Consider the following 72,089-nt stretch of genomic DNA (forward strand, 5'->3'; position numbering starts at 1 on the left):
GTTCTTTCTCTGCTACTGGAATCCACATCTCCCACTCTGCTAGGCTTGTGATTGCATCTTGGACTTGTGCCTTCGCACCATCCCACTGTAGCTCGAAGCCATCTCTATTTACAGCAATAACAGGTATTTGAGCAACTCCATCACAGGCGGTCTCAGCTTCTTTGATTGCAGACTTCAACTCGTCCTCCCCGTATCTAGGCCATAGGTTGGACTGGATCATCCCCCTGACCTCATCCAATCGTACTTCGCATTCTTGGAATGTCTTCTCAAGTTTAGTCTGCTGCTGCTTGCTCAGGTCAGCTTCTTCACCCTCATCGGTTTCAGCTTCAATGTCTGCCAGAAGTCCAGCCCTGTATTCATCATTTGTCTCACTGACCTTCCTTGCCTCCGACGTGAGCTTCTTGAACTCCTCTCGCAGTTCGCTCTTAGTCATGTGTTTTGCACCTCTGCTAAGGAAGTTTGCTTGCTTGGTAAAAGCACTCTTAGCCAAAGTTCTTTCTTGCTTCAGCTCCTTCACTGTTTTCCCAAGAGTTTCCTCCGCCATTTTGAGATGTAAGCCAATCCTCCTCTCTGCGACGACAGCTTTCCTGACTTCAGGCCGTTAATCCTTTTGTCTTCACTGCCACGCTGGTTATCAACTGTGGGGTTGTCTAGGTGTTATAATTATTTCAGCTCTGCCCAAACTTGAAAACGGCTTGCTCAACCCGTGAAGGATGCAAAGGGACAACTCAATTCCTTTCCAGTGTTTTATTATGGTTTGGATGCCATTTGTGGAATATGTTGAAACAGTTGATTTGTTGAATAGAGTAGTTGAATGACAGAGGAATAAGGAATAGGGAATAGGAATAGGAATAGCAATAGGTTGATAACCTTAAACAGAGAATAAACATGCATTATTTTACACTAAACAATGCATGACACAGCAACAAAGCATGGCTTTGAATAAAGTAAACGTTTAAACAATTTAATCTAGCACTTCTAGCAATTACTTCTGCAGTCAGAAAATATCCACAACAAAAGAAGTCACCACTCCTACCAGAGTTAAACATTGTGCTAAGCACTGGATGCAACATAATAAATAATTCCAAACATTACATACCAGTTGCGTCTTTAGGGTTGAACAATGAGCTGTGTGTATGTTGAGGACCAAACATTTTATACCCATGCTTATCTGCCAGGTGCGCATGTAAAAGTAGTCCCTCCAGAAATCCTGGCTAAATTTTTTAGTTCCACCTGTGTTTTTGGGTTATCTGCCCTCTTGAGGCCTGGAGTTCTTTAAAGGAAGAGCTGCCATTGTGCTCATGTTTTGAGTGTTCTGTTTTTTGACGCAACATTGATTGGCTCAAACGTATTAAGAAGGAAAGAAATTCCACAAATTAACTTTTAAGAAGGCACAACTGTTAATTGAAATGCATTCCAGGTGACTACCTCATGAAACTGGTTGAGAGAATGCCAAGAGTGTGCAAAGTTGTCATCAAGGCAAAGGGTGGCTACTTTGAAGAATCTCAAATAGAAAATATATTTTGATTTGTTTAACACTTTTTTGGTTACTACATGATTCCATATGTGTTATTTCATATGTTTGATGTCTTCACTATTATTCTACAATGTAGAAAATAGTAAACATAAAGAAAAAGCCTTGAATGAGTAGGTGTGTCCAAACTTTTGACTGGTACTATGTATACACACAGAAGGGTCAACTCAGTCTGTGTAGCCATTTTGTTAGCTATTTAGTTAGCTCTTTATCAGTCTTATGGCTTGGGGATAGAAGCTGTTGTTAATACATTGCATTCAATGGTAAAAGATGAGTGTCACAAGGTTGACACTTAAGTCAATACATCACAGTCAATGGGGAAAGATAAGTGTCAACCAATTGACACTTATGTCAATACATTGCATTCTATGGAAACATATAGGTGTCACGGGGTTGATGATTATGTCAATACATTTGCAGTCAATAGTAAAAGACAAGTGTCAACCTATTGATGCTTATCTCAATACATTGCGTGCAAAAATACAAATAAGATACAAGGGTCAACTCTGTCTGTGTAGCCATTTTGTTAGCTATTGTTAGCTGTAGCGCCACGCGATCAAGGGAGGTGCTATTGCCATTCCAAGCAATGATACAGCCAGTCAAGAAGCTCTCAATGGTACAGCTGTATAACTTTTAGAGGATTTGAGGGCCTATTCACGCACACACACCCGCGCACACGTACTGTGAGCCCCGTTTCTCTTAGTGCATTGTTTTAGATCGTCTGTTGTAACCACTTTGTCTGCCGCTGTTTGATATAGAGGCCTGCTGTGAGTTACTGTGTTCCATTCAACTTCAGCACTGAAACTAACTGCACTCTGATCTGGCCTAGCATAAGCACAGTATGTGGGGGGCTGAGGAATCAGTTGAAAAGTGCTATACACACAAACACACACACACACACACACACACACACACACACACACACACACACACACACACACACACACACACACACACACACACACACACACACACACACACACACACACACACACACAAATGTACACAACCACTAACTCATGCACACACACACACACACACACACACACACACACACACACACACATGCACGCACACACACGCACGCACACACATGCACGCACACACACACACCATCTCACAGCTGCTTTACCTCTCACTCTGACCACCACTCTCCTTCCTAACATACCTCCCTCATTTATCTTATCATAAAGAAAGAGTCCTGAACTCCCACAGGTTAAAATAGACTCTCTTATTCATGTTTTCTCAGTTATGTGTGTACTTGGTTGCAATAGGCACTTAACATAAGTCAATGGACTCCCCTTTTTGAAATTCAAAGCAATTGTCTTTATTTCATGGTGGATAAATGCAAGAATCCATTTTGAGCCATCCAACATGTCTCCAGCCCCATCCCTCAGCTTAAAACCAAACCAAATGACCTTTGACTGATAAACAAATTCAGGATTGTGGCTTTAAATATAGAACTAAGTTTCCAAAACGTGTAGTAGGCAGATGCCATTTCTCATTTCTTCCCTATGACACGTCTGATACGTTCGCTCAATTTTGGTGTTATGTATATTTTATATCCATTACAGTGTGTTCCCACAATGTGCTATCCCAAGTGAGAACTTTCATGCTTCTCTGTTTTCCCTGCCTCTGAAGCTCAGCAGTGTAGTGCTGTGCCCATTATGGCTAATTATTTATTGTAGCCATAGGCGATGTGCAAGAGAGTGTGCCTCCTCAAATCAAGCATCGCCATTGTTATTCTCGAGATGGAGCTTCGGAGGGGGAAAAGTCCCAGTTGAAAATTCCACCAATCATTCTAAGATAGAAGTAGATGGATTTGCGCCTGGTCACGTTGTCGTAATCAAGCCCCTTGTCTAGTGTGGAGTGGAAACAGGGCTTGTTTTGTTGTTATTGTCGGTATATCATCACAGTACAGTGCCGTCAGAAAGTATTCATACCCCTTGACTATTTCCACATTGGTTGTGTTACAGCCTGTCATGACGTGCCCTTGGGGGAGGATCATAGCCCCCCCCCACTCAATTCAATTCAAGGGGCTTTATTGGCATGGGGAAACATATGCTAACATTGCCAAAGCTAGAGAAGTCAATAATATACAAAGTGAAATAAACTTTAAAATTAACAGTAAACATTACACTCATAGAAGTTCCAAGGTAATAAAGACATTACAAATGTCATATTATGTGTATATATACAGTGTTGTAACATTGTGCAAATGGGGCGGTAGGTAGCCTAGTGGTGGGCCAGTAACCAAAAGGTTGCTAGATTGAATCCCTGAGCTGACAAGGTAAAAATCTGTCGTCCTGCCCCTGAACAAGGCAGTGAACCCACTGTTCCTAGACTGCCATCGTAAATAAGAATTTGTTCTTAACTGACTTGCCTAGTTAAATAAAGGCTACATTTAAAAAATGGTTGAAGTACAAAAGGTAAAATAACTAAACAGAAATGTGGGTTATATTTACAATGGTGTTTGTTCTTCACTGGTTTCCCTTTTCTTGTGGCAACAGGTCACAAATCTTGCTGCTGTGATGACACACTGTGGTATTTCACCCAGTAGATATGGGAGTTTATCAAAATTGGATTTGTTTTCAAATTCTTTGTGGGTCTGAGGGAAATATGTGTCTCTAATATGGTCATACATTTGGTAGGAGGTTAGGAAGTGCAGCTCAGTTTCCACCTCATTTTGTGTGCACATAGCCTGTCTTCTCTTGAGAGCCAGGTCTGCCTATGGCGGCCTTTGTCAATAGCAAGGCTATGCTCACTGAGTCTGTACATAGTCAAAGCTTTCCTTACGTTTGGGTCAGTCACCGTGGTCAGGTATTCTGCAACTGTGTACTCTCTGTTTAGGGCCAAATGGCATTGTAGTTTGCTCTGTTTTTTTTGTTAATTCTTTCCAATGTGTAATAATAATCTTTTTGTTTTCTCATGATTTGGTTGGGTCTAATTGTATTGCTGTCCTGGGGCTCTGTGGGGTCTGTTTGTGTTTGTGAACAGAGCCACAGGACTAGCTTGCTTAAGGGACTCTTCTCCAGGTTCATCGCTCTGTAGGGGATGGCATTGTTATGGAAGGTTTGGGAATCGCTTCCTTTTAGGTGGTTGTAGAATTTAAAGGCTCTTTTCTGGATTTTGATAATTAGCGGGTATCGGCCTAATTCTTCTCTGCATGCATTCTTTGGTGTTTTACGTTATGTACACGGAGGATATTTTTGCAGAATTCTGCATGCGGATCTCAATTTGGTGTTTGTCCCATTTTGTGAATTCTTGGTTGGTGAGCAGACCCCAGACCTCACAACCATAAAGGGCAATGGATTCTATAACTGATCCAAGTATTTTTTTAGCCAGATCCTAATTGGTATGTCAATTTTTATGTTCCTTTTGATGGCATAGAATGCCCTTCTTGCCTTGTCTCTCAGATTGTTCACAGCTTTGTGGAAGTTACCTGTGGCGCTGATGATAAGGCCAAGGTATGTATAGTTTTTTATGTGCTCTAGGGCAACGGTGTCTAGATGGAATTTGTATTTGTGGTCCTGGCAACTGGACCTTTTTTGGAACACAATTATTTTGGTCTTACTGAGATTTACTGTCAGGGCCCAGGTCTGGCAGAATCTGTGCAGAAGATCTAGGCCCTCCTTGGTTGGTGACAGAAGCACCAGATCATCAGCAACAGTAGACATTTGACTTCAGATTCTACTAGGGTGAGGCCGGGTGCTGCAGACTGTTCTAGTGCCCTCACCAATTCTTTGATATATATGTTGAAGAGGGTGGATCTTAAGCTGCATCCCTTCTCACCCCACTGCCCTGTCGGAAGAAATGTGTTTTTTGCCAATTTTAAACCACGCACTTGTTGTTTGTGTACATGGATTTTATAATGTCGTATGTTTTTGCCACAACACCACTTTCCATCAATTTGTATAGCAGACCCTCATGCCAAATTGAGTCTCAGGCTTTTTTTAAATCAACAAAGCATGATAAGACTTTGCCTTTGTTTTGGTTTGTTTGTTTGTCAATTAGGGTGTGCTGGGTGAATACGTGGTCTGATGTACGATAATTTGGTAAAAAACTAATTTGACATTTGCTCAGTACATTGTTTTCACTGAGGAAATGTACGAGTCTGCTGTTAATGAAAATGCAGAGGATTTTCCCAAGGTTGCTGTTGATGCATATCCCACGGTAGTTATTGGGGTCAAATTTGTTTCCACTTTTGTGGATTTGGGTGATCAGTCCGTGGTTCCAAATATTGGGGAAGATGCCAGAGCTAAGGTGGATGTTAGAGTGTTAGTATAACCAATTGGAATTTGTTTGTCTGTATATTTTATAATTTCATTGAGGATACCATCAACACCACAGGCCTTTTTGGGTTGGAGGGTTTTTATTTTGTCCTGTAGTTCATTCAAGGTAATTGGAGAATCCAGTGGGTTCTGGTAGTCTTTAATAGTTGATTGTAAGATTTGTATTTGATCATGTATATGTTTTTGCTGTTTGTTCTTTGTTATAGAGCCAAAAAGATTGGAGAAGTGGTTTACCCATACATCTCCATTTTGTAAAGATAATTCTTTGTGTTGTTTAGTGTTTTCCAATTTTCCCAGAAGTGGTTAGAGTCTATGGATTCTTTAGTTACATTGAGATGATTTCTGATGTGCTGTTCCTTCTTTTTCCGTAGTGTATTTCTGTATTGTTTTAGTGATGTGTAGACTCAGGTTTTCTGGGTCTCTATGTTTTTGGTTGGACAGGTTTCTCAATTTCTTTCTTAGGTTTTTGCATTCTTCATCAAACCATTTGTCATTGTTGTTCATTTTCTTCAGTTTTCTGTTTGACATTTTTTGATTTGATAGGGAAGCTGATAGGTCAAATATAATGTTAAGATTTTATTACACCTTCACTATTACAGTGGAACGTTTTGTCCAGGAAGTTGTCTAAAAGGGATTGAATTTGCTGTTGCCTAATTGTTTTTTGGTAGGTTTCCACACTACATTCATTACAACTATAGCATTTCTTAATATTACTCAGTTCCTTTGGCTTTGATGCCTAATGATTGCGTATTGCTCTGTTCAAGTAGACTGTGATTTTGCTGTGATCTGATAGGGGTGTCAGTGGGCTGACTGTGAACGCTCTGAGAGACTCTGGGTTGAGGTCAGTGATAAAGTAGTCTACAGTACTACTGCCAAGAGATGAGCTATAGGTGTACCTACCATAGGAGTCCCCTCAAAGCATACCATTGACTATAAACATACCCAGCGTGCAACAGAGCTGCAGGAGTTGTGGCCCATTTTTGTTGGTTATGTTGTCATAGTTGGGCCTAGGGGGGCATATGGGGGAGGGAATGCTGTCACCTCCAGGCAGGTGTTTGTCCCCCTGTGTGCTGAGGGTGTCAGGTTCTAGTCCGGTTTAGGTCGCCACAGACTAGTACATGTCTCTGGGCCTGGAAATGATTGATTTCCCCCTCCAGGATAGAGAAGTTGTCTCCTGTAGCACACAGGAGGACATTTTTCTCTGTTAAAACCTCTTGGCGCACGGATCCCTTTAGCGGGATCATTTTCATCAACAACCGCTGAATTGCAGAGCGCCAAATTCAAAACAAATTACATAAAATATTTAATTTCATGAAATCACAAGTGCAATATAGCAAAACACAGCTTAGCTTGTTGTTAATCCACCTGTCGTGTCAGATTTTGAAAATATGCTTTACAGCGAAAGCAATCCAAGCGTTTGTGTGAGTTTATCGATCACTAGACAAAACATTACAAACACCTAGCAGCAATGTCGATTGGTCACGAAAGTCAGAAAAGCAATCAAATTAATTGCTTACCTTTGATGATCTTCGGATGTTTGCACTCACGAGACTCCCAGTTACACAATAAATGTTCCTTTTGTTCGATAAAGATTATTTTTATATCAAAAAACCTCCATTTGTTTGGCGCGTTATGTTCAAAAATCCACAGGCTCAGGCAGGTCATGAAGGGCAGACGAAAATTCCAAATAGTATCCGTAAAGTTCGTAGAAACATGTGTTTCTGTCAAAAACATGTCAAATGTTTTTATAATCAATCCTCAGGTTGTTTTTAACATAAATAATCGATAATATTTCAACCGGATGGTAAACTATTCAATACAATAGAAAAAGAAAATGTTGAGCTACCACTTTCGCGCGCAAGAACTAATCAAAGGACATCTGACTATCCACTGACGCGATTTATTTCAGAATAAAAGCTTGAAACTATGTCTAAAGCCTGTTCACAACTTGTGGAACCCATTGGAAAAGGAATCTGGTTGATATTCCTTTAAATGGAGGATAGGCAGGCAATGGAACAGGGATTTTTCAAAATAAGAGGCGCTTCCGGGTTGGATTTCCTCAGGTTTTCGCCTGCAAAATCAGTTCTGTTACACTCACAGACAATATTTTGACAGTTTTGGAAACTTTAGAGTGTTTTCTATTCTAATCTGTCAATTATATGCATATTCTAGCATCTGGGCCTGAGAAATAGGCCGTTTATATTGGGAACGTTATTTTTCCAAACATAAAAATTCTGCCTCCTAGCGTCAAGAAGTTAAGATAATTTCCTTTTGAATTTCTAGCCAAATGTAAAATGTTCCTGTTTTGATTAATTGAATGGAGTGAGTTAGGTTTGCTCTATACCAAATTAGCATACCCCCTGAGTCCCTTCCCTGTTTCACACCTGGTAGTTTGGTGGATGGGACTACCAGGTCACTGTAACCTAGAGGGCAACCAGTGGGTCCTTCTCCTCTATACCATGTTTCTTGTAGGATGACAATGTCTGTATTTCCGATTTCTTTGCTGAAGTCCAGGTTCCTGCTCTTTAGGCCAAAGGCAAATGACCTCAGGCCTTGGATATTCCAGGATGAGATGGTGAAGGCTTTGTGTTCCATAAAGTGTCCAATGTTGTTGGTCGTGTGGTTTGGCCTCAGGCCAGTAAGTGTGTGCAGAGCCTTCTCTCTCTCTCTCTCTCTCTCTCTCTCTCTCTCTCTCTCTCTCTCTCTCTCTCTCTCTCTCTCTCTCTCTCTCTCTCTCTCTCTCTCTCTCTCTCTCTCTCTCTCTCTCTCTCTCTCTCTCTCTCTCTCTCTCTCTCTCTCTCTCTCTCTCTCTCTCTCTCTCTCTCTCTCTCTCTCTATACACAGTTTTATGACTTTATGTCAGGTCTTAAATACCTGGTAGAAACTGCCATGCAGTATTGAGAGAGTCTACAAGAACAAAGAGCTTCTCTTAGTTCAAAACTCCTAATCCACGAAATGGGAGAACTAAACAAGATTTCTACTTTTTTAGAATATGGGAATGGTCCATGGACACTTAAGGGACAGTCATGTTGAGTGTGTTTCATTTGGTGATCTCATGAAGGACAGGAAACACACATAACTGTATCTCTTAAAGTGTACGTTTCCCAGCTGTCATGTTTACATCTAAATATTGTGAAACGTATGTGATTAAACATTAAACTATTTGTGAAAAGATGTAATGTGATGTTAACCTTCTAAATGAGAGTATGGGTTTTCATATCAACCAAATCAATGGCCACGCACACGTGAGCATAGACATTACGTTGGCGTCATGGAACCGCCCTTTTCTACTCCAGAGTATAAAACCACCCGTGACGAAATGTACATTTAACGCCAAAGAGACCCACGGTAAGCCGGACGTCTCGAATAATTAAGAAGTCAGAGGACGCTGGGACAGAGTCCCCACGTTGGAATGGCTACAATTCTATAGGCCACAGAAACCATACAGCTGTTGTTTTGGCTACATGGCTGGAAATGGTTAAACTCTGAGACTATCGTTCACTACAGAAGAAGGAGCAAATTCTAGACGACACAAATGACTAGTTTGCAGCTAGAAACTACGTAAACCTAGAATTAGAATACCGACAGCCGCCGAAGCATCTATTCTGAGAACATTTCCAAATGGTACTCTGAAGTATCCATTCTAACCACCTACAACCACGAAAGACATGACTTCTGGGAAAGTTAACCAGAGACACTGATGAACCATACAGGATGATTGAGTGTTTTCAATGGAGAGACAACAACGACATACAGGCGTAAATATGCACATTTCAGTTTCTTTCAGAATGAGCGGCCGTTCATGTGCAAAGGATTAGCATTTCTATGATTAGAATTATCCACTGTGTGTAGTGAATCCATTTTGTCTTTCCCGCTCTTTCTCGGTCCCCACCCCTTTCCTTTGTCTACCAAGCCGTCATATCGGCTTAGCCCACTAGGGACTTTTCTATTGTTGATAGTAACCAATATCTACTGTTTGTTTGTTATGTATTTCTGTGCTTATTTAGTAAATAAATAATTAAGCCAATTTGTATATTGCTGATTCATTATGTAAACCAGGGTTTGTGCAGATAACCAATAATTTTATGATGTTTGGAATGAGACTAATGAGGTAAAAATTAATAATTCATTAATAGAAGACTAATTGACCAGATATTCAAATATTCAGTTATATTTGGAAATGTTTTACTTTGTAATCGCAACACTTTCCGTGGTGCCCCGACTTCCTAGTTAATTCATGTTTACATGGTTAGTTTAATCACGTAATAATTAAACCTAGAGAATTGATTTGATAAAATAAGTCTTCACATTTAATGATAGTCACAGCCTGAATTCAAAATGGATAAAAAAATATGTTTTCGCTCACCCATCTACACATAATACCCTATAATGACAAAGTGAAAACATGTTTTTGAAAAAAATTCACATTTATTGAAAATGAAATACAGTAATATCTAAATAACCTAAGTATTCACAACCCTGAGTCAATGCTTTGTAGGAGCAGCTTTGGCAGGGATTATATCTGTGAGTCTTTCTGGGTAAGTCTCTAAGAGCTTTCCACACCTGGTTTCCTGAACATTTGCCCATTATTCTTTTCAAAATGTTCAAGCTCTGTCATATTGGTTGCTACAGTGCACAACCATTTTCAGGTCGTGCCATAGATGTTCAAGAAGATCTAAGAGAAAACTTGCAACTCGGCCACTCAGAAACATTCACTGTCTTCTTGGTAAACAACTCCAGAGAAGATTTGGCCTTGTGTTTTTGGTTATTGTCCTGCTGAAAGGTGAATACATCTCCCAGTGTCTGGTGGAACCATGTTTTCTTCTAGGATTTTGCCTGTGCCTACCTCCATTCACTTTCTTTTTTACCCTGAAAAACTCCCTAGTCCTTAACGATTACAAGCATACACATAACATGATGCAGCCACCACTATGTTTGAAAGAGAGTGGTATTCAGTAATGTGTTGTATTGGATTTACCACAAATATAACACTTTGAATTCAGGACAACATTTAATTTCTTTGCCACATTTTTTACAGTATTACTTTAGTACCTTGGATGCATGTTTTGGCATCCTTCTGTACAGGCTTCCTTCTTTTTACTCTGTCAATTAGGTTAGTGTTGTGGAGTAACTACAATGTTGTTGATCCATTGTCAGTTTTCAATCACAGCCATTAAACTCTAACTGTTTTAAAATCACTGTTGGCCTCATAGTGAGCGAATCCCTGAGTTGCCGGATCCTTCGTCTCCGGCAACTAATTTAGGAAGGACGCCTTTATCTTTGTTGTGACTGGATGTATTTAATAACGTCAACATGCTCAAAGGGATATTCAATGTCTGCTTTTATTTCAATGTATGCTTTTATCAATAGGGGGCCTTTGCAAGGCATAGGAAAACCTCCCTTGTCTTTGTGGTTGAATCTGTGTTTGAAATGTACTGCTCGATTGAGGGCCCTTACAGATAATTGTATGTGTTGGGTACATATATGCACCTTATTATGTGACTTGTTAAGCACATTTTTACTCCTGAACTCATTTAGGTTTGCCACAACAAAGGGGTTAAATACCTATTGACTCAACATTTCAGCGTTACATTTTTTATTAATTTGTTTCAATTTCGAAAGCATAATTCCACTTTGACATTATGGGGTATTGTGTGTACACTTAGTAAAAGGGTTTCTAAAGGGTTCTTTGGCTGTCCCCATAGGAGAACCATTTTTGGTTCCAGGTGAAATTATTTTGGGTTCCATGTAGAACCCTCTGTGGAAAGGGTTCTACCTGGAACCAAAAAGGGTTCTTCAAAGGGTTCTCCTATGGGGACAGCCGAAGAACCCTTTTAGGTTCTAGATAGCACATTTGTTTTTAGAGTGTAGACCAGTAACAAACTATCTCTATTTAATCCATTTTAAATTCAGACTGTATAACACAACAAATTATGGAAAAAGTCAAGGGTTGTGAATGCTTTCTGAAGGCACTGTACGTTGGCTTTGCGTGTATTGATAGTGCATTTTTGTTGTACGTGTCTCTGTCTGTGTGTGCACAAGCCTACGGTGAGGTTACATAAGATGTGGGTATTACGCTGCGTTTCTGCACTATTTCAGCGCTTGCGTCAGCCGTGAGAATGGGATTGAATCAATAAGAGCGCATGCCTCGGAGATAGCTACTGAGACAGAATATGGTGAAACATAGATTATGCCTTTTGCTGGTGTTTACTTTTGTTCGCTAGCTAGCTGTTCTTCTGCCCCACAGCCCAACGCCCAAATGACAGACAGCAGGGGATGTCAGGTTTGACCTTGTTGACCTTTAGCGTTGGCATGTGGAGTCTCGTTTGACCCCTGGACACGACCCTCCGCGACCTCTGCCCTGGGTCTATTTTGCGAGTGATTTATGTCCCACTGTGCGAAGAGCGAGGGTGGCAGGGAGAAGGGGTCGATCGAGGAGGATGAAAGCTTGTAGTACACTTAGGAAAAAAAGTTATTAAAGGGTTCTTCGGCTGTCCCCATAGCAGAACCCTTTTGGGTCCAGGTAGAACTATATTAGAACAAGCAAAAGGGTTCTACCTGGAATCAAAAAGTGTTCTTCAAAGGGTTCTCCATGGAGACAGCCGAAGAACCATTTTAGGTTCTAGATAGCATCTTTTTTTCTAAGAGTTTACACACTTCGGAAATAGAGCAACCATCCTGAATTAAACACACCTCACAAAGTGAAAATACACATATTATGTCTATATACAGTGTTGTAATGATGTGCAAATAGTTAAAGTATGAAAAGGGAAAGTAAATAAACATAAATATAGTGGTGTTTGTGCTTCACTGGTTGCCCTTTTCTTGTGGCAACAGGTCACAAATATTGCTGCTGTGATTGCACACTGTGGTATTTCACCCAACAGATATGGGAGTTTATCAAAATTGGATTTCTTTTCAAATTCTTTGTGGGTCTGTGTAATCTGAGCGTAATATGTGTCTCTAATATGGTCATACTTTTGACAGGAGGTTAGGAAGTGCAGCTCAGTTTCCACCTCATTTTGTGGGCAGTGTGCACATAGCCTGTCTTCTCTTGAGAGCCAGGTCTGCCTTCGGCAGCCTTTCTCAGTAGCAAGGCTATGCTCACTGATTCTGTACATAGTCAAAGATTTCCTTAATTGTGGGTCAGTCACAGTGGTCAGGTATTCTGCCAATGTGTACTCTCTGTTTAGGGCCAAATTGCATTCTAGTTTGCTGTTTTTTTGTAAATTCTTTCCAATGTGCCAAGTAATTATCTTTTGGTTGGGTCTAATTGTGTTGCTGTCCTGGGGCTCTGTGGGGTCTGTTTCTGTTTGTGAACAGAGCCCCAGGACCAGCTCTCACTCACTCACTCCCCCCCCCCCTCTCTCCTTTCTCTCTACCCCCTGGCCTTCAATACCTTTCTTTCTATCCCCCCCTATCCCTCCCCTCGTCTCTCAATCTCCAATTGAGAGTGAAAGGGAAATAAGAGAGGGGATCAGGCAGGGAGATGAGAAATCAATTAGGCACCACAAGGGCAAAGATGACATCATTACACATTCAGTCCCTCTGTGCAAAATGAGCCAATAGCTCGTGGTGTGATCAATAGCAATCAAGAGGTTGCTGTATGTGTGTGTTTGGGTACGTGTGTGGGTGTGGGTGTGATAGGTGTCATGGAGGAGAGATTGTGAGGATATAGTGGGGGGTTTTCTCCCCTATTTCCCATTTTATTATTATTGTCTTTCAAATACATAATTTTTACAAGGTCCTTGATCAAGAAGTGACCCCCCCAACTTCCAGATTTGTGTCCTAGTTTAAGATGTACGTGACTGGGTTGGATAGAGAGGCAGAGTGGGATCCTCTATATGCTCCTCCAGCAGCCTATATATGGTAGTCAATTAGCATATAGAAGAGTTGGCTCCAATGATCCTATACTTTTGGCAAGGACACAGAGGCCAATGAGAATTCAACTAGCCAGTGCTAACTAGCTGCAAATGACACTGGGTCACATTCTTGTAAGTAGAGCTTTAAAAAACGATCCTAGTCTTATTAGCTGCAGTGGCTCGTGCTCGGGTCAGCATCGCAACGATAATATGAGGAAGCAAGTTTGTAATAGCATGGATTTTCAACATGAACAGTTTTTTCTCGAGAGGGCTTCAAAACACGAGCCCATGAAAACAGATGTAATTATGTGAAGAAATTGTAATTGAAGAAACCGTGCACAAGTCGAATGTCGTTGCTGTAGCGACATGAAAGTGATGCTCAGTTCTATCACTGCACCGAACAGTACTCATTTTTTAAAGCTCTTTATCAATGTTAAATGTGGTGGTGCATCTGCCTACATGGAGTTTCTCAATGAAGACAAGTGTGTTCAAGAAATTGTCAAGTGTGTACTGGAAAATGTGTGTACTAGAAATCCACACACACAAAGCACCCGCATTGCATCTCTGTTTTCCGTCAATGCTTCGTTCTCATTGTGTGTGTGTGTGTGTGTGTGTGTGTGTGTGTGTGTGTGTGTGTGTGTGTGTGTGTGTGTGTGTGTGTGTGTGTGTGTGTGTGTGTGTGTGTGTGTGTGTGTGTGTGTGTGTTATCCTCACACAGTGTTTTGGTGGGCCCCTAAGAATTACACATGTGCACAGTGTCAGTGGTGACAGCTTGGTGGACATACACAGTGCATGCAGACCTGACACACACTCACATTAAGAAAGGGTCACTCACACACGTGCACACACATCCTGACATGGAGAAATGAGTTAACACACAGTCCAGCAGAAATAAAAACATGCACATCTTTTTAGATATTCTAACATACTCTTCCCTCTCTCTACAGTGCCCCCTCAGATCGTTGTTCGACCCCGGGACCAGATCACAGCCCAGGGTCGCACCGTAACCTTCCTCTGTGGCACCAAGGGCAACCCTCCACCCGCTGTGTTCTGGCAGAAAGAAGGCAGCCAGGTAAGACACACACCATGGAATATTGTATCAGGTCAGGTCACAGTTGTTCTGTATACACCAATATGACCACTCCACTGTGGAAACTGGTGTTCAGTCAGCATGGTTTTGGCACAAAATGGCTGCCATGGATACAGATAAGTAAAAAGTTGATGGTGGATAAAGTTACCACATAATATAAACCTCCTTATGAAAACTGGTACAATATAAACACAATTCATTGGTATCATTAAAACATGGTTTAAAAATTGCCATGCGACCACGAACCTGGTTCGATTCCAGGTTGTATCACAACCGTCCGTAATTGGGAGTCCCATAGGGCGGCGCACAACGTCGTTAGGGTTTGGCTGGGGTAGGCCGTCATTCTAAATAAGAATGTGTTCTTAACTGACTTGCCTAGTTAAATAAAGGTCATCCTAAGGAGAACCTTATCTAGTCTATATGTCATGTTCTTGGCTCTGCTAGCGTTGAATGTTGCTATCAGGCTCTGCTTTCTCTCGGTTGAGCGCAGTCCCTGGGCAAGTCACACTGAGAAACACACACATTGAATGAATTGTTGGATAGTATTTTAACTCAGCAGCTATACTCTTCCTGGGGTCCACAAAAGATGGCATATATGGCATCATGTCTGATTAAAAACGTATGCACACACGCACACACACACACACACACACACACACACACACACACACACACACACACACACACACACACACACACACACACACACACACACACACACACACACACACACACACACAGGTGAACTCTAGTGTCTGTGGTGTAATGTGCAATCCCCTTGATATATTACACTTTAGAGCAGATCTCACCAGGAGTATATAGGCTCCTTAGGCATCGGAGAGAGTATGTGTGTGTGTGTGTCACTGTTAGAATCCAGAGGGTTCTGCGAAGCATCAACATGCTGAAAGGCCTGGTGGGAGTGTGTGCATGGGAGCCTGTAGCACCGCTCTTAGGGACAGATGAGGGGGAGAGATGGAGAGAGAGAGATGAAGAGGGCGAAGGTGGAAAGAGGGAGTGAGGGGTTGGTTGGTATAGCTAGAGAGTGGGAGATGTAGAAACAGAGAGTTGCCAATGAGAAAGAGGGTAGGGAATGGGAAAAGTAGATGAAAGCAGAAGGAAAGAGCGAAGGATTGTATGTGGGAGTACTGTATAGGAGGTGCAGAGAGAGAGAGGGAAAGAGGGAGGGAGAGAGAGAGCGCCCCCCTTTGTAGCCCTGCCAGGGCTGTGTTAGATAACACCAACCTTCCTGGCTCTAAATAGCACAAGTGTCATGTTTTGTCTTTCATCATGTCTTGTCCCTGTGCTTCCCTCTGCTGGTCTTATTAGGTTCTTTCCCTCTTTCTCTCTCTCTATCGTTCCGTTCCTGCTCCCAGCTGTTTCTCATTCTCCTAACGACCTCATTTACTCTTTCACACCTGTCCCCTATTTTGCCCTCTGATTAGAGTCCCTATTTCTCCCTCTGTTTTCCGCTTCTGTCCTTGTCGGATTCTTGTTTGATGTTTGCTGTTCCTGTGTCCTTGTTCCGCCCTGTCGTGTTCTTTGCCTTCTTCAGATGCTGCGTGTGAGCAGGTGTCTATGTCAGCTACGGCCAGTGCCTTCCTGAAGCGACCTGCAGTCTGTGGTCGCGTCTCCAGTCGTTCCTCTCTATTGACGAGAGGATTTCAGTTCCTGTTTTGGATTGACCATTGATAATATCCAGGAGAATCATTATTTGTTTATTACTGGAATAAAGACTCTGTTACTATTACGTCGCTTTTGGGTCCTCATTCACCAGCATAACAGAAGAATCCGACCAAGATGGACCCAGCGACTATGGATTCTCTCAACACTGCCGTCGAGTTCCAGGGAGCAATGCTCGGCAGACACGAGCAGGAATTGTTTGCTGCTCGTCATGCCGTTGAGACCCTGGCCGCTCAGGTTTCCGATCTCTCTGGACAGTTTCAGAGTCTTCATCTCGTGCCACCAGCTACTTCCTGGTCTTCCGAGTCTCCGGAACCTAGGGTTAATAACCCACCATGTTACTCTGGGCAGCCCACTGAGTGTCGCTCCTTTCTCACCCAGTGTGATATTGTGTTCTCTCTCCAGCCCAACACGTACTCAAGAGAGAGAGCTCGGATCGCTTACGTCATATCACTCCTTACTGGTCGGGCTCGGGAGTGGGGCACAGCTATCTGGGAGGCAAGGGCTGAGTGTTCTAACGATTATCAGAACTTTAAAGAGGAGATGATACGGGTTTTTGATCGTTCAGTTTTTGGGAAGGAGGCTTCCAGGGCCCTGGCTTCCCTATGTCAAGGTGATCGATCCATAACGGATTACTCTATAGAGTTTCGCACTCTTGCTGCCTCCAGTGACTGGAACGAGCCGGCGTTGCTCGCTCGTTTTCTGGAGGGACTTCACGCTGAGGTTAAGGATGAGATTCTCTCCCGGGAGGTTCCTTCCAGCGTGGACTCTTTGATTGCACTCGCCATCCGCATAGAACGACGGGTAGATCTTCGTCACCGAGCTCGTGGAAGAGAGCTCGCGTTAACGGTGTTTCCCCTCTCCGCATCTCAACCATCTCCTCCCACCGGCTCAGAGACTGAGCCCATGCAGCTGGGAGGTATTCGCATCTCGACTAAGGAGAGGGAACGGAGAATCACCAACCGCCTTTGCCTCTATTGCGGTTCTGCGGGACATTTTGTCATGTCATGTCCAGTAAAAGCCAGAGCTCATCAGTAAGCGGAGGGCTACTGGTGAGCGCTACTACTCCTGTCTCTCCATCAAGATCCTGTACTACCTTGTCGGTCCATCTACGCTGGACCGGTTCAGCTGCTTCCTGCAGTGCCTTGATAGACTCTGGGGCTGAGGGTTGTTTTATGGACGAAGCATGGGCTCGGAAACATGACATTCCTCTCAGACAGTTAGGGAAGCCCACGCCCATGTTCGCCTTAGATGGTAGTCTTCTCCCCAGTATCAGATGTGAGACACTACCTTTAACCCTCACAGTATCTGGTAACCACAGTGAGACCATTTCCTTTTTGATTTTTCGTTCACCTTTTACACCTGTTGTTTTGGGTCATCCCTGGCTAGTATGTCATAATCCTTCTATTGATTGGTCTAGTAATTCTATCCTATCCTGGAACGTTTCTTGTCATGTGAAGTGTTTAATGTCTGCTATCCCTCCTGTGTCTTCTGTCCCCTCTACTCAGGAGGAACCTGGTGATTTGACAGGAGTGCCGGAGGAATATCATGATCTGCGCACGGTCTTCAGTCGGTCCAGAGCCAGCTCCCTTCCTCCTCACCGGTCGTATGATTGTTGTATTGATCTCCTTCCGGGGACCACTCCCCCTCGGGGTAGACTATACTCTCTGTCGGCTCCCGAACGTAAGGCTCTCGAGGATTATCTGTCTGTTTCTCTCAACGCCGGTACCGTGGTGCCTTCTTCCTCTCCCGCCGGAGCGGGATTTTTCTTTGTTAAGAAGAAGGACGGTACTCTGCGCCCCTGCGTGGATTATCGAGGGCTGAATGACATAACGGTTAAGAATCGTTATCCGCTTCCCCTTATGTCGTCGGCCTTCGAGATTTTGCAGGGAGCCAGGTTCTTTACTAAGTTGGACCTTCGTAACGCTTACCATCTCGTACGCATCAGAGAGGGGGACGAGTGGAAAACGGCGTTTAATACTCCGTTAGGGCATTTTGAATACCGGGTTCTGCCGTTCGGTCTCGCTAATGCTCCAGCTGTCTTTCAGGCATTAGTTAATGATGTACTGAGAGACATGCTGAACATTTTTGTTTTCGTTTACCTTGACGATATCCTGATTTTTTCACCGTCACTCGAGATTCATGTTCAGCACGTTCGACGTGTACTCCAGCGCCTTTTAGAGAATTGTCTCTACGTGAAGGCTGAGAAGTGCGCCTTTCATGTCTCCTCTGTCACATTTCTCGGTTCTGTTATTTCCGCTGAAGGCATTCAGATGGATCCCGCTAAGGTCCAGGCTGTCAGCGATTGGCCCGTTCCTAAGTCACGTGTCGAGTTGCAGCGCTTTCTCGGTTTCGCTAATTTCTATCGGCGTTTCATTCGTAATTTCGGTCAAGTGGCTGCCCCTCTCACAGCTCTGACTTCTGTCAAGACTTGCTTTAAGTGGTCCGGTTCCGCCCAGGGAGCTTTTGATCTCCTCAAGAAGCGTTTTACATCCGCCCCTATCCTTGTTACTCCTGACGTCACTAAACAATTCATTGTCGAGGTTGACGCTTCAGAGGTGGGCGTGGGAGCCATTCTGTCTCAGCGCTTCCAGTCTGACGATAAGGTCCATCCTTGCGCTTACTTTTCTCATCGCCTGTCGCCATCGGAACGCAACTATGATGTGGGTAACCGCGAACTGCTCGCCATCCGCTTAGCCATAGGCGAATGGCGACAGTGGTTGGAGGGGGCGACCGTTCCTTTTGTCGTTTGGACTGACCATAAGAACCTTGAGTACATCCGTTCTGCCAAACGACTTAATGCACGTCAGGCTCGTTGGGCGTTGTTTTTCGCTCGTTTCGAGTTCGTGATTTCCTATCGTCCGGGAAATAAGAACACCAAGCCTGATGCCTTATCCCGTCTCTTTAGTTCTTCTGTGGCTTCTACCGACCCCGAGGGGATTCTCCCTGAAGGGCGTGTTGTCGGGTTGACTGTCTGGGGAATTGAGAGACAGGTAAAGCAAGCACTCACTCACACTGCGTCGCCGCGCGCTTGTCCTAGTAACCTTCTGTTCGTTCCTGTCTCTACTCGTCTGGCTGTTCTTCAGTGGGCTCACTCTGCCAAGTTAGCTGGCCATCCCGGCGTTCGGGGTACGCTTGCTTCTATTCGCCAGCGGTTTTGGTGGCCTACTCAGGAGCGGGACACGCGCCGTTTCGTGGCTGCTTGTTCGGACTGCGCGCAGACTAAGTCAGGTAACTCTCCTCCTGCCGGTCGTCTCAGACCGCTTCCCATTCCTTCTCGACCATGGTCTCACATCGCCTTAGACTTTATTACCGGTCTGCCTTCGTCTGCGGGGAAGACTGTGATTCTTACGGTTATCGATAGGTTCTCTAAGGCGGCACATTTCATTCCCCTCGCTAAGCTTCCTTCCGCTAAGGAGACGGCACAAATCATCATTGAGAATGTGTTCAGAATTCATGGCCTCCCGTTAGACGCCGTTTCAGACAGAGGTCCGCAATTCACGTCACAGTTTTGGAGGGAGTTCTGTCGTTTGATTGGTGCTTCTGTTAGTCTCTCTTCCGGGTTTCATCCCCAGTCTAACGGTCAAGCAGAAAGGGCCAATCAGTCGATTGGTCGCATATTACGCAGCCTTTCGTTTCGAAACCCTGCGTCATGGGCAGAACAGCTCCCCTGGGCTGAGTACGCTCACAACTCGCTTCCTTCGTCTGCTACCGGGCTATCTCCGTTTCAGAGTAGTCTTGGGTACCAGCCTCCTCTGTTCTCGTCCCAGCTCGCCGAGTCCAGCGTTCCCTCCGCTCAGGCTTTTGTCCAACGTTGTGAGCGCACCTGGAGGAGGGTCAGGTCTGCACTTTGCCGTTACAGGGCGCAGACTGTGAGAGCCGCCAATAGACGTAGGATTAGGAGTCCTAGGTATTGTCGCGGTCAGAGAGTGTGGCTTTCCACTCGTAACCTTCCCCTTACGACAGCTTCTCGCAAGTTGACTCCGCGGTTCATTGGTCCGTTCCGTGTCTCTCAGGTCGTCAATCCTGTCGCTGTGCGACTGCTTCTTCCGCGACATCTTCGTCGCGTCCACCCTGTCTTCCATGTCTCTTGTGTCAAGCCTTTTCTTCGCGCCCCCGTTCGTCTTCCCCCCCCCCCCCCCGTCCTTGTCGAGGGCGCTCCTATTTACAAGGTACGAAAGATCATGGACATGCGTTCTCGGGGACGTGGTCACCAGTACTTAGTGGATTGGGAGGGTTACGGTCCTGAGGAGAGGAGTTGGGTTCCATCTCGGGACGTGCTGGACCGTTCGTTGATTGATGATTTCCTTCGTTGCCGCCAGGGTTCCTCCTCGAGTGCGCCAGGAGGCGCTCGGTGAGTGGGGGGGTACTGTCATGTTTTGTCTTTCATCATGTCTTGTCCCTGTGCTTCCCTCTGCTGGTCTTATTAGGTTCTTTCCCTCTTTCTCTCTCTCTATCGTTCCGTTCCTGCTCCCAGCTGTTTCTCATTCTCCTAACGACCTCATTTACTCTTTCACACCTGTCCCCTATTTTGCCCTCTGATTAGAGTCCCTATTTCTCCCTCTGTTTTCCGCTTCTGTCCTTGTCGGATTCTTGTTTGATGTTTGCTGTTCCTGTGTCCTTGTTCCGCCCTGTCGTGTTCTTTGCCTTCTTCAGATGCTGCGTGTGAGCAGGTGTCTATGTCAGCTACGGCCAGTGCCTTCCTGAAGCGACCTGCAGTCTGTGGTCGCGTCTCCAGTCGTTCCTCTCTATTGACGAGAGGATTTCAGTTCCTGTTTTGGATTGACCATTGATAATATCCAGGAGAATCATTATTTGTTTATTACTGGAATAAAGACTCTGTTACTATTACGTCGCTTTTGGGTCCTCATTCACCAGCATAACAACAAGACCCATGGAGAGCAGAACTGAGGGCTTCTCTTTGGTCTAACTGTCTCTGGGCAGCGAAATGATTCCCTCTATCCCTCTGTGCCCCTCTCCTCCCTCTTTCTATCCCTCCCTCTATTCCTCTGTGACCCTCTTCTCCCTCTATCCCTCCCTCTAAGCATCACTGTGGACCCCTCCCTTTCTCCCTCCTTCTCTGCCTCTCTCCATCACACACAATTATACCTTCACCCTTGACCTCTTACCACGGGCTCTCCACCGATCAGCTCTAAGCCTCTTCGAGGACAGAGTCAAAGAGCATCGCACTCCTGGAACCCCGCGAAATACACATTGGAGGCAACGAAAACCACACACACATATAGTACCAGTCAAAAGTTTGGACACACCTACGCATTCAAGGGTTTTTCTTTATTTTTGTAGAATAAGTGAAGACATCAAAACTATGAAATAACACATATGGAATCATGCAGTAACCAAAAAAGTGTTAAACACTGAAATTCTTCAAAGTAGCCACCCTTTGCCTTAATGACAGCTTTGCACACTCTTGGCATTCTCTCAACTAGCTTCATGAGGTAGTCACCTGGAATGCATTTCAATGAATAGGTGTGCATGGTTATAAGTAAATTTGTGGAATTTCAGGTCAGTCAAGGTCAGTCAATCAGGGAATTTTAACGTGCAGTCGCAAAAACCATCAAGAGTGATGCTGAAACTGGCTCTCATGAAGACCGCCACAAGAAAGGAAGACCCAGAGTTACCTCTGCTGCAGAGGATAAGTTCATTAGAGTTACCAGCTTCAGAAATTGCAGCCCAAATAAATACACAGAGTTCAAGTAACAGACACATCTCAACATCAACTGAATCAGGACTTCGTGGTCGAATTCCTGCAAATAAACCACTACTAAAGGACACCAATAACAAGAAGAGACTTACTTGGGTTAAGAAACATGAGCAATGGACATTAAACTGGTGGAAATCTGTCCTTTGGTCTTTTGAGTCCAAATTTGAGATTTTTGGTTCCTACTTCTGTGTCTTTGTGAGAGACAGAGTAGGTAAATGAATGATCTCCGCATGTGTAGTTCCCACCGTGAAGCATGGAGGAGGAGGTGTGATGGTGATTTAGAATTCAAGGCACACTGAACCAGCATGGCTACCACAGCATTCTGCAACGATACACCATCCCATCTGGTTTGTGCTTAGTGGGACTATCATTTGTTTTTCTACAGGACAATTGCCCAAACACACCTCCAAGCTGTGCAAGGGCTATTTGACAAAGAAGGAGAGTGATGGAGTGCTGCATCAGATGACCTGGCCTCCACAATCACCCGACCTCAACCCAATGGAGATGGTTTGGGATGAGTTGGACCGCAGAGTGAAGGAAAAGCAGCCAACAAGTGCTCAGCATATGTGGGAACTCCTTCAAGACTGTTGGAAAATCATTCCGGGTGAATCTGGTTGAGAGAATGCCAAGCGCGTGCAAAAGGTGGCTACTTTGAAGAATATAAAATATATTTTCAGTTGTTTAACACTTTTCCCCCCACTATTCTACAATGTAGAAAATTGTAAAAATAAAGAAAAACCCTTGAATGAGTATGTGTGTCCAAACTTTTGACTGGTAGTGTATTTACACTGCATGCATGTAACAAACACACATACACACACACACACACACACACACATACAGTGCCTTCAGAAAGTATTCACACCTCTTGACTTTTTCCACATGTTGTTGTGTTACAGTCTGCATTTAGAGAGTTTTTGTGTCACTGGCCTTCACACAATACCCCGTAATGTCAAAATGGAATTATGTTTTTAGAAATGTTTACAAAATCATAAAAAATTAAAAGCTGAAATGTCTTGCGTCAACAAGTATTCAACCTCTTTGTTATGGCAAGACTAAATGAGTTCAGTATAAAACATTTGCTTGTCACATAATACTTTGCATGGACTCTCTCTGTGTGCCATAATAATGTTTAACATGATTTTTGAATGACTACGTCATCTCTGTACCCCACACATACAATAATCTGTAAGGTCCCTCAGTCAAGCAGTGAATTTCAAACAAAGATTCAACCACAAAGACCAGGGAGGTTTTCCAATACCTCGCAAAGAAGGGCACTTATTTGTGGATCAGTAAAAATAAAAAAAGCAGACATTGAATATCCCTTTGAGCAAGGTGAAGTTATTAATTACACTTTAGATGGTGTATCAATACACCCAGTCACTACAAAGATACATGCGTTCTTCCTAACTCAGTTGCCGGAGAGGAAGGAAACCGCTCAGGGATTTCACCATGAGGCCAACGGTGACTTTAAAACAGTTAGAGTTTAATGGCTGTGATAGGAAAAAACTGAGGATGGATCAACAACTTTTTAGTTACTCCACAATACTAACCTAAATGACAGAGTGAAAAGAAGGTAGCTTGTACATAAGACAAATATCTCATTCTTACAATGACCTGAGCAAATTACAGTAAAAAATTATATGCTTTACCTTTGCTGACCAGTTTCAGCCTACCAGTTGTGTGACATGGTGTTGTGATGTTTTATCCCCCCTGTGCTGACTGGTTTCAGCCTACCTGTTATGTGGTGTTGTGTCATTTCCTGCCTCCCCAGATCCTGCTGTTCCCCATCCAGGAAGCTGCCCAGTCCGGCCGATACTCTGTGTCTCTGAGCGGGGAGCTGACCATCACAGACGTCCTCAGTGAGGACTCGGGATACTACATCTGTCAGGCCATCTCTGTGGCCGGGAGCATCCTCACCAAGGCCCTGCTGGAGGTCGAGAGTGGTGAGTGTCTGTGGGAGGAACACAAACACACACACACTCACAGATCTGTCGTAAATATATTGAAAAAGTGTTCAGGGACAGATGAATGTACACACAAATGAAAGCACATAAACATGCACGTGCAGATGCACAAATATATCCTGTTGTATATCAAGGTGCTCATACACACAAGTCAGGGACAGACACACACACACTCAGTCACAGCACATACACTGAGTGTACAAAGCATACATTTTTATTTTATTAATTTAACCTTTATTTAACTAGGCAAGTCCGTTAAGAACAAAATCTTATTTACAATGACGGCCTACCAAAAGGCCTCCTGCGAGGACGGGGGCTGGGATTTAAATAAAAAAATACATATAGGACAAAACACACATCACGACAAGAGAGACAACACAACACTACATGAAAAGAGACCTAAGACAACAACATAGCAAGGCAGCAACACATGACAACACAGCATGGTAGCAACACAACATGACAACAACATGGTAGCAGCACAAAACATGGTACAAATATTATTTGGCACAGACAACAGCACAAAGGGCAAGAAGGTAGACAACAGTACATCACGCAAATCAGCCACAACTGTCAGTAAGAGGGTCCATGATTGAGTCTTTGAATGAAGAGATTGAGATAAAACTGTCCAGTATGAGGGTTTTTTTGCAGCTCGTTCCAGTCGCCAGCTGCAGCAATCTGAAAAGGTGCAACTCAATATTAGGAAAGTGTTCCTAATGTTTGGTATACTCAGTGTATCTACAGATAGCCCATAGATTCTAGGCAGATGTTTATGTTGACTTACCTCAAACGATTTGCTTTGGAACACAGAATGTGTAGAGGCAAAGGCATTGTGCTTCGGTGCATGTGAGGCTATACAGTACTGACTGTCTCGTTAAAGATTGGATTCCCACAGTGCCGTAAACACAAGTCATGCCAAAGCATCCAAAACAGCCTCAATGAGTGTGTGTGTCTGTGTGTGTGTTTCAGTTTGTGTGCCTTTGCGTGTGTGTGCCTTTGCGTGTGTGTGCCTTTTCGTGTGTGTGACTTTGCGTGTGTGTGTGATTGCACACTAACCTCTAACGACAGAAACCTAGCATGAGTTTCTCTAGAGCAGTGGTTCCCAAACTTTTTATAGTCCCGTACCCCTTCAAACATTCAACCTCCAGCTGCATACCCCCTAGCACCAGGGTCAGCGCACTCTCAAATGTTATTTTTTGCCATCATTGTAAGCCTGCCACACACACACTATACAATACATTTATTAAACATAAGAATGAGTGTGAGTTTTTGTAAAAACCAGGCTCGTGGGAAGCGACAAAGTGCCCTTATAGGACCAGGGCACAAATAATATAATAATAATCAATCATTTTACTTACTTTATTTAACCGTCTTACACAGTAAACCTTATTTGTTCATCGAAAATTGTGAATAACTCACCACAGGTTCATGAGAAGGGTGTGCTTGAAAGGATGCATAAAACTCTGCAATGTTGGGTTGTATTGAAGAGAGTCTCAGTCTTAAATTATTTTCCATACACAGTCTGTGCCTGTATTTAGTTTTCATGCTAGTGAGGGCTGAGAATCCACTCTCACATACTGTAGGTACGTGGTTACAAAGGGCATCAGTGTCTTAACAGCGCGATTTGCCAAGACAGGATACTCTGAGCGCAGCCCAATCCAGAAATCTGGCAGTGGCTCCTGATTAAATTCATTTTTCACAGAACCACTTGTTGCAATTTCGATGAGGCTCTCTTGTTCAGATATCAGTAAGTGGACTGGAGGCAGGGCATGAAAGGGATAACGAATCCAGTTGTTTGTGTCATCCGTTTCGGGAAAGTACCTGCATAATTGCTCACCCAACTCACTCAGGTGCTTCACTATATCACATTTGACATTGTCCATAAGCTTGAGTTCATTTGCACACAAAAAATCATACAATGATGGAAAGACCTGTGTGTTGTCCTTGTTAATGCAGACAGAGAAGAACTCCAACTTCATAATCATAGCCTCAATTTTGTCCTGCACATTGAATATAGTTGCGGAGAGACACTGTAATCCTAGATTCAGATCATTCAGGCGACAAAAAGCATCACCCAGATGAGCCAGTCGTGTGAGAAACTCGTCATCTTGCAAGCGGTCAGACAAGTGAAAATTATGGTCAGTAAAGAAAACTTTAAGTTCGTCTCTCAATTAAAAACAATGTGTCAATACTTTGCCCCTTGATAACCAGTGCACTTCTGTATGTTGTAAAAGCCTTACATGGTCGCTGCCCAAATCATTGCATAGTGCAGAAAATATACAAGAGTTTTTTCAAATGTATTTTTATTTCACCTTTATTTAACCAGGTAGGCCAGTTGAGAACAAGTTCTCATTTACAACTGCGACCTGGTCAAGATAAAGCAAAGCAGTGTGACAAAAACTATACAGAGTTACACATGGGATAAACAATGACAAAGTCAATAACACAATAGAAAAATCTGTATACCGTGTGTGCAAAGGAAGTAAGGAGGTAAGGCAATAAATAGACCAATAGTGGCGAAGTAATTACAATTTAGAAATTTACACTGGAGTGATAGATGTGCAGGTAGAAACACTGGTGTGCAAAAGAGCAAAAAAACTAAAACAAATATGGTAATGAGTTAGGTAGTTGGTTGGATGGGCTATTTACAGATGTGCTGTGTAAGCTGCTCTGACAGCTGACGCTTAAAGTTAGTGAGGGAGAAATACAGTTGAAGTCGGAAGTTTACATAAACTTTGGTTGGAGTCATTAAAACTCGTTTTTCAACCACTCCACAAATGTCTTGTTAACAAACTATAGTTTTGGCAAGTCGGTTAGGACATCTACTTTGTGCATGATACAAGTAATTTTCCCAACAATTGTTTACAGACAGATTATTTCACTTATAATTCACTGTATCACAATTCCAGTGGGTCAGAAGTTTACATACACTAAGTTGACTGTGCCTTTAAACAGCTTGGAAAATTCCAGAAAATGAAAGGATGTCATGGCTTTAGAAGCTTCTGATTGGCTAATTGACATAATTTGAGTCAGTTGGAGGTGTACCTGTGGATGTATTTCAAGGCCTACCTTCGAACTCAGTGCCTCTTTGCTTAACATCATGGGGAAATCAAAAGAAATCAGCCAAGACCTCAGAAAAAGAATTGTAGACCTCCACAAGTCTGGTTCATCCTTCGGAGGAATTTCCAAACGCCTGAAGGTACCATGTTCATCTGTACAAACAATAGTATGCAAGTATAAACACCATGGGACCACGCAGCCGTCATACCGCTCAGGATGGAGACGCGTTCTGTCTCCTAGAGATGAATGTACTTTGGTGTGAAAAGTGCAAATCAATCCCAGAACAACAGCAAAGGACCTTGTGAAGATGCTGGAGGAAACCGATACAAAAGTATCTGTATCCACAGTAAAACGAGTCCTATATAGACATAACCTGAAAGGCCACTCAGCAAGGAAGAAGCCACTGCTCCAAAACCGCCATAAAAAAGCAAGACTACGGTTTGCAACTGCACATGGGGACAAAGATCATACTTTTTGGAGAAATGTCCTCTGGTCTGATGAAACAAAAATAGAACTGTTTGGCCATAATGACCATCGTTATGTTTGGAGGAAAAAAGGGGAGGCTTGCAAGCCGAAGAACACCATCCCAACCGTGAAGCACGGGGGTGGCAGCATCATGTTGTGGGTGTGCTTTGTTGCAGGAGGGACTGGTGCACTTCACAAAATAGATGGCATCATGAGGGAGGAACATCATGTGGATATATTGAAGCAACATCTCAAGACATCAGTCAGGAAGTTAAAGCTTGGTCGCGAATGGGTCTTCCAAATGGATAATGACCCCAAGCATACTTTCAAAGTTGTGGCAAAATGGCTTAAGTACAACAAAGTAAAGGTATTGGAGTGGCCATCACAAAGCCCTGACCTCAATCCTATAGAAAATTTGTGGGAAGAACTGAGAAAGCATGTGCGAGCAAGGAGGCCTACATGCCTGACTCCCTTACACCAGCTCTGTCAGGAGGAATGGGCCAAAATGAATCCAACTTATTGTGGGAAGCTTGTGGAAGGCTACCTGAAACGTTTGACCCAAGTTAAACAATTTAAAGGCAATGCTACCAAATACTAATTGAGTGTAATTAAACTTCTGACCCACTGGTAATGTGATGAAAGAAATACAAGCTGAAATAAATCATTCTCTCTACTATTATTCTGACATTTCACATTCTTAAAATAATGTGGTGATCCTAACTGACCTAAGACAGGGAATAATTTTACTAGCATTACATGTCAGGAATTGTGAAATACTGAGTTTAAATGTATTTGGCTAAGGTGTATGTAAACTTCCGACTTCAACTGTAAGTCTCCAACTTCAGTGACTTATTTTTTGCAATTCGTTCCAGTCATTGGCAGCAGAGAACTGGAAGGAAAGGCAGCCAAAGAGGTGTTGGGTTTGGGGATGACCAGTGAAATATACCTGCTGGAGCGCAAGCTACGGGTGGGTGTTGCTATGGTGACCATTGAGCTGAGATAAGGCGGAGCTTTACCTAGCAAGGTCTTGTAGATGACCTGGAGCCAGTGGGTTTGGCGTTGAATATGTAGTGAGGACCAGCCAACGAGAGCATACAGGTCAGAGTGGTGGGTAGTATATGGGGCTTTGGTGACAAAACTGATAGCACTGTGATAGACTGCATTCAATTTGCTGAGTAGAGTTTTGGAGATTATTTTGTTAATGACATTGCCGGAGTCAAGGATCTGTAGGATAGTCAGTTTTACGAGGGTATGTTTGGCAGCATGAGTGAAGGAGGCTTTGTTGCGAAATAGGAAGCTGATTCTAGATTTAACTTTGGATTGGAGATGCTTAATGAGAGTCTGGAAAGAAAGTTTACAGTCTAACCAGACACCTAGGTATTTATAGTTGTCCACATGTTCTAAGTCAGAACTATCCAGACTAGTTATGCTAGTCGGGCGTGCTGGTGCGGGCAGCGATCAGTCGAAGAGCATGCATTTCGTTTTACTAGCATTTAAGAGCAGTTGGAGGCCACGGAAGGAGTGTTGTATGACGTTGAAGCTCGTTTGGATGTTTGTTAACACAGTGTCCAAAGAAGGGCCAGATATATACAGAATGTTGTCATCTGCGTAGAGGTGGATCAAAGAATCACCCGCAGCAAGAGCGACATCATTGATATATACGGAGAAAAGTGTCGGCCCGAGAATTGAACCCTGTGGCACCCCCATAGAGACTGCCAGAGGTCCGGACAACAGGCCCTCCGATTTGACACACTGATCTCTATCTGAGAAGTAGTTAGTGAACCAGGCGAGGCAGTCATTTGAGAAACCAAGGCTGTTGAGTCTGCCGATAAGAATACGGTGAGAGTCGAAAGCTTTGGCCAGGTCGATTAAGACAGCTGCACAGTACTGTCAATTATCGATGGTGGTTATGATATCATTTAGGACCTTGAGCGTGGCTGAGGTGCACCCGTCACCAGCTCAGAAACCAGATTGCATAACGGAGAAGGTACAGTGGAATTCGAAATGGTCGGTGGTCTGTTTGTCCACTTGGCTTTCGAAGACTTTAGAAAGGCAGGGCAGGATGGATATAGGTCTGTAACAGTTTGGGTCTAGAGTGTCTCCTCCTTTGAAGAGGGGGATGACCGCGGCCGCTTTACAATCTTTAGGAATCTCAGACTATACAAAATAGAGGTTGAACAGATAGGGGTTGAAACAATAGCAACACATAATTTTAAGAAGAGAGGGTCCAGATTGTCTAGCCCAGCTGATTTGTAGGGGTCCAGATTTTGCAGCACTTTCAGAACATAAGCTGTCTGAATTTGGGTGAAGGAGAAGTGGGGGTGGGGGGGGGGGGCTTGGGCCAGTTGCTGCGGGGGGTGCAGAGCTGTTGGCCAGGGTTGGGATAGCATGGTGGAAAGCAGGCCAGCCGTAGAGAAATGCTTATTGGAATTCTCAATTATTGTGGATTTATCAGTGGTGACAGTGTTTCCTAGTCTCAGTGAAGGGGCCTTGCTTTAACAAAGTTTTCACTGTATTGTCCAAAACGTATTTCAAGCTGTCAGACATTCCATTGGCAGCAAGAGCCTCTCAGTGGATGCTGCAGTGAATGTATGCAAGTGGCCTTGGGAGCAACTGCTTGCACGTGTGTTACCACTCCACTATGTCTTCCTGTCATGGCTTTTGCACCATCAGTACAGATACCAACACATCTTGACCACCATTGTCCAATTGATGTCACAAAGCTGTCCAGTACTTTCAAAATATCCTCTCCTGTTGTCCTGGTTTCCAGTGGTTTGCAGAAGAGGAATGTCTGACAGCTTCCTTAATTGACCCCCCATAAACGTAACGGACATATACCAGGAGCTATGCCAGGCCCGCCACAAAGCAGTAATTGTTTCAAAATATCTCCTGCCATGTCACTGATGCATTGTGAAACAGTGTTGTTTGATGAAGGCATTGCCTGTATAGTTTTTTGGGCCTTTCCCCCCAGCAGCAGGAATAATTGTGTTTTAACTAGGCAAGTCAGTTAAGAACAAATTCTTATTTTCAATGATAGGCCTAGGAACAGTGGGTTCAGGGGCCTTGTTCAGGGGCAGAATGACAGATTTTTACCTTGTCAGCTCAAGGATTTGAACTTGCAACCTTTCAGTTATTAGTCCAATGCTCTAACCACTAGGCTACCTGCCGTCCCAATTAAGTCCTCCACAATAGTATGTTGCTTGCCTCGGTAGCTCACCATATAAGACCCTTCTCGACCCTTTTTATAATGGTATCTGTTGCTCTTATACATGTCTTACTACTCGAAAGTCGTTTTAATTCTCGCAAAAAAACCTCAGTGGCTTATTTTTGTAATTGGCATGTTTTGTTTCTGAATGTCCGCTCAAGAGTGAAGGTTTCATCGAGTTGTGAGATAGTACTTTTGCACATATAACACACTGTGGCTGAGGAAAGGCACTACTCCAAATATAAGTGAACCCCAAATCAATGTAGTTCTTATCATATTTGCGCCTCTTCGATGGTCCAACGTCCCTGTCTGTTGTTCGTTGCTTTCCCGGGTAAAGGGGCAGTAGCTCTTCGGCTCCATCAGATTCACAACTGTCAGTCCATGCTAGCTGGGCTAACAACAAATGTAGAATTACTGATGCAAGCATTGGATGTGCTCGTGGAAGCAAAACAACTTGTGTCGTCGAGAGGTGCAGGTGTAGTACTGCTGGTAGTAGCAGTACTACCAGTAGAGCTGGACGTGGGCCTTACTTTTTTTAACCATGTATCCATTTTCGAGCAAACGGAATGAGCAGCAGCTATGTTTGGCTACATATGGGCCGTTAGTGGAATTCCCGCCAGGGAATAACGGTTAATGTGATTGGATGTTAGTTATTTGACAAAGCTACCTGTATTTGACATTGTGTTGTTATTTCGCTGAACACTAGATGGTTTCATTTTATTTTTGGCAGTGAAATGAGGCTACTCAGGCGAGGAAAAAAAACTCTCCCAAATGTATAGCCCCGTTGGAAAATATAAATGGACTGTTTGAAAATGTGAAGAAAAAAAAGAAAAAGTGAATCACATTTTTATTTGGCGTGCCCCCACCGGCAGGGGGGTATGCATACCCCAGTTTGGGAATACCTGCTCTAGAGTAAGTTGATTACCCCCTAGGGCTCACTATCACACACAGCTGGCTTCAATTAACCTACCTCCCAAACCCAACCCAGCACCTTCCTCGTACAAACCCCACATTCAAATCCCATTACCTTCTAACACTTTGAGTATATCCCAAATGGCATCCTCTTCACTTTATAGTGCACTACTTTTGACCAGAGCCCTAGGTCAAAATTAGTGCACTTTAACGGGAATAGGGTGCCATTGGGAAGCATCCTTTTTCCGACTACCTTATCACCATGTTTTATTTGGACATATTTCATGGACTGCTGGTTTGGCCCATGGACTACCCCCCCTGCCAGTCCCTCCACCCTCCATCACTCCCTTCACAACTGCTTAAACCTAAATAAATTAAAAACTCTTCAAAGCCGCCCCAAATTAAAAATCATCGCCCCCCCCAGTCCCCCAAATGAGCGAACAGCAGGAGGTAAAGCGAGACGTAATCAAACAGGACAAGTCGCAATGGCGCTATGCAAATTAACCTCGCCGGGAACATATGCTCCCCTCATCGCGCCGCGCCCAGTAAGGAAGGGGATAAACTGTTGTTTAGATGCATCTGTGCTCCGCATCTGCCTCAAAGCACTGTAGCTTAGCTAGCCTTTCCCTGCCTAGCATACAGACAACAATGCACTTGTACGTTATGCTAACAGATATACAGTTAATATTTGTTTTTAATTTTCCCTTTGTCATAGTCATAGTTCATGAATGTTACTCTGTAAGATGTCAGCACACACACAGTGGTGTTTACATGATGGTGTACACACAGACATACAGAGGTGGCATAGACAGAGCCATATATGTACATTGGCTGGCCTCTGTTTAAAGGGCATGGTGGTCTAGTGAGTATATAGCCAGGGCCTGTGTTTCACTACAGGGTAAACAGTCTATGGAGGGATGGGATTTAGTGCCAAGGGGTTAAACAAGGAGTACACTATTGATGTACTGTGTACTAGTTACATACTGTATGTAGGATCTTCATTTGAACAGGAAATGTGAATTGTTGTGTGGATTATAATTCAATGACATTTTTCTAGGGGTTGGTCCATTATGTGTTAGGACATATCAAGTCTGCCATTTTTTAAGTGGAAATGACAAACTTTAGAAGCCTTTTAAAAATGTGAATACATTACAAGTTTGCATCTCCTGCTGTGCAGGAAATGTCCTGCAACAACAGGGTGATAAAATGAAGATCCTACATCTGTATGTTCTATATTGCTCGATACTAGTCAATGCAGAAAATGTCAATACACTTCAAAAGGTAATTATACTTCATATCTGACTGCAGTGGACACTGTTCCCTTTTCACACAAACGTGCGCACACACAAAAATTCTCAAACACAATAATGCACACACATACTCTGCTCCTCCATTCCATTTTTAGCTTCTATGAAGGCAGGTCATTTCGATATGTACTGTATCTTAAGTGAAGCCACTTACGCCATATGGCTATTTAGCACACATGTAACCAAACCCACTTAGAATGTGGACTAATGCAGGAATTGAGTCCACAACCTTGGTGGTATGTTGTGAAAGATTATGTTTCCTTTCCATGATGTTTATTCATATAAGTATCCTCTTGGCCTCTTGGAACAAAGCCCAATATTGCAAACCTAATCTCAGCATGTACCCAATCCCAGCAGTCTAATGTCCTTGGTTTTACCATCAGAACTGTTTGATACTGGAGAGGGAATGGTAAATGCCAAAGTAATTTTCCAGGTTTAGTCAAACAAATATTAAATTATTCAGCGCTACTTTGACGTGTTAAGCCATAACAATGCTGTACAGTGGGAGAAAGCAATATGAGTGAAGATGTTATGGTAAATAAAGGCCTGCACTGGCAAAACACTACAGTTCAGTCGAGTAACTGCCATGGGTAGACCTTTTTTGACTGAAAGTTGACATGACAGGGACAGATTTTGCTAAATGAATATTTAGATATTTCTTTCCATACCTTGAAAGCAGTCGACGGACAAGGAGTGACTGCAATCCACACAGTTTTGTTAAACTAGACACTGAAAATGTAGTGTTTTTATTTAACTAACCCTTTAACATCTAACCAGTAAATGACAACTTCATTGAACCGCTGTTTTATTTCACATATAAATCGTCTCTAGAGCAACAGAGAAAAACTAGATTGCTACACGCTCGAGCAAAAGAGATCTATGTCATTGATTGGATGTGAAATAGGGCAGGAGCAGGGGGTTTGCTGAGAGCTGCGTTATTTTACGTCTGCATATTTTTACACCGCCTTGCCTGCCGTTAGTGATTCACACTGGTTAATATGAAGAGTTATGTCCCAACAGAATTCGAGGTGGACTCCATGCTGAAAATGGTTAGGATAGTGTTTTTATGGAATACACTCAACTACCCACTGGGCACAGATGTCAATTCAACGTCTATTCCACGTTGGTTCAACATAATTTAATTGAAATGACGTGGAAACAACGTTGATTGAACCAGTGTTTGCCCAGTGGTACACACTCTCTTAATGCACACGCTCTCCCTCTCTCTGTCTCTCCCTCCTTCCCTCCCCCACACAGCACCCTCCGACCGAGTCCCGCCCATCATCCGTCAAGGGCCAGCCAATCAAACGTTGGCACCAGGCTCCACCGCTCAATTGCAGTGCCACGTGATGGGTAACCCTCTGCCCAGCATCCAATGGGAGAAGGACGGCCAAAGGATACTGGGCGACGAGCGTGTCAGCCTGATGGAGAAGGGAACGTTCCAGATCACAAACCTGCAGGTACCTGGAAGGAACGTACAAAGAACGTTCCCAATAACTCTTAAGAACGTAAAATAATGTTCTCAATGATTCTCATAAATGTAGAAAGAATGCTCCAAACAATTCTCTTTCCCTCCTCCTCTGTAAATGCCTTCACGCCCTGCATAATAGCATATGAAATGAAACACCTCACATTGCATCTCAACGCACTCCAAGTCTCATCATATCAATCGTCTGAGGTAACTCTCCTAAGTGACACTAAGCAACCGTATGCAATAACACCCGAGTGTTATTTCCAAAGCAATGCAATCAACTAAATCAAATCCAAGTGGAGACTAACAGTGAAATGTTTACTTATGGGCCCTTCCCAACAATGCAGAGAGACAAAAAGAGAAATAATTGAAGAATAATAACACAAGGAATAAATACACAATGAGTAACTACTCATCCTTAATGGTAATTAGCTTAGTTTAATTCACTGTATTACTATGAGTGACTGCCATTTAGAGCAATAGAAAGCCATAGCAGTTGTCAGATGCCACGGCAACCTGTCCTCTTGATATATTGATATGGCCACAGTGAGCGGCATACAGGCCATACAAGCTGTCCTCTGACACACATCTCGGCAATGTAATTCAATCAAATTAAGAGCAAGATATTAATATTGGAATATTGGACCGCAGGAGTGACTTTTTTATGGTTTATGGGTGACTCATTGACTTAGTAATTGGCTGTCGAGTGTCTGTGGTGCATAATCGCCAAGGCAATGAGCGGGTGCAATCGTTAGCAGTCGTTAGTGGTGGCGTACGCACGGCTAATGAAATCCATTCTACCCAGAGCCCTCTGGGGTTGCGGGCTGCACCTGCGGGTCACCGTAGTGTGTGGCGAGCTTCAGGCCGGCTGACGTGTTAATTAATTGATTGTCGGGCCCACAGTGATTAACGATTGCTGTGACTTTAATTAAATCCTTGTTGGGGAATTGAGAGAGGGGGAGAGAGAGAGGGAGGGGGGATAGGTAAAGAGAGAGGGAGGGAGAGAGATTAAGTTAAGAATCTCAATGCACCAACATCAAAAATGTTCAGCTAAAACTTCAACCGCATGCACTCAAAATATAGCAAACAATCTTTAGTACTTCCTCTGCCCAATGTATTTGTGAATTTCTCATATCTCGACTAGATGGACTGTACTTATGTCAATTTCTATCATTTTGAATCTTGGACACTCTTCCTCCTTGTTTGTATCGCTCTCTCCCACTTTTATCAGGCTGCTCCTCTTTTAACTAAGTCAGAGAGGGGCACAGGAAGAAGGGGAGGATGGATTGGAGGAGAGAGGGCCGGCCACCCGACAGATGGTCCGTTTGTTCCTCTCTGGGACTGAAGCAATGCCCATTACCTCGGGACCAGAGCCAGACACACACTACAACTACAGCACAGTGCCAAGCCTCCCTCTAACAGGACAGAGAGAAATGGCGGGGGGGGGGAGAAAGAAAGCGATAGAGAAAGGGACAGGATATTGAGATGAAAATATGAGATGGAGAGAAATAGAAGTCAAGGAAGATGCTACAACACAGAGAGAGTGCACTTGAGATAATATCAGAACATTGAGGAAGGGGAGAAAATAAGGAACGCATTCCACAACCAGGAACGAGCTTAGACATTTGGCTCCCGGTTGACTCTCCCCACCTTCATCCTTCAACCATTTTTAACTATCTGTTTAGCGCAGCGCCTAAAGCTGCCAACCATGAGTAATGGTCATGTGCCCATCCGTTTAACCCTTCCCTATCCTCTCCTCCAATCACCAGTCACCACCCGGGACCTGTCGCCCCAAACATCCACATCATTGGCTTTCTTGGCTGCCATACAGGTCCTTTCAAGGTCAGCTGGCCTATAGGAAGAGAGAAGGAAGAGTGATGTGCTGTTGGACTTGGAGTCACCTCTCCTGTCCCTCTTGGGGCTTTTAGACAGGGAACTTAGACTTGAGTTATACCAACGCCACTGCAACTGGCCACACACGCACGCACGCACGCACGCACACACACAAGGGTATAGAGAAGTGGATGGCAACCAAGCACAAACAACAGTGCTATTATCTTGATTGCATTGTGTTGGCTCGCTGTGTGTTTATGTAGTGTGCTTTGTATAATTCATTAGCTTTAGTTTTGAATAAGATTAGTCTTACATTAACCATGAGGGCTGAATGCCTAGTCGTTAGTTTGAAATGTGTGTGTGTGTGTGTGTGTGTGTGTGTGTGTGTGTGTGTGTGTGTGTGTGTGTGTGTGTGTGTGTGTGTGTGTGTGTGTGTGTGTGTGTGTGTGTGTGTGTGTGTGTGTGTGTGTGTGTGTGTGTGTGTGTGTGTGTGTGTGTGGCACACTAACCTGCAGGCGGTTGGGGGTGAGCTGTCAACACTATTAGATCATTGTCTGCGAGTTAAAGTCCCTACAGGTGTAGGATCTTAATTTGACCAGTTTCTCACAGCAGGAAGATAATCCTGCAGCAACAGGAAATGTGAATTATTGATTAAAAAAATGTTTAGGGGCAAATCTGAATTTAGAAGCATTTTAACCTTATTGCATTTCCTGCAACAACAGGGTGATCAAATTGAGATCCTACATTTGTACATCTTCCACTGTTGTAAGCAATTTCTAGCCCTTGTCTCGCTCTCAGCCTCCCAATGAAATTTTAATAGGCAATGTTCTCCCTGACCCACACTTATCGTCTTAAACACACACACGTGTGCACTACCTACACACTCACACACAATTACCAGTAGGCACGTACGCAATCACACACACACACACATGCACGTGCGAGTATACACACGCATGCACACACGCTCGCATACACACACACACACACACACACTTGCTAGTGTCAGCCCAGATTGCTGGTTACTGTTGAGTGCTCAGTATAAACCAAAGTAAGAGCCACAGAAGTTTGCAGACCCGCTCTGGTTACTAAAGGTCTCTCCTTTATCCTCCTCTAAACTCCCACACTGGTTCAAAAGGATCAGGGCCCATATTTATAAAGGGTTTCAGATAGGAGTGCTGATCTATGATCAGTTTTGCCTTTTAGATCATGAATACGATTAAATGGATAGTGGGGACTCCTACACTGAACTTGAAGCTGTCTACCTGCTCTACTGCTGCCCTGTCGATGTGGATGGGGGCGTGTCCACGATCAGCTCCTTGTTCTTGCTGACGTTGATGGAGAGGTTGTTGCTCCGGCACCACAGTGCCAGGTCACTGACCTCCTCTCTGTAGACTGACTCATCGTTGCCGGTGATCAGGCCTACCACCATCGCGTTGTCAGCTAACTTGATAATTGTGTTGGAGTCGTGCGTGGCCACACAGTCGTGGGTGTACAAGGAGTACAGGAGGGGACTAAGCACACACCCTTGTGGGGCCCCTGTGTTAAGGGTCAGCGTGGCGGAGATGATGTTGCCTACCCTCACCACCTTGGGTCGGCCCGTCAGGAAGTCCAGGATCCAGTTGCAGAGGGAGGTGTTCAGACCCAGAGTCCTAAGCTTGGTGACGAGCTTGGAGAGAACAATGCTTTTGAACGCTGAGCTGTATTCAATTTACAGCATTCTCACATAGGTATTCCTCTTATCTAGGTGGGTGAGAGCAATTGAGATTGCGTCATCTATGGATCTGTTGGGGCGGTATGCAAATTGGAGTGGGTCTAGGGTGGCTGGGATGGAGGAGTTAATGTGTTCCATAACCAGTCTCTCAAAGCACTTCATGATTACAGAACTGAGAGCTACAGGGCGGTAGTCATTGTGGCATGAAGCTTTAGAGTTTTTAGGAACAGCAATGATTGTGGTCATCTTAAAACATGTGGAGATTACAGACTGGGACCAGGAGAGGTTAAAAATTACAGTGAATATGCCTGCCAGCTGTTCTGTGCATGCTCTGAGAACATATAATCTAAAGCCATATATACACTAAGTATACAAAACATTAAGAACACCTGCTTTTTCCATGACTTAGACTGACCAGGTGAATCCAGGTGAACGCTATGATCCCTTATTGATGTCACTTGCTAAATCCACTTCAATCATTATGGTATTTGGTGCCAGGCGCACCGATTTGTGTCAAGAACAGGCAACACTGCTGGGTTTTTCATTCTTAACAGTTTCCTGTGTGTAACAAGAAAGGTCCAACACCCAAAGGACATCAAGCCAACTTGACAGTATTGTGGGAAGTTTTGGAGTCAACATGGCAGATGTTCTAGGCAGATGTTCATGTTGACTTACCTGGAAAGATTTGCTTTGGAACACCGAATATGAAGAGGCAAAGGCATTGTGCTTTGGTGCATGTACACCATGTTAACTGAGCCCTCTCTCTTGTTGCCAGGAAACGGACTCAGGGGCCTACACCTGCGTGGCTTCCAGCTCAAGCGGAGAGACGACATGGAGCGGAGTACTCACAGTGAAAGGTAAATGCACACGCATGCACACACACACGTGTACACACACGCACGCACACACGGTGAAAGGTAAATGTACTGTAGTAAACACCTCCCTACAGGCTATTAGATTGCCTCTATGACATTACATGTCCATATAAGATCATTATCAGCCGTAGGTGTGGCAGTGAAAGGAGAAATAAGGCAGAGGTCTTGTGAAATTGTGGATATAATCGTACCGAGGGGTGTTGTTTGGCCCAAGGCGAAGCGGAAGGATGATGAGTTGGAAGAAGTAATGCCTGTTATGAAATGCTGCTGTTTGATGAAGCTTGATACGATGGTATTTAGTGCCTACAAATGCATCTTACAAACAACCAAGCAGAAATTCACAACTAAACTCTTATTTTTAGATGTGAATTGTCAAAGTCAGTTACTGTGATCAGGGCTGGGCTCGGTTCCAATTCATTCCTTATTGAAGACAAATGTCACTTTTCAATTCGTGATTGATAGTATAACATGAATTATTTGTTGGTAACTCACAAAAGGACTAGTGCTAGTCTTCCAACAACAGTTAGATCGAGAATGGTTGCACTACCACTATACATAGGAGATCCACTACCATCCAGCTAACCTCTCATCCTCTGTCTGTTTCTTTTTAAATGCACTTCATACAAAGTTTGATTTGATTGTGATTTTCAGAGAGTGGAGGTTCGTCTGTCCCCCAGGCATCAGAACCTTTCCAGCTGCCAGGACCGCCCCAGAAGCCTGTGGTGACCGACGTGACCCGCAACAGTGTCACCCTCACCTGGCAGCCCAACGCCCACGAGGGAGGCGCCGCCGTCACCTCATACATCATCGAGGCCTTCAGGTGAGTGGAGTGGACAGTAGGACTTAGACCACGTTCAATAGGGCTCAACCTCGTGGTGCATTCTGTAGAACAGAGAGAAAGACAGATATGTCAGCTCTATTCATGCTACATTTTGGGGGGGTTAAAGTAACACGTAACATCTAAAGACACACTTGCACATACTGGTGACTTGAACATTTTAGAAGGATAGGAGAACCACGGTATAGAAGGATAGGAGACCCACGGTATAGAAGGATAGGAGACCCACGGTATAGAAGGATAGGAGACCCACGGTATAGAAGGATAGGAGACCCACGGTATAGAAGGATAGGAGACCCACGGTATAGAAGGATAGGGGACCCACAGTATAGAAGGATAGGAGACCCACGGTATAGAAGGATAGGAGACCCACGGTATAGAAGGATAGGAGACCCACGGTATAGAAGGATAGGAGACCCACGGTATAGAAGGATAGGAGACCCACGGTATAGAAGGATAGGAGACCCACGGTATAGAAGGATAGGAGACCCACGGTATAGAAGGATAGGAGACCCACGGTATAGAAGGATAGGAGACCCACGGTATAGAAGGATAGGAGACCCACGGTATAGAAGGATAGGAGACCCACGGTATAGAAGGATAGGAGACCCACGGTATAGAAGGATAGGAGACCATCGGTATAGAAGGATAGGAGACCCACGGTATAGAAGGATAGGAGACCCACGGTATAGAAGGATAGGAGACCCACGGTATAGAAGGATAGGAGACCCACGGTATAGAAGGATAGGAGACCCACGGTATAGAAGGATAGGAGACCCACGGTATAGAAGGATAGGAGACCATCGGTATAGAAGGATAGGAGACCCACGGTATAGAAGGATAGGAGACCATCGGTATAGAAGGATAGGAGACCATCGGTATAGAAGGATAGGAGACCCACGGTTTAGGCGCGGGCCGCACAGAGACAACAAAACGTGTTTCAAAAGTCGTCAAAGACAAATGATTTCAACCTAAAACATTTAAGAAATATATTTACAGTAAAATATTATGGGGAATGAGAAGTCTAGGGTTGGGAAGGAATCACAGCTGTGATTGAATGAGGGTATGAGGCATGAGTTGAGGTGTTCAGAGGCGTTCAGAGGCTTCAATCTGATGTGGGCAATGAAAGGGGTTCTTCAACAAAAAATCCACTACATTGTCATTAGTGTTAGCTAGTCATTCTGGCGGAGATGACTGCACTCTGGTAGTTAGCTAGCTACTTGCAACTAAAGTTAGCAGGAACATTTCTAATAAATGTCACTAACTTGACACAAAAATAAAGTTTGACTGTCCTCTGGCTACACCATGGTGCTACCCTAGAGGGTGCTGTTGAGACTACTGTATACCTTCATTGCAAAACTGTGTGTTTTAATCAGGTATTTGGCGATGTGAATATATTTAGTATAGGTTTATCTTAACTCTTTTTTATTTGTATGAAATTCACTGAGTAGGATGGTCCTCCCCTTCCTCCTCTGAGGAGCCTCCACTGGCAGACACACAGTGTTCTACCCTCCAGCCCCCAGCTCTCTCTCTCAAATCAAATTAAATCAAATTGTATTGGTCACATACACATATTTAGCAGTGTAGCGAAATGCTTGTGTTCCTAGCTCCAACAGTGCAGTAGTATCTAACAATTCACAACAATACACACAACTCTAAAAGTAAAAGAATGGAATTAAGAAATATAGAAATATTAGGACGAGTAATGTCAGAGTGCCATTGACTAAAATACAGTAGAATAGAATACAGTATATACATATGAAATGAGTAAAGCAGTATGTAAACATTATTAAAGTGACTAGTGTTCCATGTCAATGTATATGGGGCAGCAGCCTCTGAGGTGTAGGGTTGAGTAACCGGGTGGTAGCCGGCTATTGATGGCTATTTAACAGTCTGATGGCCTTGAGATAGAAGCTGTTTTTCAGTCTCTTGATGCAGCTGTACTGACCTCGCCTTCTGGTTCAGGTGGTTGATGTCCTTGATGATCTTTTTGGCCTTCCTGTGACATCGGGTGCTGTACGTGTCCTGGAGGGCAGCCAGTGTGCCCCCGGTGATGCGTTGGGCAGACCGTACCACCCTTTGGAGAGCCCTGCGGTTGCGGACGGTGCAGTTGCCATACCAGGCGATGATACTGCTCTTAATTGTGTGTCTGTAAAAGTTTGTGAGGGTCTTAGGGGCCAAAACAAATTTCTTTAGCCTCCTGAGGTTGAAGAGGCACTATTGCGCCTTCTTCACCACACTGTCTGTTTGGGTGGACCATTTCTAGTCAGAGGTTGCTGTGGGCATCCATCCCTCACCCTTTATTAATGGTGTCAGTACACACACACACACACACACACACACACACACACACACACACACACACACACACACACACACACACACACACACACACACACACACACACACACACACACACACACACACACACACACACACACACACCCCCCTGTGGACACCCTGACCCTGGCACATTTCACATTCTAATCAACCTCAGCTAGGTTGAAGGCTGGCCCATGCTAACCCACTCCCCAAACCTCCCAGCTGCCCCCCACTTTGACTTTAGCCCCCATCAAACGTCACACGAACACACACACACAGCTTAGTGCACCTCTGTAGCGCTAAAATGGTAATGTGTTCAAATGTGGCCGGCACAGACAGATAGACAGAGTCCTTGGGCTATTGTACGCTGAGCGGAGCCGGGCTAGCTCTATTTACTGAGAGAGAGGTTCCTATGGGTCTCACAGTGGGCTGATAGGACGCAGAGGGATGGAGGGATGGAAAGATGAATATAGAGGGATGGAGGAATAAATGGATGGGGGAAGCAGGTCAGACACAGATAGACAGTGTTACGAGTAAACGACAAAGGCTCCGTAGGGTCTAATGGGCTGATAGGACGCAGAGGGATGGAGGGAGGAAGGGATGAGAAAGCAGGTCCAGACGTGGACGGACTGTGTTACGAGGAAATGCCCCCCTCCCCTTCCTTGTTCATTTAGGTGGGGACTATCTCATCCTGACTCACTAGCCCCCTCATCACTCTTCTCTCACCTTGCCCCCTGGGCAGTAGTTAGCACCGTGCCGAGTGGCCCAAATTGATTGTTTATAGAGTTGCTGTGGGGGCTGAATAGGTTAGTTTAGAATCACATTTCCTTGTCTGAGGTGCTGGGGGTCATTTGGGGGTTGAAGGGTAGGTGTGGCCAGGGGGAGAGGGGATGAGTGTGTGTGTGTGCGTGCAGGACAAGGTGGAGATAGAATCCTGACATGTTGTTACTGTATGAAGATGGGCCTGATTTACCATTGTCCTCTCTCCATTCTATAGGACACGGAGGTGAGGAACACTCGTTTTTTCCCCCATTGCCATGTTTGTGGGGCGAGAGTGTATATTTACGTGTATTTGTGTGTTTCCTGTGTGTGTCCCAAGTTTCAGCCTCTCCTCGGACAAAGTGACCTTGGATTTATCACTATTGGGCGGTCCGCTGGAGGAATATTTACGGTTCACACAGCTTTTATCGCTGTCGCCTAATTGCGCAGGTCGGCTATAAAGTCACTCGTCTGCTACAGCAGTCACTGGTCCCGAGGGGGAAATGAAAAAGGAACGGGTTGAGGAAAAGATAAGAAAAAGCGAGTGATGAGGGGTGGAGGAGGGTGTCATGTAACTATGCCAGTAAACAATAAACAAGGTGTGACAGCAAATCTAAAGAAGACCAGGCAGGAGAGGAAAATGCAAATGGAACTGCCTTTATTAGATGCATTGTTCACAAGATTTATCACATTATTTATTAGAGGGCAAAACACGAATATTTAAGATGACAAACATTTTTAAAAAACGAACAAAGAAACTTGTCATAAACACACAGCTGGCGTTGTTATTTTACCAGATGCTCTGGCATGGTCTGATGGTGCGTCGTGGCTAAAAACCTGAGTGGGCTAAAAATAGCTCCGTCATCATTTCCTGGATCTGTCACTGGGCTCGGGAACGCAGTGCGTCAAATGAGCATGGGGGATAGCGAAGCATCGCTGAACACAGCACTTAATGACGAAGCAAACAGCTTCAGCCTGGGCTCTGCTATTCTAGTGGCTCCTATCTGATTCTCTGTAAAAAGACTGAGGAACCGTTTGTAGTCACTATTGAGTCATGACAATGTTTAGTGGAATGCTTTGCCAATAACCTGACGAAGTGGTATACCTAGTCAGTTGCACAACCAAAATGTGTCTTCCGCATTTAACCCAACCCCTCCGAATCAGAGAGTTGCTGCGGGCTGCCTAAAGGTCAATCTGTGTCTGAAGTGGCGTACAACATTTACTGTGAAGCAGCCTCCGCAGACATCAGGGCTTTCATATTTCTTGCCCTTGGCGGAGCAGAGCTATTGTAAAGGAAGTTGTCAAGTTTGTGTTTATTACCGGACGTACCGCCGCCACCTATTGTCAACCAATCATGCAAATGCAGAGATATCATGTCAATGCTACTGCATGCCTCCACAATTGTTTCACACACGCCTCTGACCTTTCGGTTACTGGACCAACGCTCTTAACCGCTAGGCTACTTGCCGCTGAGTTTGATTCTCTGTGAAAAGATAGTGATAGTCACTATTGAGTAATATAGGAACAGCTGTCAATATAACATACTCTGTAAAGTATAACATTAAACAATAGCCTTGCACAGTAACTTTACTAAGGTAATTGGAAATGACAAATAACATGACATCATTGTCTGTGGTCTCTTACTTTAGCCAATCAGCAGGCAGTACGTGGCAAACGGTGGCTGACCTGGTCAAGTTGGAGAAACACACGGTCAGTGGTCTCTTCCCCAACACCATCTACCTATTCATCGTCCGAGCGGTCAACGCTTATGGCCTGAGTGACCCCAGCCCCATCTCTGAGCCCGTCCGCACACAAGGTTAGTACCTAGGAGGGACACAACATAATTAAAAAAATTAAATAAGTACAGAGTGGTAGTTAGTGTAAAACAAGTGTAGGAAGTCAAAATTAAATTTCTCTCATTTTGAAAACTTGCTTCATGAAAGCATGAAGGTCTGAAGGCTTCACGCTTCATATAAAACAATTTAGGGTATGTCAATCAAGTGTGTACGTGAGTTAAGCATCCACTATCGTTTTACTGTGTATTTTGTGTCTTGAAGTTTGTTCATGATGTATTTGCAGATGTGAGTCCCACCGGTCAGGGAGTGGACCACAGGCAGGTCCAGAAAGAGCTGGGAGAGGTGGCCGTTCAGCTTCAGGAGCCTGTCACACTCACTGCCTCCAGTGTTCAAGTATCATGGATGGTGAGTACCCTGACCTGAGTGTTTACATCATCTTTCACAGGAGAAAGGTTGGACTCACACTCTATGAATGTTTTATTGGATGTTTTACTGTATACCCATATTCAAGGGTAGTAGAACTGTATCTCTTTTCTTTCTATTTGTATCTCTCCCTTTTCTCTAATTGTCCCTCATTCTTTCTCTCTATTTCCCCACGTTCCCACGTTTTCCCTCCCCTGCCCAGGTGGACCGTCAGTCCCAGTACATCCAGGGCTACCGGATTCTCTACCGGCCCAGGGGTGGCACCTGGCAGCTGCAGGATGTCAAGGCCCCGTCGGAGCGCCTGGCCGTGGTCGCTGATCTGCTCAAAGGCACTGAGTACGAGATCAAGATCCGGCCCTATTTCGACGAGTTCCAGGGCATGGACAGCCGGCTGCTTCTGGTCAGAACACCAGAGGAAGGTAAGACTGGCTAGAAGCTACTGATACTGACCACTTCAGATGAGACTGACACAAGCCTTGCTGAGACAGAGGCTGTCCTAATATGGACAGCGTATACTTAAGATAGCCTATGTCCATAATGGAGGGAATGGTGAGTAACAAGGTTTTAAAATAGTTTTTTTTACGATGTGAGTTCCAGGTTTAAATAAAGGTTTTGAAAGTGGCGATTGATTGGTCATACACAGTCGTTGCTTTTAAAGAGAATGTGCCCTCAGTCAATTTACCCAGCAAAGTAAGGGTGAAATGAAAAGTGGTCAATTTAACCTTTTTAGTATTTATCTTGGAGGGCACAAAGCAGAAACAGTTTGAGGTCTGACTTTTTAAAAATAGCTAGCTGTTAAGGAGCCTCTAGCAGTCACATCTCTGAGAAGTCAAAACCAATTCAGTCTCAATTGGATTGCAATTCCCAACACCTGTGTGACCTTCACATCCTGTTATGAAGGCAAAGAACTGTTTAGTCCAATAACCACTTCATGGCATTTGATGGCATTTCATGGAGTCTGCCATTTTCATCAAAATCTAATCATATTTTCGCTATCTTACCAAATGCCCCTATTTAATATTTTCTATGTCAACATGGAGTTGGGTTTTTTCACAACTTGATCTTCCCTCTTTCCCTGCAGTCCCGAGTGCCCCTCCCAAAGCAGTCACCGTGGTTACAGTGAAGCTGAGCAACAGCTCCAGCATTAGTGTCTCCTGGGAGCCTCCCCCCGCCGATATGCAGAATGGAATCATCCAGGAGTACAAGGTAGGCTGACTCAACCAGAGACGACATATCATGATTGGAACAATCCAATGACAACCATCCATATGGGTGGTATTTACTTAGATATAACATGGTAAAATAAAAAATGAAATAATAATAGTTACATAATTACAATGATTTCTTTGGGATTCATTAAAACAAGTCATTGGAAATAAGGAGTAGCTATGAATTGTTTTACATTTTTTAAAGCAAGTACCAGAACGCACCCATAGTTACCAAATACGTTTTTATTTACTAAATAACTAAATACCATGTAAACACCAGCTCAAACAGGACTGGAAAATAAATCGTGTCCATATTAGGACTGCCTCAAAGTCACAACAGGCAGTGCTAATATGGACACTGTAAATTTGACATCTTCCATCTCTTAAACCAACTCACCATCCTCCAACCAACAATAACAGGTGTGGTGTGTAGGCAACGACACCCAGACCCGCTACCACATCAACACCACCGTAGGTGGCACCTTCCTCTCCACTGTGCTCAAGGGGCTGCTGCCAGGCATTCTGTACCAGGTGGAGGTGGCAGCAGTGACCAGCGCCGGAGTGGGCACCCACAGCCAGCCTGTGTCCATCCTCATTAGTGAGTCCCCGCAGAACCACAAGCTAGCAGAATTAGACATTTCAGTTCCGGCATATCAAGGATATAGTATAAGATTGAGCGGAACTGTAATAAGGGAAGCAAAAATGACTGAAATGATCGTTAAGTGTTACAGCAGCGTCATATTCATGTGTTAAGCATGCTTAGAGTCTGTGTACAACTTAGAATCAAATGTTGTATTGTTGCCATGAGGCCAACAAGCATGATTCTAACTTTACATACAGTTCTGAGGTGTGGAAGATTAACTGTTTTGCCATTCGTCATTTGGTTTATAACATATACCATTTTGTCATACACAGTACTCAAACCATGCAGTATTACTTGGAAAATGATGGTTATAATACAGTACTTACATGGCAAAAGTTGTCTGAAAATCGAAATATCAACCAATCTCCTTACTTCCTTGCCGCTCTCCCTCAGAGCTGCCAGCGGAGGCACCTTCGGTGCCCAGCGAGGACAGTGATGAAGGCAGCGTGAGCCTGGCCGAGCAGATCACTGACGTGGTGAAGCAGCCGGCGTTCATCGCTGGGATCGGCGGGGCCTGCTGGGTCATCCTCATGAGTTTCAGCGTGTGGATCTACTGCCGCCGCAAGAAGAGGAAGGAGCTGAGTCACTATACCGCATCGTTCAACTACACGCCTGCAGGTACTTAACACGCTTTATTTTATGCACTCTTTATACACACTTAATGTTACTTTACCACTTGTCAAAGAAGCATGTTGTAATATAACCAACCTTACCATATCAAGTATTCTACTGCACTTTACAATAGGCTGCTATTTTAACTTAAAATACTTCAGGATGTTGGCAATGAGGCCCTTTATCTACTTCCCCAGAGTCAGATGAACTTTTGGATACCAATTCTATGTCTCTGTGTCCAGTATGAAGGAAGTTAGAGGTAGTTTCCCGAGCCAATGCCAATGACTGGAATTCTATGGGTATCAGTGCAATGGAGCAGAATGTTCTCTTTTCTCTTTTCAAAACTGGTTGAATGGCTATGTTTACCCTGTAGGCACCTGCTACCTACTACAGGTGAGATAAATTACACACAGTGAACGAGAATCACCTGCCTCCAACCAAATTCATTAGAATTCTTCTGAATTCTGAATAATTTAGTCTGGGACATTTTGTTTTTTTACTTTGAAGTGAAGTTTCTTGGTCCTGTGCAGTTATAAATCAATACACGTGTGAACACCAAAAGCTCTGTTAATGAAAAAATAGTAACGTGCAAGGGTGCCAATATATTAGAGTGCAACTGTACCATATGACATTATGGCCACCACTTATGCTTTACTGTATTTTACCTTTCCATTCAGACCTGAATGCATATTTCCTTTTTTCTGCAGTTGGCTTTCCACATGGAGAGGCATCTGGACTCAATGGAAGGTAAGGATCCCTGTTTATGTTATTTCAAGGAGACTTTCCCATTCTTATTACTAGTCTTCTTTTAGTAAATTGATGAGAACAAAGCTGTGGATTGGCATCAGATATGATCATAGTGTGTGTTTTATTATGTTTTAGGCCTGGCATGCTGGGTGGCAACATGGGCAATTACCCGTGGCTGGCAGACTCATGGCCCACCACCAACCTGGTCCATAGTGGCAAAGAGGTCGTCAACTGCTGCACCTCCAAACATGACACTGCAGAGAGATACTACAATGGTATGAGACACAGCATGATCCTGCTCACAGCGGTCAGTTTGTTTTGTACACAACCAGGGATTATCTCTTCAATGCCTTTTTTGTAGTCTCAGGGAGAATTTCAATTGCATACTCCTCGCGTCCTCTCTTCTCTCTCCTTGCCTCCTTGTGAAAACCCATTGGAGAAGAAGGTTAGAGGGGAGGGACCTCTGGCTTTCTCATCCAATGGGTTTTGAGAAAACAATGCGAGAGGAGAGAGGACATGAGGAGTATGCAATTGAGATTTTCCTTCAGTCTTTGAAGAAGTCTCAAAGTATAGTTTCCATCATCTCATGTGAAATCAACTTGTACGGCAGACTTGGGGCTGAATTCAAGCACTTCTGGAAAATCCAACAGGTTAAATTATTGTTAAATAAAATATATTTTGCCTTACCAAATAGTGTAACCTGCATATGTCATGGTAACTGTAGCTCACATAACAACTTTGACACTAACTCTGCAGTTAAATATCTAGAAATCCTCTTATAACCATAAATCAAATGATAAAAGATGACCTCTCACTAGAATCTGACCTCTCACCTCTGACCCCCCTCGGCACCAGAAGCGGGCATATCCAACTACCTGAACCAGACAGAGAAGTACAGCACGGGCGATTCCACCGAAGGCCCTATCTACAGCACCATCGACCCCACTGCCGAGGACCTCCGCAGCTTTAACAGCCCCTACTCCTCCACCACACCCTACGCCAGCACTCCCATCATGCCCTTCACCAACCAGGCACTCCAGGGGTCTCACAGCCCCACAGAGCAAGATGGCGGCCACTGGATCACCCAGCCCGCCGGACCCTCCTCCCAGTACGCCCAGCCCGACCGCTGCAGGACGGACAGCGGTAAGACTACGATTGTGTTTCCCATGGTATGATTCAAGTTGGGGCACCAAGAACCCCAAGCTACATTCACAAAAAAAGACTAAGTTAAATATAATAACTGGAGTCACTTTGACATTTTTGGAGCCATAGAACAGCATTATGGTACCTACTAGATAGCAACAAGAGACGTAGCGGTAGCTAACCTACTGGAAATTGGTGTAACACTGATTCATCTGAAGGCGGAAGAAACGCACACCTGGTAAGCGGAGTAGAACACTTGAAAAAGAAAAGCACACTATAGGATCTCAGATACAACGTTTCGACAGCCAAGCTGTCTTCAAATCATATTGTATTTATCACATGCGCCGAATACAATAGGTGTAGACCTTACAGTGAAATGCTTACTTACAAGCCCTTAACCAACAAGGCGAGGGTATAATGACAAACACTGCGGGTCACTAGTTTATATAGAGTTTGAAGGGACACACACAGGTGTCTGTAATCATGGCCGGCTGTGGCTTTATTTCTTTGGTTGATTTACAAATGATGTACAATGGATATCAAAAACAATAATCACAAGAATGGCTTCATATCAGACTTTACATTGAGACCAAAGGGAGCAAGGGTCTTTAAATTAAAGATCCAGACAGCCTCTCGTTTTCACAATACATTTTCAAGGTCACCCCATCTTCTAAGGAGGGTGACGTGTTCCATGCCGATATAGCGAAGGGACGAAATAGGGGTTTGCTTCCAAAAAGTGGGCCGCAACTGGGTACATAAAGTTTTTGCACCTAATGGTGCTACGATGCGCAGAGATTCTTACTTTTAGTTGGCGCTTCGTTTTGCCCACATAGTTATTTTACCACAAGGACAAGTTATAATAGAAATAACTGCCTTAGTGGAGCACATGTTTTTGCTATCCATTGTATATAATGTTAGTATGCCTATGTAGCCAAATTGTATCTATGATTGCATGTAATCCATTCATGCTTTTTTATATGTTCTATTTATATCTGTAAATCAACCAATGAAATAAAGCCACAGCTGGCCATGATTACAGACACCTGTGTGTGTCCTTTCAAACTCTATATAAATGAGTGACCCGCAGTGTTTGTCATTATACCCTGATGAAGACTGCTTGGCTGTCGAAACGTTGTTATTAAATTATTGCATCTGAACTCCTTGAGTGTGTGGCTCTCCTTTTCTTTTTCAAGAACACTGATTCATGCCTCCGAAAATTACGAGGGACCTCGAGTTATGTTTGTGACATACATGTATACCCTTTCCAAGTGTATTTAGAGACCTTAGGACCAATCTTCCCACTATACAGAACTAAAACAACTCGTTGTGTGTCTATGTGCAGGTAAACCCAAGCAGAAGTCCATGGGCAAAGCGGTGAAGACCCCCTCTATGAATTGGACTGAAGTCCTGCCCGCGCCCCCCTCCTTTGGGGAGCTGGAGCAGTGTGTGGTGGAGGATTTGCCCCTAGATGACCATGAGGACATGGAGCTAGGGTAAGCACGCACACACACACACACACACACACACACACACACACACACACACACACACACACACACACACACACACACACACACACACACACACACACACACACACACAAATATACATAACCGTGTACACATGCACACACACACACACTTATGCTGCTGCCTGGCACAACACACACTGATGATTACACCATCTTCTTGCTAACATGAAGGTAATATTCATTTATTAAGGTATGGTAGATCTCTTAAATAACCTCTGGACACTCTTTATAGGATTTGATGCGTCTCTGTTTGGCACTCAGTATTAAGGAGATAGATTAGGGGTAAGGCCCTGCGATAGACTAGTTTCCTGTCCAGAGGGTGTACTTGTACATCAAGCTGCCTCATGCTACAGAAGCTGGAGCTCGTGCTCCTATGAGCCATTAAGGCTCGTGCAAGGCTACTTACTATACTGTCCTACAGATGTATGAGCCTCTGACTTCCTCTTTTTCTCCTGGCCCTTGTCTCTGCACTTATGTTAGCCTAACGTTGCCTCTCTGCCTGACAGGACAGACTTCCCTTTGGTCTCTCTCTCTGTTAACCCCCTGCTAGCTCTGGACCTCAATGCACCTTTTCTTCCAGTTCCCTGCTGAACCACATTACTGTCGCACTGCAAAATGAATACACACACACACACTTTGTAAACGATAATATTGTCAGTATTCATGGAGGTTTGGCAAGGGGACCATTCAGTTATCGCTCCTGCCATTCACTCCCCCCGAATAGGCTAGGCTAGCAGCTCAACTGAAGCAGGCATGAGGCTTACGAACTTCTACCTCTAACCATTTCTGACAGCTACTGTAGGTTGTATTGGCTCTAGCCAAGACGCTAGCCGGCAGTTAGCAATTTAGCCACTATTCCCAAGTCTCAACTAATAACACTAGCTAATAACATTAGCCTACTTTAGCCCGTTCCCATTCTCATGTTCTACTCTCCGGGTCAACAGAACAAAATAATCATTCAGCAGCTTTCTCATGCACCACTCCACCTAGCCCCCTGCAGCTGTTAGCCGTTAGCAGATATTGGTGATGAACCTCAGTTAATGTCGTTAACCTTTGAGTTAGCCCCTGTGGCTAGCTGAGAGGAACGTTGGCCTTATAACAGCTAGCTAACTCCCTGGCCTTGCCCATTTCCTCCATGGTGTACACATACGCATGTATGCACACATACACACACATTACACACACATGACACACACACATGGCACACAGGCACAGGCACACAGCCCTCTCTCCACACATACCTCTCTACCAAACACAAATGTATGAAAACACCCTTTAAGTGATTCTATGCACACCCTGATCTCCTTGCAAGACATGGCGCTCAGCAGACCCACAGGGAAGGCTGTCTAACGGCGCGGTAGAGCAGTGGAAATCGATACGCTACGGACCAATGCTGTAAGCATTATGAGCTAAAGAGGGAGGGCCACCATTGTGAATGTGTTGTGATCGAGCTACCTACTGCTCCATAGCACCAACTGCACAAGCGGTGACTGTTTTATAGGTAGAAGTTTCCCTTAGGCACAGATCTAGGAACAGTTTATCCTCCCCAATCCATTAAAAGGGATAATGCAAAAACGGATAATAGATCAGTGTTCCTAGGGGCCACGGCATCCTACTCTGTCTAATGTGAACTCATGGAAAAAGTGACCCTCTCCTCCTTCCCAGGTCTGATGAGGAAGAGTGGTGCCCGCCCCTTCCAGACAGGACCTATCTGACCGAGGGTTGTGAGGATGGTCCCGCCCCTCCCCTCAGGGGTGGCGCCTCGTCCCCCACCACTTCCTACAGTCACCAGTCCACTGCTACTCTCACGCCATCGCCCCGAGAGGAGAGCCACCATCCACCCCACGACACAGCACACCTTCACCACCATGACGGGCAGCAGCTAGCACGGTATGACATGACACAGCCTAACAAAACCAAACATAGTCAAATTCTAAAAGTCACATCATGTATGTACAGGTAGACACTGTAGCCATACTAATGGTGATAGCATTGAATACTCTCTTGTTCAGATGAATGAGATGGTAATAACACAGATTAATAAAGTAATGAATGCTTTGGTATGGTAATTGCCCAATGTCATTAACAACAGATAGCACAATACTCATATTTGCAGTAAAATCTCTCCCTCAAATGAACAAAACAATAGTTCAATTGTGTAACATAATAAAAGTAAGTAATTGCTATTGCTAAGCACCCTCTCTTTCTTTGCCATTATACAGTAGGTTACCTTGTGGTCCCGTCTCAGTGCCCCGGGCGCCCAGCCCTCCCCTCACCCAGTCCAACCCTAACCTCTCAGCCCAGCAGCACAGTGAGGACTCCGAGGGGGGCACACCGCTCCGCAATGGCTCGAATCATCGCCGTGACTTCAGCGAGGGGGAAACGCTGAGTGCCGACAATGTCAGCTCCACCACACCTGGTCAGTGATGCTTACCGCTCTGCACAAACTCACACGAGTGAATGTACCACACACAGATGTGCTTATACACATGGAAAGGGAACAGTGGGCAAACAAACCCATACAGATGCTGTATCCTAATTTAATCATCTGTTGTTGCAGAAATGTTCCTTCACAGCAGGAAATGCAAACTTGTAGTGTATTCGAGGTTTAAAAAGGCTTCTAAACTGAGCAATTTCCACTTTAAAATGTCAGACTTGATTTGTCACAACGAAAAATGTATCAACCCGTACAAAAAAATGTTATAATCCACATAATAATTCACATTTCCTGTTGCTGCAGGATTATTTACCTGCGTGAGACACTGGGTCATATTAAGATACAGTATCTGTACTTACTTGCACGCACACACACATGCACGCACACACAACATTAACAGAAATGTATTTTAATTTATGTCCGGTATGTAATTCGTAATACCTAAACAAAGAGCTGGAATTACATAAGACATTGCAATGTTGTTATTTGCAATGTTGTCCATGTACAGTGCTTCAAAGGACCCATAACCCCATTACCTTATAGTAATTTTTTATTTCTCTCTGGCTGACCTACAGTAAGAGCTCTGCCATCCCCAGCAGACAACACACAGACTCCCCCTGGCCAGAAGTCGCGAGTGAAAAAGAAGACCTCCAAGGGCGGAGCTTACAAAAGAGAGGTGCTGAATCAAGGAGGTTAGTGTTTCAAGTGTAATTAACAATGCAGAAATAATAAAAGATAAATGGCTCAGTAGAATAGAAGTATAACACAGGAAGACACAATTTATAGTCCAATATTTACACATGTATTGGGGAAGGGGTGATTGGCAGGCAAGTGTTTAAATTGTAGAGTGTTTAACAATCAAAATAAGAGTCTGGTAGCAGCAGTTGTGATGTGTGTGTAGCATGAATGTACACTACCGGTCAAAAGTTTGGACACCTACTCATTCAAGGGTTTTTCTTTATTTGTACTATTTTCTACTTTGTAGAATAATAGTGAAGACATCAAAACTATGAAATAACACATATGGAATCATGTAGTAACCAAAAAAGTGTTAAACAAATCAAAATAGATTTTAGATTTTAGATTCTTCAAATTATCCACCCTTTGCCTTGATGACAGCTTTGCACACTCTTGGCATTCTCTCAACCAGCAATAGGAGGTAGTCACCTGGAATGCATTTAAATTAACAACTGTGCCTTGCAAAAAGTCAATTTATTTCCTTCTTAAGCGTTTGAGCCAATCAGTTGTGTTGTGACAAGGTAGGGGTGGTATACAGAAGATAGCCATATTTGGTAAAGACCAAGTCCATATTATGACAAGAACAACACAAATAAGCAAAAAGAAAAAACAGTCCATCATTACTTTAAGACATGAAGGTCAGTCAATGCGGAAAATTTCAAACACTTTGAGCGTTTCAAGTGCAGTTGCAAAAATCATCAAGCGCAATGATGAAACTGGCTCTCATGAAGACCGCTGCAGAGGATAAGTTCATTAGAATTATCTGCACCTCAGATTGCAGCCACATAACAGACACATCTCAACAACTGTTCAGAGGAGCCTGCGTGAATCAGGCCTTTATGGTTCAATTGCTGCAAAGAAACCACTGCTAAAGGACATCGATAAGAAGAAGAGACTTGTTTGGGCCAAGAAACACAAGCAATGGACATTAGACCGGTGGAAATCTGACTTTTGGTCTGATGAGTCCAAATTTGAGATTTTTGGTTCCAACCATTGTGTCTTTGTGAGACACAGAATAGGTGAACGGATTATCTCCACGTGTGTGGTTCCCACCGTGAAGCATGGAGGAGGTGTGGGGGTGCTTTGCTGGTGACACTGTCTGTGATTTATTTAGAATTCAAGGCGCACTTAACCAGCTTGGCTAACACAGCATTCTGCAGCGATACGCCATCCCATCTCGTTTGCGCTTAGTGGGACTATCATTTGTTTTTCAACAGCATAATGGCCCAAAACACACCTCCAGGCTGTGTAAAGGCTATTTGACCAAGGAGAGTGATGGAGGGCTGCATCAGATGACCTTGCCTCCACAATCACCCGACCTCAACCCAATTAAGATGGTTTGTGATGAGTTGGACCACAGAGAAAAGCAGCCAACAAGTGCTCAGCATATGTGGGAACTCTTTCAAGACTGTTAGAAAAGCATTCTTCATGAAGCTGGTTGAGAGAATGCCAAGAGTGTGCAAAGCTGTCATCAAGGCAAAAGGTGGCTACTTTGAAGAATCTAAAATATATTTTGATTTGTTTAACACTTTTTTGGTTGCTACATGATTCCATATGTGTTATTTCATAGTTTTGATGTCTTCACTATTATCACTATTATTAGAAAATAGTAAAAATAAAGAAAAACCCTTGAATGAGTAGGTGTGTCCAAACTTTTGACTGGTACTGTATATATGTTTGTGTGTATGTCTGTGTGGGTGCGTGAGTGAGTGCATGTTTGCTAAGGTGCAGTGGTCAGTCCAGTTTAGTGTTCAGCAGTCTGATGGTTTGTAGATAAAAACTGTCTGGTATCAGACCTCATGCTCCGATACCGTCTACCCCACGGTAAGGGAGGCAACATCTCGTGGTTGGGGTCTGTGTGCATACGTGTTTGGACAAATTAACAAACAAATCAATGAATGTGTGTTGGGCATGAGCATGTCTCTGTGTGTGTAAAGCCTACATTATGTATGTTTGCCTATATGCTTATATTTACTGTTCTTCCATTGCAGTGTAACCCTAACCCTGTTGTCCTTGTCTGTCTTCTCCTCCAGACCTCCCCCCTCCACCAGAGCCTCCACCAGAGAACGGAGCAGTTCGGGGCCCAGCAGGGACTGTAGAATGTGGCAACACGTCCCTGGACAGAGAGGGGGGCCCCGAGACCTTGTCCTCCATGGAGAGGAAAGAAGGAGAGCGGAGCACTCCCAACAGGAAGGGATCGGGACAGCGACGCCAAGACGGTGAGTGGTGCAGATACTGAAGTGTGGTGTTCACACACATGCTCAGTCTCATATTCACAACACACACACAAGCACAGCCAGAGCCTTTGCAGTAGCCTATTAGCACTCGCACCAAAACACAGTCACTCATTCACAGGGAAAATAGTAATTCACACAATAAATAATACATAGATCAATCATGCTAATGTACACGTTCTCTCACACACACTAACATATGAATACATTTCAATTCACAAATCCATCCATTAAAAACTCACGACGTAGTACTCCCTCCATCCTACAAGATCCTCTTATCAGTAGAATATAGCCACTTCTCTTACTCTCCATTCCCAACATGTACATCTCTGATCCCTGACCCTAACTATCCCCTCTCAACCAATCCCATCTCCTCCACAGATGAGGACCTGATCTCATATGGCAAACCCAGCTACCTGGCGGGGCGGGGGGGTCATATGTCCAGCAACTGCTCCATCACAGGAAGCTCCTCATCGCGGGGCTCCACAGGGTCACGAGGGGGTCACTGCCCGGGCAGGAAACGCAACGAGGAGAGGAGGTGATACAAGGTTTCTGGTTCTTGGCAGCCACAATATCTGCTGGTTTTCTCTTCTCTCTGGCATTTAGTTGAGCTATTCATATCAGGAAGCTGTTGAGCTATTCATATCAGGAAGCTGTTGAGCTATTCATATCGGGAAGGGGGGCAAGAAGAGACACTATGGTTGTGGTAATAGAAGGGGACCATGGTGGGTTCTAGTTCTTGGGAGTTACAATGTCTACTGGTGTTCAGGGGTTATTTGGGGGCTGAGAAGAGATATACTACAGATGAGGTGACCTAGGGTAATGTCATGTTTTGTGTTTTAGCTAAGACAGGGACTCTTTTTTTTCTTATTTTTTTTAGCTTTAATATTGTAAATAGATTGTGGTTTCTGTCAATGTAATTGTCCGCATCATTTCCAATCCCCCATATATATATTTTTAAATATATTTCCTTTATTATTTTACCCTAACCCTATCTATCATCCCTCACCTAATTGGAGTAAATTAATGGACAACAACACTTAGGCTTCTACTTCCAGCTTATACATACCATAGGCAACTCTTTGTCCACTGGTCTCTTTTAAAAAGTTCACTAGTTAACGAGTGTCAGCTCAAGATCTTTCCCTGCAGCCACTGTATCTCACAAGGCCAAAAATGTTGCAGCTTTCATAGACCATGTACTATGAAAATACATACATCAATTCATTCAAGCGTGCCCCTTTACCACGCATTGGTCTTTGTCAAAGATCAGTATCCAGATCAGTATCCAGCAAATGTATTCCGTTTCTGTACACAGTTCAGGGCATAGATAATATAACAGTTAAATTGTCTATGGTTCAGTGCTAGTGTCATACGTGTGTAAATAATCATTCACTAGCATGGAAATGCTGACATGAGGGATAACTGAGCAAAATGACAAGCCCTGTCAAGCGTATAGATATCTACTATTGCTCACAAATACTATATTTCTCTCTATAAAACACACACGCTCACAAATGATTTCTCTCGCCATAAAAAAATATGCATGCACGCACACACACAAAACACAAAATCCCCTGCACAGTGTGGGATAATGTCAAACTCAGCCCCCCCCCCCCACCCCACTCTCCCTCTGTAGTGCACTGAGGGTACACTTCTTTGTGGGATCGCTGCTTTAAGTGCACTCTGAGCAGGCACCCTAGTGAGGGGGTAGAAGGCCTTTTAAGTGGGTACAAGCTGTGTAGTATGTCCCCCGGGCTAAAAAAGACTAGAAAAGAAACAACCACAACAACATTTTGACATCTTTTCAAAAATGACTTTAGTAGTCAAACTACTGTATAACCACTTACTGGTACATTGCATTTGCTCTGTGTGCCCATGGTGATTCCCAGTGGTAACTTACACTGTTCTACTAGCTTTCAACTGCCACTGTTGCGACCATTGTACCTCGATCTAAACAGAAAATTGGTAATATTGGAGTATTAAGTATCTTAATGTTTGCCAAATATAAAATATACAGCATCTACCAACCTATCACCACGTCTAGCTTTGTCATTCATTCAGCTAGGCTATGCTCAGTAGAGCTTCAGGCAATTTGTACTAGATGACCTCGTTTATTAGGTGCAGAATTGGCTCTGTCGTTCCAGACACTGTCCTACAGATCTGCTGGTTCTCAGGCGATCGGTGACCCAATGATAGGTCGTTCCCCTTTGACCTGCATTAGAGATCTAACATGGGAAAAAGCCTCACAGTACCCCCCCCCCTCCATGTGGACTACCCAGGAACTCACTCTGATGCCTCCCTCATCTCCACTTCCCTTCGTGCTCCACCAGGAACATTAAAGCCAGGGCCTTACAATAGATGGGCTGTGTGTTTCACTGGGGAGACAGTTTTGTGTTACCCCTCTCCTGTCACGCTGCTGAGCGTTATCTTTCCACTTGGACAGAGCGGGTGAATGGGGGGCTTGGTTTGAATGGGGGGTAGGGGCGAGGGTCTTTACCCCCCCAGTGGGGGATGTGTTTTGTGTGACTCATTCAGATCTTGACTTCCTTGTTTAATAGCCAATCCCTCAAATGATTACTGAGTCAAGTAGTCTATGAAGGACGAACAAGAGCTGTTCCCATAGGGCGGTTGACCAGCGTTTTGGGTTACAGTGAGATAGAGCTGAAGTGGGTTTTTAGAAACATTCTATGGTTATTAGTCCAAATTTGGGTTTTATTGCAACATTTTATCGTTTATAATTTAGCCACCTGGGTTGTTAAGCTCCTCTGATTTAGTTGTATCGCTGGTTTCCGTTTTGAAAATGAATTGACAAATCAAATATATTTTGTTGTATTTAAATCAAGCGATGTAGACGAACTTTGTGATTTATGAGAATCATCCTCAATACATGCTTTGTTAGAGCTCCTACCTGTTATGTCCAGATAATAAACAAGCCTTGGCTTTCTGCTTTTTGTTCCTTTTTTCACATGTTTTCTGACACGTTTGTCTGTCTTTTTCAGGAAATGAGATAAGTGGAGACAGGAACATTCTCACGTAGAAACAAAACACGTTCCTTTGATGCCTCCCATTTTCCCTTTTTTCCCATCGACACAAACAGCTACAAAATAAAGAATATGATCACATTCTAAGGAACAATGCAAGAAGAACGGACTTTCATCCCTTTTTTTTGCTATTATTATGATTATTTATGACTCTTGGGCTCATCCCGCATTCATTTGTAAATAGCCATCTCTGTACTGTTTTTACGTGGGTTCTGGATACAGGGATAGAAAAAGTATATTGTATTTATAATGAAAAAAAGGTCCATTATTATAAACAGTTAATGTCTTGAATGTGCCAACCTCTTTTTGTAGAAATGCATACCGTTTCGAGAAGCATAAAGGCTATTGCACTTGTTGTGGCGGAGAAACAACAAAAAATATGGAGCACAATGTGTGTTGTCAGGCAGCCGGCCGGACAGATAAAACTGCAGGGGTTCGTCGTCCTCTCAGGACGCCTCTGCCTGTCTTCTCTGTCGTCTTTGGATCCCTATCGCCTGTCGTCCGATGAGAATGTTGTTCTTTTCTACGTTAGATTTTTTTTTTACAGAGAGAGCTTGTTGTGAAAAGATTGTAACCGTCACTTTTGAAGGAGTGTTGCTGCAATTGTGTGATGACTTGCGTATTATGTTAAAAAAATACCTGTTCTGTCGACTAACTTTTTGGTAGTCTTGTTGTTTTGTAAAAATACAATAAAATACATTTGTTGAACAATAAATACACTTTTTTACTTTACTGCACTTCCTGATTTGGCCTCGTTTTGAAGATTGCGCATTAAGAATTGCTAGCAGCCATGACTGAAGGCAAATGAGTCTTGTCTTTGGGGGTGTGGTTTGACGTGGATGTGCTATGTCAGAGAGGACGAGGCGAAGCGAGTGGGATACCTGCTCCCAAAATCTGTCTTCTCCAACAGATTGGTTAACAAAAAAATTCATGGCTTATTTGCTATGTGTGGCTTATTTGACTGAATGGAAGTTTCGTAGTGCTTAGGTTGTTACGAGTACTGATATATGTAGGACACGTGACATCCCGGCAACTTTGAGAAAATACACTTCATTTCGGAGCTGTACCTGTTGTTCACACCCATATCTGCCCTCTCATTGGCTAGAATGGTCCCACCTGATCTTGCCTTCTCCCGACTGCCTTCCATTTTTTTAAGACATTTGTTTTCATTGTTAGAGCAGCCACTTGAGTATTTGGTCAGTATAATGGATAATCTGTGGTTATGTTTGCATATCGTACCCTGGCAGGTACTTTTCTTTGACCATTCTGATTCACTGTAACAACAAAATAGCCACTTTATTAAAATAGTCAGAATGAATCTAAGATGAATCAGGAAATCTGTCATTAATTTAGACGTTTCTGCTGAGGTTTAAGTCGTGCAATTTTACATCTAGCTAAGGTCTTTAGTGCAGTATTTCTCAAGTAAAAATATTTGCCTGAAAAACTCGTCAGTGCACTTCATACAGTCTATCCAGTCAGGAAAGTCTGGCTGCATGCTTAGGACTGATTTCTTGGAACAATAACATGTCTACATCTGCAAGCTGTCAAACTATCGTAAATACTGTAAAGCACAAGCTACATGCTGTTCATCAGTGCCCGAAATCACTTTCTAGTTAGCTAACTCTGTGTTTGTCAATGAAGCTAGCAAGTGGTAGCTAGCAGGCACATTGAGCAGCTGGTCCACAATAAACTTATTAAGTCATTGGCGAGTGGCGACGTGTGTGCTTCAGTGCCATTTATTTGTTTACAACTTTCTCACTATCTATTACCAGAGTGTGTCTGTCTGGCAGTGTTTCATAAGGAATCTGAAGTCTGAGGCACTGCTTAATGGGATGTCTGTCTCACTGTCTGCTGCTATGATTGAATAGAGCACGCACAGTTGATCAGCACAGCTGCTTCTCTTGTGTTAGTGGGCACTGCGCAAGTGGGCATGATCGTAATCCCAACCCTCTAGTAAATTGTGACGAACTCACAAAACTTTTTTGGATGAGACTGACTTATTATCCTATTTAAACTTTGTTGTCAATTTTGACAGTACAATTTATGTTTATGACTTATATTGATGCCACATAGGCCGTATAAAACCAGAAATGTTGGTTCTAAGGGGCAGTTGAACTTTAAAGTGTTTCATAAGAATGTCTTCTAATACATGTTTACAGTGTACAACTATAATAAAACAAAATTAGACAGATCCAAATTTATAGTTAGTTAGATTTGGCCCCAAGACCGAACAATTTCTCCAACTGCAGAATAGCTTTCTGCTCTACACAACAGATTATGTAGAATTTACACTCAGCTTTAGGCAACTATGGAAACATCTGACAAACTTTTGGTTTGGGGGAGAACTGTCAGGTGGAGTGAAAGTGTAAAAGCTGAAGTCATGTTTTCATTATTTTCATCCTGAAGCCTCTGACTATTCACAGTACATTCCACATGGTTGGCTCTGCACAGAGAAGCATGACATTGCCAATGTGAGAGGCCTTTGCCTAGAGTTCAGAGAGTGAAAAAAAATAAAGTCTCCTCTGTCCACCTGAGACATCACCCACAACCCTGAGGTGCCTTATGTGCGCACACACACACAAACACACACACACGCCATAGAGTGTCCTGCTAGTGCTACTGTCATTGTGCCCCAGCAGTGAACTGAAAAAGGACACGATGGGTTGTCTTTGCACTGTACTGTAGCCTACTGTTGTGCCCTTGAACAACGAGGCATGTTGCAGAGTTGACAGTGTTTTGGGTCTAGCTGGATCAAGGAAAATTCATAAGGAAGTGGGGATGGGACTACTCCCTGAGGAGCTCCAATGCATTCCTTTGTAGTTAATCAGGATGCACTACTAAGTCACGTCACAAATACTACATTATACACATGCCCCGAATGAACACATTCAGACCAAATCATATACATATTATATCTGCGCTCGACAGAGACAACACAAAACTGTGATGTACGACTGATATAAAAGTACTTCTACCTTACTAGTGTACTGAGGTTCATGTACACCTAAACACTGCATCCACCCCGAGGACAAATATGCTGACATACTAGCTCACAGACCCTCTCGACACCCTCAAACCTCACCCCACTTACCTCCCACCCTCATGGGCATCCTGGAAGGCCCTTTACTCCCTTAAACTTCCAAGTCCTCCCCCCTCCATCGCTCCCTTTCTCCCCTCTTGCCATAAATCATCCTGCTCATTCATTAGGCCAGTGTCAGGCTAGAAACGCCCACTAAAGAATGAGAGGGGGAATAGTCTGAGAAAGAGAGGGAGATGGAGGGATGAGGAGGAGGATGGGGAGTTGGGGATGGGGTGGAGTGGGTCATTGAAATCCCTGTCCTGTCCAAAATGTCACATTCCAATTTCCATGTTAATGGCACAGCCGAGAAGAGATTTACGCTTTTGTCTTTTGGGAAGACGTTTTATATGCAAAAGGGGTCGCAAACAAAGCCGTATGCAGTCAAGAGGATATTTGAGCAGAGTTAAAGGTCAACTTTGTGAATGAAAAACGGTCCAAATGTGCCTCTTTCTCAATTTTTACCATTCTGGTAATGCGCGCCGCAACCAACGAAGCTAGTTCATTTCCTAAGCTTGCCACAATAGCTAGCCAGTAACTCCTCCAGTATGTGTTGACATAATTTCACAGGATTTGTTTTTGGACGGAAGCTGTAGCGATCGGTAAGAAATTGCACTTTTGTAGCCAAATATCGTAATCATCCATTTTCTTTTAAGCATTAAATGGCCTGATATGATGGTGCACTGATCAGTTATAACGTGATTTTTGTGTTTTTGCCCAAACACGACCTTTAATAGAGATGGGTAGGTTTGACTGTCTTTGAAAACTGTGAGAATGTGGCAAGGTGTTAAGTCAAAACATAGCATATGAAAACTGGACGTATGTATGAAGGTAAACGAGAAGAGATGAGAAGAGAAAATGAGAAGAGAAGAGAAAATTAGGAAGGTGGAGGGTGGAGGGACCCTTCTGTCTAATCTGGTCCAGACCAGATCTGGGTCACAGAGGGCCAACAGAAGGCAGGCTCTGATGGGGGGTCTGACCAATCCACTATAGGCTCTGATCACACAATGCATAGGAAACACTACCAACCAAGGCCAAACACATCCAATATGACACCAGCACACAGCACTGAGAGTATGTGTGTGAGTAAGAGAGAGAGTTGTATATTATCTATCTCACTTGCTTTGGCAATGTTAACATATGTTTCCCATGCCAATAAAGCCCCTTGAATTGAATTGAGTGAGTATGTGAGTGATATATATATATATATATACACTGCTCAAAAAAATAAAGGGAACACTTAAACAACACAATGTAACTCCAAGTCAATCACACTTCTGTGAAATCAAACTGTCCACTTAGGAAGCAACACTGATTGACAATAAATTTCACATGCTGTTGTGCAAATGGAATAGACAAAAGGTGGAAATTATAGGCAATTAGCAAGACACCCCCAATAAAGGAGTGGTTCTGCAGGTAGTGACCACAGACCACTTCTCAGTTCCTATGCTTCCTGGCTGATGTTTTGGTCACTTTTGAATGCTGGCGGTGCTTTCACTCTAGTGGTAGCATGAGACGGAGTCTACAACCCACACAAGTGGCTCAGGTAGTGCAGCTCATCCAGGATGGCACATCAATGCGAGCTGTGGCAAGAAGGTTTGCTGTGTCTGTCAGCGTAGTGTTCAGAGCATGGAGGCTCTACCAGGAGACAGGCCAGTACATCAGGAGACGTGGAGTTTAAGTGTTCCCTTTATTTTTTTGAGCAGTGTATATAGAGACCATGTGAGTGAGATATAGAGAGAGAGATAGAGAGAGAGTGTATGTGAGTGACAGAGAAAACGTGTGAGTGAATGAGAGAGAGTGAGAGAGAGACTGAGGGTGTTTGAATAGTAAGGGGAAAGCAACCGACTGTAGAGGAAAGTCAAAGAGTGAAGTCGGGGGAGGTGCATCTTTGACAGCCGAAAGTCAGACACTAAGGTGGTTTCCCAACAGCAAGGCTCAACTCAACATGGCAGTTGCCATTGTTAATACACGTTTGTCTTTATATTGTTGAAATAAACTGCTCCAACCGTTATATCACACGCCCAAACTGAAATCATATGTGTGTACAGTGCATTCGGAAAGTATTCAGACCCCTTGACTTTTCCCACATTTTGTTACCTTACATCCTTATTCTAAAATTGATTTTTTTTAAATCCCTCATCAATCTATACACAATACCCCATAATGACGAAGCAAAAACAGATTGTTAGAAACTGAAATATCACATTTACATAATTATTCAGACCCTTTACTCAGTACTATGTTGCAGCACCATTGGCAGCAATTACAGCCTTGAGTCTTCTTGGGCATTATGCTACACACTTGGCACACCTGTATTTGGGTAGTGTCTCCCATTTTCTCTGCAGATCCTCTCAAGCTCTGTCAGGTTGGATGGGGAGCGTCGCTGCACAGCTATTTTCAGGTCTTTCCAGAAATGTTCAATCGGGTTCAAGGCCTGGTTCTGGCTGAGTCACTCAAGGACATTCAGAGACTTGTCCCGAAGCCACTCCTGTGTTGTCTTGGCTGTGTGCTTAGCGTTGTTTTCCTGTTGCAAGGTGAACGGTCGACCCAGTCTGAGGTCCTGAGTGCTCTGGAGCAGGTTTTCATCAAGGATCTCTCTGTACCTTGCTTCGTTCACTTTTCCCTCGATCCTGACTAGTCTTCCAGTCCCTGCTGCTAAAAAACATCCCCACAGCATGATGCTGCTACCACTAGGGCTGTTACGGTGACTGTATTATCGCCACACTGGCGGTCATGAGTCATGAAGACAGTCAAATTCCACGTGACCATTTAGTCGTGGTAATTAGGCTTCTCCAAGCTCTGATGCTGCTGATGGTCATTAGTAGCCTACCAAACTTGCTAACTGTCTGGTACTCAACACTCTATTGTCCCTATAATCCTAATCAAACACTTCATGAGAGCTCATGAGCTCATGTTGCTCAACATTTCAATAGGCTATGCAATTGTGCGAGAAAACAGAGTTATGGCCTCTACTGAAAAGAGGAGGATCAGCTTTCTATAGGCTAGTTCTACTATATTTATTTTTCAACTTTACTAATATTAACCTTTCATTGCTACCCATCCCGAATCCGGGAGCATCCTCATCAAAAAAGCTGACTAGCATAGCCTAGCCTAACGCGATAGGGATATCATATAATATAATTTTCATTAAATCACAAGTCCAATACAGCAAATGAAAGATAAACATCTTGTGAATCCAGCCATCATTTCCGATTTTTAAAATGTTTTACAGCGAAAACACAATATGTATTTCTATTAGCTAACCACAATAGCAAAAGACTCAACCACATATTTTCACCATTTTTCTACCGCATAGGTAGCTATCACAAAACCGACCAAATAGAGATATAATTAGTCACTAACCAAGAAACAACTTCATCAGATGACAGTCTTATAACATGTTATACAATAAATTTATGTTTTGTTCGAAAATGTGCATATTTGAGGTATAAATCATAGTTTTACATTGCAGCTACCATCAAAAATATCACCAAAGCAGCCATAATAATTACAGAGAGCAACGTGAAATAATAAAACATTTATGAAAAATACATGGTGTACAGCAAATGAAAGATAAACATCTTGTGAATCCAGCCAATATTTCCGATTTTTTAAGTGTTTTACAGCGAAAACACAATATAGCATTATATTAGCTTACCACAATAGCCAAACACACAAATGCATTTATTAGCAGCAAAAGGTAGCGATCGCAAAAACCAGCAAAATATATAAAATGTATCACTAACCTTGACCAACTTCATCAGATGACAGTCTTATAACATCAGGTTATACAATACACTTATGTTTTGTTCGAAAATGTGCATATTTAGAGCTGCAAACCGTGGTTATACATTGTGAATATGTAGCATCGATTCACCAAATTGTCCGGAGCTATTTTGGACACTCACCTAATCTGACCAAAGAACTCATCATAAACTTTACTAAAAAATACATGTTGGACAGCAAATGAAAGATACACTAGTTCTTAATGCAACCGCCGTGTTAGATTTTTTAAAATAACTTTACCATAACAAACAGCTTACGTTATAGCGAGACAGCGCCCGCAAAAAGGGCGGATAATAGGACTAAACATTTTCCACAGAAATACGAAATAACATCATAAATTGTTCTTACTTTTGCTGAGCTTCCATCAGAATCTTGTACAAGGAGTCCTTTGTCCAGAATAAATCGTTGTTTGGTTTTAGAATGTCCTTCTCTCCTGTCGAATTCGCTCCACAAGGCTAGCCAATGTTGATGACGTTCCCAATTTCTCTCGACGCAGAGAACGGAAAACTCCAAAAGTCCCATTAAACGTTGAATAAACTGATGAAACTCGGTTGAAAAAACCTACTTTATGATGTTTTTCTAATATGTATCAAATAAAAACAAAGCCGGAGATATTAGCCGTGTATACCGAACGCTTATCATAAGACAATAGGGAGGTGCTTCCCGCGCCTAGGTAAAGAAAGGAAATTCTGGACACGTCATTCCAAGAGCTCTTGTTCGACCTCAGATCAAGCTAGACACCCCATTCCACCTTCCACTGCCTGTTGACATCTAGTGGAAGGCGTATGCAGTGCATGCATATCCATAAATATAAGGCAATTCAATAGGCAGGCCCTGGAACAGAGCATCGTTTTCAGATTTTTCACTTCCTGTCTGGAAGTTTGCTGCAAAATGAGTTCTGTTTTACTCACAGATATAATTCAAACAGTTTTAGAAACTTGAGAGTGTTTTCTATCCAATAGTAATAATAATATGCATATTGTACGATCTAGAATAGAGTACGAGGCAGTTTAATTTGGGCACGATTTTTTCCAAAGTGGAAACAGCGCCCCCATATTGACAAGAAGTTTTAAGCACATTGCTTATATTTACAACAGGAGTATAGCCTACCTGGCTGGCATGAGAAAAAAAACATGGGGAAAAGCGTCCTCCATTTGCTATTTAAGTGCATAGATGACATGTAATTTTTCCGGCTGCCCCTGTTTCAAGACAGGTGCATGATAATGGTCCATTCTAAATCAAAACAAATTTCACACATATATTACTTAGTATATGTAAAGACAAGATGAAATCAAGTATAGTTTGATGGGTGACAATATTAGCCTATTACTTGTGAATTATATATTATCACTTGTGAATGATGCCCAGCATAAGAAACAATGGCTTTTCTTTTCTCTACTTTTTCAAATCATATTCACACACCTCATGTAGCCTAGCCCATAGGCCTATATGTTTTAATAAGGTTTGTATCACAACTAAAGTGGCCAAATGCACATGAATCCGCTTTACAAGGGGTGTAGAGCCTAACTGGCACACATAAGCAGCATGTGAGTTTCAAGTTTGGGGAAGATCATTTTCACCATGAAAATGTACCTTTATAATAAAAGCATTACATGCATAATCGCTTTTGTGGTCACTTTTGATAATGGTGTTTTCCCGCTAATGAAACATTCGCTCTTATAGCCTACTGCCGTGTGGGCATTGCTGTGCTTATAATGTGAAGAAATAGTCTAATAGTTTATCAACATTTTAAGCTAAACAGTCTGATCTGTTGCCTCAGCCTCATTGCGTAAAAAAAAATGTTGATCCTAATAGTTGTATTAATTTGGGATCTATCGCATCCCACAACTGTCCCAGACTATGTTTGGAATATTTATTTCTCGCACAGAATAGAATAGGTAAACTTTTGTACTCTGGGGGATAGTAGATTCACATAGGCTAGTGCTTTTGCTGTTTGTTAGGCCTACTAATCTTGTTGGCTGACGAAAAGTAAATGTGGACAGTTCTTCCAAAATGTTCAATATGCACATCAGAATTGGATAAGGACACACACAGTTGCGTCCTGATGTGTCTGTCTTCACTTGTAGCCTGTGAGAAAGACCCGATCAGGTGATGGAGAGCTGTGTGAGTAAGGTGAGAGGTGCAGGCAGCATTTAGGGAGAAAGGCTGCAAAAAGCATAGATTTATTATCAAGTGCTTCTCAAATTGTGAATGAGAGACTGACGAAGTGTGTACAGCCAGCACACAAAAAAACTAAGCAGAGCTCATGCCTTTCAAGTGGCTTTTCTCAAATCATCATTAGAGTTGCATCATGCAGCCTTACAATGTATTAAAAATCTAAACATATAGCCTAACGTTTGTAGAACAACTAAATTTACATGAATAACTCTAAATTAAGCATATAGAATATCCTATTTCTTTGTTAACCATTCAACACAGAATAGCTGCATGTGCGCACTCCCTCAAGTCATTTGGAGAAAATATCCTTTCTATTTTTTTCAGCTTTGTTCAAATGTATTCTTCAAACTGTAAAATAATATTAAACAATGCCACAGAATTGTAAGCAAATCTTCTCTGCTAATTGAACTTGTGTAGTCCACAGCCAAGGACAACTCAGAGTATGCTATTCTGTTCTTTCTTCATATCATGCTTCTTTAGGCCTGTCTGAAATAAATCATGGATTTATTGTGAAGGTGTAGGCTATTTTACATGGATTTATTAGACTTTTTAAAATGTAGATGTTCCAAAGGTCAGCATCAGTGACCTGTGTGGAAGCCAAGAGATGCTAAATGTTTTTGTTTTTTAATGTTACCTTTATTTAACAAGGCAAGTCAGTTAAGAACAAATCCTTATTTACAATGACAGCCTACCCCGGCGATGCTGGGCCAATTGTTCATGGATTTATTTATTGACTATGGGACTCCCAATCACAGCAGGATGTGATGCATCCTGGATTCAAACCAGGGACTGCAGTGACACCTCTTGCACTGAAATGCAGTGCCTTAGACCGCTGAGCCACTCGGGAGCCCAATTACCGTGAGTCCGAAAGTTATTTGCTTGACAATCACTGGCTGATGAAATTTCATGACCACCACAGCCCTAGCTGTCACCATGCTTCCCCGTAGGGATGGTGCCAGGTTTCATCCAGACATGACGCTTGGCATTCAGGCCAAAGGTTTCAATCTTGGTTTGATCAGACCAGAGAATCTTGTTTCTCATGGTCTTAGAGTCCTTTAGGTGACTTTTGACAAACTCCAAGCAGGCTGTCATGTGCTTTTTACTGAGGAGTGGCTTCAGTCTGGCCACTCTACCATAAAGGCCTGATTGGTGGAGTGCTGCAAACATGGTTGTCTTTCTGGAAGGTTCTCCCATCTCCACAGATGAACTCTGGAGCACTGTCAGAATGACCATCGGGTACTTGGTCCCCTCCCTGACCAAGGCCCTTCTGATTGCTCAGTTTGGCCGGGCAGCCAGCTCTAGGAAAAGTCTTGTGTTGGTTACAAACTTCTTCCTTTTAAGAATGATGGAGGCCACTGTGTTCTTGGGGACCTTCAATGCTGCAGAACATTTTTGGTACCCTTCCCCAGATCTGTGCCTCGACACAATCCTGTCTTGGAGCTCAACAGACAATTCCTTCGACCTCATAGCTTGGTTTTTGCTCTGACATGCACTATCAACTGTGGGAGCTTATATAGACAGGTGTGTGCCTTTCCAAATCATGTAACCTCTATGGGATCGGTGTACCTAAACGGGACAATTGTTGCTCAATATGCGATAATTTGACTAGAATGACATTGTAAACAACAGCCAACTTTCCGGGACATAGACATGTCTTATATGGGCAAAAAGCTTAAATTCTTGTTAATCTAACTGCACTGTCCAATTTACAGTAGCTATTACAGAAAAAATATACCATGCTATTGTTTGAGGATAGTGCACAACAACAAAACACTTTCATCATGGCAACTGGTGTCACGTGTGCTCCCTCTCCGGCCTCTAGGTCACCAGGCTGCTCGTTAGGGCGCACACCTGTTACGCGCATAATGACACTCACCTGGACTCCATCACCTCCTTGATTACCTGCCCTATATACTGTATATATGTCACTCCTTTTGGTTTCTTCCCCAGTTGTCATTGTGGCTGTTTCATTTTGGTGCGTTGTTTGTGTTTTTTGTTTTGTTCATTTATTTAATGTATTCACTCCCTGAACTTGCTTCCCGATGCTCAGCGTACATCGTTACAACTGGTTTGATACATTCACCTCTGAAGGTAAATAATGTACGTACATTCAGTAATCTTTCTCTGATTTGTCATCCTGAGGATCCCAGAGATAAAATGTAGTATAGTTTTGTTTGATAAAATCCATTTTTCAACTCAAATGTAGGAACTTGTAACGATCGTCCTGATGCGACATAGAATGCCCACCCCAACTCACGCCCTGACCAAACCAAAATAGAGACATAAAAGATATCTAAGGTCAGGGCGTGACAGAACTGGGTTCTACAGTTTGATCCCACCGCTGTCTCTGGCTCCACACCCACCCCGCCTGGCCATCCAGATGTGTGAAGGTTGGTGTATTTTCTGTAGGGAAGCTAATGATCCATGTATGACATTCCTGGGAGTGTGTAAACTAAAGAAAAGTATTACCATAGCATTTTTGTATGTTCTCTATAGTTATGTACTTGAAAATGTATAAATTGACCAATTCAGCACATTTGGGCAAACTCCTGGCAGACTTGATACAAAATATTGTGTAGTGATGTAATTATTCACTGGATCAGTCTGAAACCTTGCACAGACACTGCTGTGATCGTGTGGATAACCTCTAAATGTATGGCATTTCAAAGATGTTGAAAAATAAATAGAAAAAGCATGTTTTCTTTTTGTATTATCTTTTACCAGATCTAATGTGTTATTCTCCTATATTCATTTCACAATTCCACAAACTTCAAAGTGTTTCCTTTCAAATGGTATCAAGAATATGCATATCCTTGCTTCAGGTCCTGAGCTACAGGCAGTTAGATTTGAGTATGTCATTTTAGAGGAATTTACCACTGGTGGACTCCAATCAAGTTGTAGAAACATCTCAAGGATGATCAATGGAAACACGATGCACTTGAGCTCAATTTCTAGTCTCATAGCATAGGGTCTGAATACTTATGTAATAAGGTATTTCAGTTTTTAATTAATACATTGGCAAAAATCTCTACCTGTTTTCGCTTTGTCATTATGGGGTATTGTGTGTAGATTGAGGGGAAAAATATAATTTGAATCTATTTTAGAATAAGGCTGTAACGTAACAACATGTGGACAAAGGAATGGGGTCTGAATACTTTCCGAATACACTGTATGTACAGGTAACAGCCAAAATAATGGAAACACTTGAGTGAATGAGGCATACAACATATTTTGAAAGCAGGTGCTTCCACAAGGTGTGGTTCCTGAGTTAAATAAGCATTTAACATCCCATCATGCTTACGGCCCTGCTACACTACACCCATCGGGCATCCGGCATTGCCATCAGCCATTGAGGGAAAGCTTCCTTTGAAATCAGTGAACGTTGCTATACTGCCCGTGTCGCGTTCGCGTTGCGTCACGTCCAATGGAAAGAATTGCCAACAGTGCTTAATTTGAGCCGGATCCTGCAGGAACTGGAACCAGCACCTCTAAGATTTGACTTAGTTCGTTCCAGCACCTATTTTCCCGATCCGGTACCTTTCGCGGCATGATTTATTGTTTCACTGTTCGCACTAAACATTAGAC

The 72,089-nt window shown here is 43.4% G+C and overlaps 2 protein-coding genes across 2 annotated transcripts; both read left to right on the forward strand.

Annotated features, from left to right (window-relative positions):
* The first annotated feature begins 14,054 nt into the window (after positions 1–14,054).
* LOC120043870 (roundabout homolog 2-like) lies at positions 14,055–34,446 on the forward strand. Its single transcript, XM_038988475.1, has 5 exons — positions 14,055–14,091; positions 14,636–14,760; positions 23,955–24,126; positions 34,117–34,145; positions 34,354–34,446. The coding sequence occupies exons 1-5, from the start codon at positions 14,055–14,057 to the stop codon at positions 34,444–34,446; spliced, it is 456 nt and encodes a 151-aa protein (XP_038844403.1).
* On the forward strand, positions 34,370–60,151 carry LOC120031282 (roundabout homolog 2-like). Its single transcript, XM_038976965.1, has 19 exons — positions 34,370–34,556; positions 38,890–38,971; positions 39,641–39,809; positions 44,558–44,724; positions 44,988–45,109; positions 45,330–45,546; positions 46,209–46,333; positions 46,756–46,933; positions 47,372–47,596; positions 48,298–48,337; positions 48,473–48,612; positions 49,193–49,480; positions 50,823–50,973; positions 52,677–52,901; positions 53,234–53,430; positions 54,024–54,140; positions 56,220–56,405; positions 56,802–56,958; positions 59,420–60,151. Exons 1-19 carry the CDS (start codon positions 34,446–34,448, stop codon positions 59,424–59,426), a joined length of 2,904 nt encoding a protein of 967 aa, XP_038832893.1. The 5' UTR covers positions 34,370–34,445; the 3' UTR covers positions 59,427–60,151.
* The last annotated feature ends 11,938 nt before the right edge of the window (positions 60,152–72,089 follow it).

Source organism: Salvelinus namaycush, chromosome 3 (assembly GCF_016432855.1).
Source record: "Salvelinus namaycush isolate Seneca chromosome 3, SaNama_1.0, whole genome shotgun sequence".
In the NCBI taxonomy this organism is placed as follows: Eukaryota; Metazoa; Chordata; class Actinopteri; order Salmoniformes; family Salmonidae; genus Salvelinus; species Salvelinus namaycush.

Bases quoted from the DNA above. Each gene is read 5' to 3' on its own strand.
- LOC120031282 (XM_038976965.1), top strand. From the start codon at position 34,446: ATGGGTAACCCTCTGCCCAGCATCCAATGGGAGAAGGACGGCCAAAGG. The intron at 34,557-38,889 runs GTACCTGGAAGG...TCTTGTTGCCAG, and splicing joins TCCAGATCACAAACCTGCAG to GAAACGGACTCAGGGGCCTA. The intron at 53,431-54,023 runs GTCAGTGATGCT...GCTGACCTACAG, and splicing joins TGTCAGCTCCACCACACCTG to TAAGAGCTCTGCCATCCCCA.
- LOC120043870 (XM_038988475.1), top strand. From the start codon at position 14,055: ATGAAAGTGATGCTCAGTTCTATCACTGCACCGAACA. The intron at 24,127-34,116 runs GTGAGTGTCTGT...ATGTCCCAACAG, and splicing joins CCTGCTGGAGGTCGAGAGTG to AATTCGAGGTGGACTCCATG. The intron at 34,146-34,353 runs GTTAGGATAGTG...TCCCCCACACAG, and splicing joins TGGACTCCATGCTGAAAATG to CACCCTCCGACCGAGTCCCG.